Source organism: Primulina huaijiensis, chromosome 18, assembly GCF_012295235.1.
Source record: "Primulina huaijiensis isolate GDHJ02 chromosome 18, ASM1229523v2, whole genome shotgun sequence".
NCBI classification, from domain to species: domain Eukaryota; kingdom Viridiplantae; phylum Streptophyta; class Magnoliopsida; order Lamiales; family Gesneriaceae; genus Primulina; species Primulina huaijiensis.
The window spans coordinates 5,091,925-5,162,457 of record NC_133323.1 but is presented as its reverse complement, the minus strand read 5'-3'; the positions used below and the strand labels follow the sequence as shown (position 1 = coordinate 5,162,457).

Genomic DNA, 70,533 nt, shown 5'->3' with positions numbered 1-70,533 from the left:
ACGTGATTTAATTATGTAAAAAGTTTCACATATACATATTTTGATTATTTATCGCACACCAATCAAATCATTTAATTCAAATTACAACATCATCATTCATATATCTATTTTATTTGTATCAAATAATTACTGAAAAGGTAAAATCGTCATTTACAATGGTAATACTACAGTTCCTATGGTTAAAGCCACAGGCAAGCAGAAATAACATCTCGGTTCTAAGATCATTGATGCTCTGCTCCAAGTAATCAATTAGAAATGAAGGATCCATATTGATACCCTGTAAGAGCTTGGGTCATGGATGACCCGAGATATTAAATAGATAGCCCAAATCAAAGTAACTCTGTAGGAAGGGTTCAGCAGAAGCCGGGCAGGTGAATGCCCGGGATATCTTCCGCCGGGGCTACCAGACGCTCAAGCCCTCATACAAAGTCCCCGGGAAGCTTTTCACCCAATCTACCTCAAAATCAGCACATCACTCGAGTGCACCAGCATGAGCTGTCTTATTTTTGACAATCATTACTGTCAGAACCACAAAAGTTGGCGTGTCAGAGAAGTTGTCAGAAACAGTGTATGGACATCTATCTTGCTATAATTAGCAGGTTGACACTGAAAATAAGGTAATCATGGGATTTTCTCCTATAAATAACAAGTATGTATTACATTTGAAAGATTCTGGACATTTCTGATATTCTGAATTCTTAAGCATTTTGTGTATATCCTCACAAATACCCGCCTTTTCCTTCATCTTCAACCTTCTAACTTAAGCATCGGAGTGACCACGCCGAACACCCATCCGATGCCCATTCACGAGTTCATTTCATTGTTTGCAGGTTATATTTGAAGGCGCATCACCAGATATCTTACTTACTCATTTTCCCAAATCACTCTTATCAAGATCCGGTGTATTGTCCCGACCCAGCTCACCCAATTCACCCGGATATCTTCACATATATTATCTGAAACCTAGTCTGAGAGGATTTGCACAAATACAGTCATATCAGCACTAATTTGTTTAGTATACTCCGAAACATGTCCGTCCGTCCATCCACGAAAGCCTAGAAGAAAATTGAAGCATAAATTTATAGTTGTATCTAAACAGTAGCAGACAATAGTAAGGTAAGAAATATTTGATACGACAAGAATAAGTGGACATAGTCCAAAGTTTGTATCTCCACATAACATGACAGAACTAACAAGCTGATAAGACAAGAATAAGCGGACATAGACCAAAGTTTATATCTCCACATAACATGACAGAACCAACAAGCTGATAAGACAAGAAAAAGTGGACATAGACCAAAGTTTATATCTCCACATAACATGACAGAACTAACAAGCCCATATAAGGAGCAATCTAACAGCTTTGATGCCTATGTGAATAGGAGAACTCAGTTCTCTTTTACAAGCATAGAGAAATTCAACAGTCTAAATAAAACAAATACGAGTGTAGTCACTCTAAATAACATAATCAGACCACTCAGATATATGTGATGTGTGGTCCATTGTCAAGCTAGGTATTTTATCTAGCTTAATTGGATTCTCCTTCCCTCCAATCAATCTAGCAGGGTTTCCTACAGCAGTCGTTCTAGCAGGCACTTGCTTTAACACCACAGATCCTGCACCAATCTTAGCCCCGTCTTCAATTTTAACATTTCCCAAAACACAAGTTCCTGCACCAATTAAGACACCATCGCCGATCTTCGGGTGCCGATCACCAGAGGCCTTCCCAGTGCCACCTAAAGTCACATTATGTAAGATTGATACATTATTCCCAATTACTGCGGTTTCTCCAATCACAACTCCTGTCGCATGATCGAGCAAAATTCCCCTACCAATCTTGGCTCCTGGATGAATATCTACCGCAAAAACTTCGGACACTCTATTTTGTATCACCAGGGCCAAGATTTTCCTCCCTTCAGTCCATAAATTATGAGCTATCCTATGAGCCTGGCATGCCAAGAATCCTTTGAAATTCAAGAAGCAGTGAACGTAGCTGATACAAGCTGGGTCCCTTTGCTTAACTGCCTTCAAATCATCATGAGCTGCTATCATGATTTCTTGATCCCCCACGAGAACCCCCAGGAAAAGATCATAAAGGGTACAGCTAGGCAAACTAGAATCACACAATTTCATAGAAAGATGATTCGCTAGGGCATTCTCCATGGATCCATAAGACAAAATTGAACGGAAATACCAATTTGACAGAATGGGCTCCTGTTCAACATCTGACCTAGCTTCGTCCTTCATCCGTAGCCATAAATCACCAATCTTTTCATCAGGGTCCACGTTCGTCTCTTCCAAAACAGTGTGTGTGTTCGTGCGGAGGATATTCGACGTTTTCCCCGGAATGGGTACGCAAGAAACAAGATCGGGGAAATGGGGTCTGCAGTATTTTACATAATCACTGAAATCACGATCATCAATCTTTGGATTGGTCTGGGAAGTTTCTGTTCTGGAGGAGCGTAGACAAGTGGACATGGTGTAAGCGTAGAGCTTCGGAGGCTTGAATAAGGGCTGATGCAGCAAAAATGGGTACCGAAGAGAATTTGTGGACATAGAAATGAGGGCGAAGGAGATTATATAATAAGAATCGGAGTAAGGAGAGAGATTTATAGAGGCAGAGAAGTGGACAGAGAGAGAACTATCTCTTTCTTGCACGACAATTTACTTGAAAATTTGCAGATTGAAAACAAAATGCAAATTAATTACACCCCTTCATCATCTTCCTCTTAACAATTTATTTAAATTTATATCGAAGAACAAAACAAATCTCACAATATAAATCTTGAATATTGAATGTTGGGGATTTAATAAAATTAAATTTATAAATCATGCTTTTAAATTAATATATCACAATACGTCAAGAATTCATATTGAATTATCAGAAAATATAAATAACAATAAACACGTACAAGAATCCATTGATTGATCTAGCGGCGGAGTTATGGATCTTCTAAGATAACAGAGAATTGACCAACTTATTCTTGTCTTAGATGGGAGAAGAAGATAAATCTAGAATATGTGTGCCGTATATATTCTGTGTTATTCTCTGTACCTCAGAGACCATAACTTTAGGGGTATTCGACACATCATAGAAGACTTAATTGTGTTGGATTTCTATATATAAGGTGGATCATACTAATTTATTTAATACTTTTAAAACTCGTAATTAATTGAATCAGCTTATTATATTCTTTATTAGATAGCTTGTCCATGTATAACTAATCAAATTATGTGAGCCAACAAGACAATTCCAACATTGAACAAAAAAAAAAAATTGATGTAACCAAAAAATTACCTCGAGTTCGGTCTTGTGAGAAAATCTTCAACACCTTAAGACTCGGGTCAGATGTATTGGGTCGGGCCGGATCTGCATAAATCAACAGCTGTTAGGGGGCGTCATGAGTGTTTTTGGCATGATTTCTCCGATATTTAAGTCAGATACTCAAGAAAATATAGACGAAAAGTGCAAGAATAAGTAATGTTGAGTGTGAATGTGATTATTTTTCAACTTTTCATATATAGAAAAGAAATAGAAAGAGATAGACTAGAAACGACATCTGTTTGTTGAAAGGTCCCGAATCATAACGCATACCTGATTATTTATAGTCGGTAGAGAATTGAATTACCTTATTGAGCAATGACCTCAGTTAGGTAAATTTCTCTAAGGGAATAAGTTGTTACCGGATTTACGCTGACCTTTATAACATTTTGGCAGCTTTAAGTGTATCCCAAGGTCCTCGAGATTTCTTTCCTTATCTTTAAAGATTCGTATGTGTGTTCCATCTTTACCAGGATCATGTATATTAACTTCCAAGTTGTTGGTGGGGCTCATGTAGGGTTTGGAGAGGGGTTGGACTCTCCATCATACCACCCTCCCCGACCATTGGCCCGAGCTAGTCTAGTCTCTCCTTCGCCGAGCACAAGTTATTTACCGATATCTAGGTTCGGGTAGGGGAAATGCTTCCTGACGGAGACGGGTAAGTACTTGTAGGGAATTGAGAGAGGTCAGATCACATGGGGTCGGGTGCTCTTCTAATTGTGCTCGGATAAGAAATTGAGAGAGGTCGAACCACATGGGGTCTTATGCTCTTCTGATAATGCTTGGGTAGGAAATTGGACCGTTGAGGGAAGAGCAAGGTGTTGGAGTAGATATCATGTAAACCAACGGTTGACTAGAGAATTTATCGACTCGGTTGTAATAAACAATCTTTATTTTAATATAATTTACATTTCATGGTTTCATTTCACTTTATCTGATACTCATTCAATCGACATAGATAAAGTCATCGATTATACTTTAATACAAATGAATCATAATTCGATCTTGAAATTAATTTGTAAACACTGTATATTCTAAATTCGTTCCTAGCCAATTCAGCCGCTTAAAAACAAGGATAAAGGCCGCTTGAACTTGAAACTAGCATATGTGATATTGTATATCATGTTTCAATGTAAGGGCATAGAGAAGTCCAATCATGTAAATGAGTAATCATATGATGATTCTACCGAACAACCCTCCCTCGAACTTTACAAGTGGTTATCATTCATCGAGAAGAAAAGTAAGTGGTTGTGATTGTACATAATTAGTCCTTATGACCTGAACAACATCGAGAATCTACATACTATGATTGTGCTTTGACTCGTTTACCGACTCCGCGAGGGTCACAAGGTGGTGAGATTGGGTGCAATTGCAACATGTGTAGGAACCAGTGCATTGTAGTCGGGAGTTCGTCTCTCACTTACGGGTGTGGATATCCTATGTGATCTAACGAAATAGTAGTGCATGAAATCTTTAGCAAGAGTGTAAGATGTGCATTAGGGACAAGGGTTCTCTAGTTATGCATGTGATGACACTATGAATATTTCATGATTGTATCACATAGCTATCGAATCTAATATGCAACCCTCGATGAACCAATGGTTGCAGATTCGATCGAGATATATGAGATGAAGAGACAGTACTGTATGTTAATCATAATTGATTGGTTCTTGCAGGCAGTATCAGTGATACTTAGGAAATCATGGGGCGATGTTAGTAGACGCTCTTACCATGATTCAATAGTTTTAATCAGAAAATGCTTTCTAACATTATCATGATCAAATGTTGATGCATGTAATGAAACAAATTAGGGTAAGCACGAATAAATAAAAATGTCCTGAATCACAAAGAGTTGTGAACTCACGGATAGCTGTATCCCTGAACTATTGAGAGTTACACAAGCACTGGATCATTTGTTCTCGTTGAGACAATAAATTCAAGGAGTTGAATTTATATAAAATTACGAGATAGTAAATTCAAGAAATTGAATTTATGATCATTAAAATTTAGAGAGAATAAATTCAAAAAGATGAATTTATGAAGGATTGAGAATTTAAAATATTAAATTCAATGGTTGAGTTTATTAAATATTAAATTAAATATAGTGGAAAGCATGTGTAATGGGTTTGTAGGAGTACAAGTTCAACATGTTAAATAATTAAAATTATTAATGAACTTTAATATAATTAATTAAACTTGTTGGACGATTTGAATTAATTAACTAAGTCCATTAAGTTTAATTAAAGAACTCTTAACCCATAATTAAGGTAATTATGTTAAGGAGACCATTAACCATAGTCTCCACTACTCATCAATTTCGAAAATCCCTTTCCTCCTCTCTCAAGTTTTTCGGCCACTTCATAAAAGAAAAAGGGTTTGAGCCGTCTTTGAGTTTTTTTTTTTNTTTTTTTTTTTTTTTTTTTTTTTTTTTTTTTTTTTTTTTATCTCAAACGATAAATCTCTTGTAAATTTCTAGTACAATTTAGAAGAAGAACAAATGTTCTATTCGTGGACTCGATATGAGGATTGAAGAAAATAGTTCGTAACAAATACTACAAAAGCTATATCCGCTTATCCTGGAATAGTTGGTGTCTAGTGGTAAATTCACTAAAGGTAAATTCATAAACACCATGTGAATGTTTCTATTGTTTAAATCATACTAGTATCCAAATGCATTATTGGAATGTCAAATAAATTTTTTTTAAAACTCCGGTCGTATTTTTGGATACGAGAAAATCGATTACAACACAAGGTTGTGCTCTTCTCATGATACTGCTCTTCCATGGTGGTTACGGGTACGCAAAGAAAGAATATAGTTTTGTTCGGGAAAAGACATCACTCATTTATGGGCATCAATAATCAATCAAAAAAGTAGATTAAAAAAATTATCTCTATAACTATTTTCTGATTCTTTGAATCACGACTTTCAAAAGTATCATGATAATTCAACATAAAATTAGGGGCTGTATTTGTCAAATTTTAATGTTGTATTAAACCAATGTTTCTATAATATATAAAATTTCGTATGTCGGTTGTCCGACAGCTTCTTTTTTTTTTAAATAACGAATAACGCACAACTGTTATTCTTGGAACATACACTTAGAGCAATAATTTGCAAACTTCTTAATCAAGTAAACATGCCGTCAATTTCAAATACTTTATTTGTCTTTTTGTTAATTATACATTAAATCTATCGTTTTTCATTCACAATAATTGAATGGATACGAGCAGTTTGTGGTCGGATTACAAGGGTCCACGATATAGTGGCATCCGAAAAAGTTGACAATACTTGTTAAATGTGCGACATTAGTTGGATTAACATTGAGAATTTTATATATTGATTTGAATAACTTTTTCTCTTAAGTTAATTTTTTTAATCGAGTTAGGTTCAAGTCTCAGTTTTAATATGTTATAAAATTCAGGTTCCGATCCTGGATCAGACTCATCGTTATGTGTTGGACTGGCTTATAAGCCACACGATAATCTTTTTGTAACCTTCACGTTCCAGTTGTTAATCCCTAAACATGAGAGATCTGCGTTAAATTTCAATTTCTGAGGTTGAGTTAAGTTTAATATTAAATCTTTGATGCTACATATTTCAGTTGATTTTTTCATTTTAACCTCTATTTATTTTTCCATCTTAGATTAAAATAATATAAACTTTTTTTAGAATAAAATATTATAAAGTTTACATGTATACATACACTTGGTTAGATCTGAAGCTTATTTTGAACACAATTTCAAATATTGAATAGCCAAAGACATCCTATAAAATTGTATCAGGTGTGAGTATATCCAACATCTATATATACCAGTATCATGTCTCATGTGTTGCGTGTTTGTTCAGTCTATTTTTTTGGTTAAAAAAACAAGAAAAAACGAAGGTCAATGTAGTAATACAAAAAATTGAGGTAATAAATAGTACAAAAATTTGAGTAGTCAATAATTGGAAAATGAAATATATATTTAGATATTTTTTTGGAAATAATAAAAAATTATGGTAATCAAATTATAAAAGTTTTTTTTTGTGGGCATTGATTTTGTAAAATCATATTGGGTGTTTACAAAATGTATAATTTATAGTATATCGTCTTTATTAGAATTTAATATAATGAAATAATATATTTTTAGATGGGTAATTAAAAAAGGGGGTGAGATTATGTTGCGTTTATGACATTTCCAACTCTTATTTTTCATCATCTGTCATTCAAAATTCTCTAACTCATATCCTCTATGTGTTGATAAATACTCAATTTTTTTAATTTTTTCATTTCAAACACACACAGACACATATATAATTAAATAATTACACAACGTATCATATAACTAAACTTAATTAATTCGATAAGCTCGAAATAATGCATTTATTTTTTAGTATTGTCTATTTTCTATGCCCAAAAAATCTCATGTTTGTCAAGTAAAATTAAGTCGATAATAAGTATTTGTAATAAATTATGTTATGTATTTTTTTTAGTCATAACCTTTTCATTATTTCTATTTGGTGTTTAATATAAATAGTAAAATTATAATTAATTAATGAAAATAATAAAATAATTCAAATAAATAAATTAAAAAGATAAAAAAATTAACACTAAAATTATTTTAAAAATAAAAAAAAAATATGAAATAGACCACAAGATACATGTTTGAAGTGAAAAACATTAAAAAAAATATATTACTTTTCGCATAAAAAGTATTTCGGATCGAATAGGAAATTTGTCTCACAAAATTTACCATTGTGACAATCTCTTACGAATTTTCGTGTAGTGATTTTTTAATTTAATTTTTGCATAATTATTCAATTTATCAAATATAGCATCACATTCCACAAGATTTTGTAGATGGAGCTTATTGATCTCTTCCTAATATTTTTAAAAATAAATGACAATAATACAAATTAAATAATTAAAATATGTATTGTCACTTTGGAATAGACTAAAATTTGGCTATGGTTTTAAATTATATTGCTTTTAATATAAATAAAACAATAAAGTGGTTAGTACTTACCAAACAAAATTTTGTTACGTGACGCACTATGCGAGTTTAGTGCACTGCCAGTACAGATTCTATTTGGACCACATTACCACTTTAAATAATTTTCTAATTAAAATAATATATTTAAAGTAAGAATCTTTTTACATAACTAAGATGATTTACAAGAGTGCACATAAAAGTTATATCGGTTGCGGGTTCTATCGTTCTTTAAAAAATACTCTATTTTGATCATTTTATATGAGATAATTACACTAAAATCCATAAATCCTAGTAGAGAATAAAAGAATTGTAATTTAAAAAAATTATATATCAAAACAAATATTTATTCTCATATAACAGTTTTACAAAAACTCATGTGAGACCGTCTCACAGACAATTTTGTTAGACAAATCTTCAATCTGACTTGGTACATTAAAGATATATTACATTTTATGCTCAAAATATTGATTTTCATCTGAATTCTGGATCATATTGACTAATCTTACAGAAATATATCCGTAAGACTTTCTCACCAAAATCCTAAAGTTTAGATGGCGACAATGGACATATATTTTTTGAGAGAGACATTGGGTATGATTTATTTTTGCATTACGCATGTGAATGTATGATATAAGTCACTCTCATGTTTTGATTTGAATTGTATTCACCCTCGAGACATTACACCTTGTTTTTTTTAAAATATAATAAATATTTTCTTTACATTTTTATTTTTTTGTCCAAGACATAAGATTTAAAAAAATAAATATTTGCCAAGCCACAATCAATGTATAGGGAATGGCATATTAGCAGTTTTTTTTTATAAAAAAAATCCGTGAAAAGTTGATTTTATGTATATGTTTATGAATAAGTCTCTTATGAAACGGTCTCACGAATCTTTATCTGTGAAACGAGTCAACCCTACCGATATTCACAATAAAAAGTAATACTCTTAGCATAAAAATTAATATTTTTTCATGGATGACCCAAATAAGATATCCTTCTCACAAAATACGACCCGTAAGACCGTCTCACACAAGTTTTTGCCTATGTTTATATATAATATTAATGAATTTTATCTTTTGGTTATTTTTTATGATAGCATATGCTCGATTATGTGATATTTTCAGTCCATACTGTTAGAATTGATAAGGTTTATTATGATTTATCATATTTGCATCAATTAGTGAAGAACATGTATTGAAAAAGTGTATGGTGTTAATTTCCTAAACTCTATAATTGATCATGATAAGATGTAGACAAGATTTGTTTGATTTACTTGTAAAGATTTCCTGAAGATACAGAAAACATAATGCTTATATTATTCAGAGATGATGTCAGTTGTTATACCAGATTTTTAAGAAGAAAAAACCTAGTCATCTGTTTGTGTCAAGACAATTGCTACAACAAGAATATGTCAACACCACTATATTCATTCTGTTTTTTAGAGTTTCAATTGCTGGTTGTGTACACACATTCAAAGTTTCCTCAAATCATTACTCGAGAGAGGAATGAGTCGTTTTGAGAGATAACAATCTGCATTATTAAATGGAGTTCGATCGAGACGGAGTTGAAGATGAGTGATGATTGTCAAATGAAGTCTGCTGAACATGTTCTTCATAAAAGTGTCGTTAGAAAAGATAGAGTTTTTTAAGTTTGGCAAAATCTTTGTATGAGCATAATATTTTATGTTTTGTAGATTTACTTGTTAAGATCCTTGTGTCATTATGTTCTTTATTTTATTATCCATTAGCAAAATAAACAACAATAAGAAACAAAGCACTAATACTACAACATACTACATATTCAATTAGTATCAGAGCAGTTCACTATTTTTTTGTGTGCAGTGAGATCCTAAATCTCATAGACCGTAGAAGCTAAAACAAACATAGCCATATTGAAAACATCGCGATTCTTGTAATCTTTATGAAACCATTTCAGAGCAGCTCGAATAGTGGTCATCGAGTGAAGCATATGAAGCCAACTTGGACCTGGAACTCCAACCGAAACTGCATTCAAAGAATACATGATCAACTGACTTAGTGATCATCGAGGGACAATGCGCACAACACTTTGTCATCCAAAAGCGGAATTCTATCCCGAGTAAAAAGCATCCCATGAGCACACAACCACAGAGTAAAAACATGCTTGGGTAGCACACCTGGACGCCGCACCATAGTCGACCAAATCAGTCTCGGAGCAGGAGCTACATTCCTAAAGAATGAATAATCCAAGCCAAAAGTTTTAGAGGAGCACCAACCACTAAGCAAAGCAATTGTACTTGATACTCCAGACAAACCCCTTACAAATAACATAAATTTTATCTAAAGAGAACGGACAAAATAGATAACCAAAAACATTCCGCTCCATGTAAGACTTATCAGATAAATTATAAATTCCAGCATCTTATGTGACCAAGAATGAACTTTCCGAATAAGTGTATCAATAAAAATGCAATAATCAGTGGATCTCAATCTCTCCGAGGCATGATGAATCCTAAGATATTTGAATGACATGCCACTACAACAAAAATGGCTTTTCGCAGCGTGCAAATACTCTTTCCGCGGCGCACATTGCACGCTGCGAAATTGCAAGCTGTTGAAAGTTCAAGTTTATCCGCAGCGTGCATGCGCACGCTGTTAATACTACTATCAACGGCGTGCATATGTACGCTGTTAATACAACTATCCGCAGCGTGCAATGCACGTCGTTAATATTAAAAAAATCTAAATATTAGCGACAGTTTTTAAGACAACCGTCGCTAATTTGCGACGGTTAAAACGACCGTCGCTAAATTAGCAACGGTTACTACTCCGTCGCTAAGGGAACGACGGTGTTTAAATTTAGCGACGGTTACAAAACTGTCGCTACATTTAGCGACAGTTCATAAAACCGTCGCTAAATGTTGCGTAAAAATAAAAAAAAAATTACTTTTATAATTTAATAAATTTTAAAAAAAATTCCAATAAAACTATCATCTCTGAACTAACACTTAAAAAATTAACCAAAAATTTAAAAAAAAATGTACTTAAACCTAAATTAAAAACGTATATTAGAGAGAAGTTTAAGTGTTGTAGAGTGGTGTGAATGTGAAACGGAAACAATTTGCGACAATTAGCGACGGTTTTGAATTAAACTGTCGCTATTAGCGACTGTTTAATCATAACCGTCGCTGATTTACAACTATTAGCGACAGTTTAATAAAACCCGTCGCTAAAAGCGACGGTTATTTATTAAACCGTCGCCGATTTAAAATCGACGACGGGTTATTTTATACCTTCTCTAAATTTAGCGACGGTTTTTAAAACTGTCGCAACTTTAAATTAGCGACGGGTTAATAAACCGTCGCTAATTTAAAAATTCACCCATTTCAACAGCGTGCTTTTACTGCACGCCGTGAATGCATAGAGTATTAACAGCGCACATTATTGCACGCTGCGGATAGTATATCATATAACTTTCCGCAGCGTGCTTTTAATGCGCGCCGTTAATATATATGTTATTGCATTAAAAGCACGCTGCAGAAAGTATATCATATTTACAGCACACATAAATGCACGCTGCGGATATTACTTTCCGCAGCGTGCAGTAACGTTATTTCTGTCAAGTGTAACAATATTAACAGCGCACATATTGATGCACACCGTTAAAAGTACTATTCGCAGCGTGCTTTTAATGCACGCTGTTGATGATGCGCTGCGGAAAGTCATTTTTGTTGTAGTGTGCAACCCTATGCAAAATTCATACATGCAATCAAGTCTCTCATCTCCACATCATCTACCTCAGCCTCTGATAAATTCTAGACTTGAGCTTGTTCATATGTAAACCAGGACATCTCCCAAACATATCAAGAGCCTTTATAATATCATAATATTCTTTTGTCCATACCATACAAATTAGAGAAATTGATTATACTAGTCCATTTCAAAGTCATAATTTTAAAAATGATCTTTATTATACATTTTATATTATGTCTTATATAATTTAAAAAATCTTAAAATACCTTTTTTTTTTTTTATGAACACACATGTTCCATTCATGATTATTGTATTATTAAACTTAGCACATCATACTAACTAACTAACTAACTAACTAACTAACTAACTTTTGTATGTTAATGTGACATAAAAAAAATTTCACAGTTTTACCATTCATAATATTTGTTCGCTAAATTTGTTGGTGTTGATTTATTTGTAATCTTTATAGATCTTTCGATATTTTCTGATTTNGATTTGATGATAAAACGTTTAGTCATAAAAGACCATTCAAAATTGAATTCATACTACCACTTGAATGGCGAAATTTGAACTTTAAAAGCTTCCATAAAATTTGAAGAACTTCCATCAACAAGTAGAAAAATTGTGGTAGCTAAGATCACACACAGAAATTAATCTCGAAAACAAACATCCAGTTCAGTATCCTAATATTAATCAAAAGGAACATAATCCCTGTATGTTTCAATCAAAATGCAAAAAATTCGAACCGCGATTACTCAAACCAACTATTGAAAATGTCGAAAACAAAAATAAAATCAGGTAAACTGATATACAGTGAACAGACTGGTAATTCATTATGTTGAAAGAAGCTCGGAGCTATTAACGTTTGCATAACAACGTGTTGATAGAAGTGTGCAGAACAAAGCTAAAGCTTGACCTCAACATCGACCCCAGCAGGCAAGTCGAGCTGCATCAAGGAGTCGATTGTTTGGGCGGTAGGGTAAAGAATGTCGATAAGACGTTGATGAGTTCTAATCTCAAAATGGAACCTTGCATCTTTGTGGACGTGTGGAGATTTCAGAACACAATATATTCTTTTCTTTGTAGGTAATGGCACCGGCCCCACAGTCTTTGCATTGGATGACCTTGCAGCGTCCATAATCTGTTTGCAGGAGTCTTCTATCAGGGGTACCCAGTATGACCTCAATTTAATACGTATCTTCTGCTTAGGAGCCATCTAAGAAAATATATGATCATTGTAGATTGTTTAGTGAAAGCTTAAGTTAAGAGACAAAAGAACTCCAACATTACATATAGCCATATAGGTTGAAAATTAATTGTTAACCCAAAGGAAGTAGAATTATTAGAGAAAGACGGAAGCATTTATATGTCTATACATTTATCTTAGGCAACACATCCTTAGCATGTAACATGTAAACAACTTTCAACTGAAAATACACGAAGGAAGAAAAGGGTAAAATCGTCAATTACACATTGCAATCATTCATATCACCACTCACAATTTTACAACAGCCATGACTATCTATCATAACATTGCACATCGATCAATTGCAAGTATCAAGGAAGTGAACTTTTAACTATTCAATCCCACAGTTGACGAACCTCTGTTTTTGCATGTCACCTTTGTGATGCATAGACAAGAGTTATATATAATGTTGGATTCTTGTAAGGAGCACATCATACTTCCCTTAAGGACAAAATAAGTACCAATTATGCTAAAACCAAACATCCAGTAAGAGTCCTAATTGATGTTACTACAGTATAACAAATAGCTGAGTATTCAAATTTAACAAATCCAGCAAACACATTGGTTGACTTGCTAGAAATCCAATCATGAGGGCGCAGTCGTTGCTCAATTACCAGCATCAATAAATTTCGGCACATTGGGGGCACTTATCTCGCAACTGATATCGGAGCTAAGATAAAATCTTCGATTTCCATAATACGCATGTATTCTATGATTGAAAGGGGATTGCTTGTTGCTATCAACCCAACTGAGCTACTTAAACTGGTCTATAGTTTAAAAGAATCAACTTACACCACTATCACTAGCTATATCATTTTGGGATAGAACAACAGACACTTGACCTGGCAGTCGCTACTTAAACTGATCTATAGTTTAAAATAATCAACTTACACCACTACCACTAGCTATATCCTTTTGGGACAGAACAACAGACACTTGACCTGAGAGTCATTATCCTCTGTCAAATGACATTGTCCTTTAATGGTTAAATCCCCATCCCTCTTAACATTTGGTGACTCTATGATACAAGAGAATAAGTTGACGAGAGTAAACTACTCATATTTTCATTAAGTATTTATTTACACCATCCAAAAATTCCAACTAGGGTTCATGTAGCAACTAGACTAAATGGCCTGACTTGCAGCAGTGATACACCGATCCAAACATACATAAAACAAAGTGAGGATCCAAAATTTTCAACTAAATATAGCAAATGCAATATCTGCTAAATAAAACAGGGCTGAAAAACCAGAAACCAATCCAAACCTTTGACAAGAAAACAGTTTGATGACGGCAGAAATTCAGTTCAATAAGACTTAAAATTTTAATACAGGTGCAGATCTTATATCTTTACAAAATTTTAACAGTCTTCCTCAACCTTTGGGTCTGCACCCTGAGTTACCTTTAGAACATAAAAAATAAAGTGGACCAGAATTCGATTAACACCATGAAGACCTCAACTAGTCCAACTTAAAGGAACCACATATAACCGCAAAATAATGAATTTCAACCATTACAAATTGAAAACAAAAGCTGTTTGGGTAGCAGCTAGCAACACAAACTTAAAGCATAATTTGTAATCCTACATTTTACGCAATACCACAATTCACAGCGAATCATAAAGATAAACAAGTCGAAAATGAAGGGAAATAAGTCCTCCAAGATATTTAAAAATTACGCAACAATAATTTGTAATCCTACATTTTACGCAATACCACAATTCACAGCGAATCATAAAGATAAACAAGTCGAAAATGAAGGGAAATAAGTCCTCCCAGATATTTAAAAATCACGCAACAATCATGTTTACCTTATCGGAATCTGCACCGACACTAAGTGTTGAGGCAGAAGTAGCTTCATTCTGAGAACCCAAATATACAAAATCAAAAACCCACCTCAAAAATACAAAAAAAAGTTACAAAATCAGTGCTTGAGCAAAAAACAAAACCAGATTTCAATTAAACCTCAAGAGCAGCAGTGCCAGCACCGGATTCCAGGACTTCCGGAGCAGCCAAAATTCTAGAGGAGGAGATTCGAGAAGGTTTCCCCGTCAGTAGACTTGGAAAACTTGAAGCAGGCAAAAGAAACAGTGGTCTGGAAGAACTATTCGAGCAATTGCATACTGGAACTGAAATTGGCGCAAGAGAGAGCGAAGAAATGGAAGCCATTTTTTGTTTGTCTCCAAATTCTCAGCAGCTTTATCCGAAGTTGATACGCTCTGTTGCTTACTGAATTAATATGGGCTAGATTAGGTGTAATTTGGGCCCAGTAGCTTACTGAATTAATATTGGGCTAGATAAGGTGTAATTTGGGCCCAGTAAACATTGGGCCAATATCAAACCTGTTTAACAATTTTCTGTTTAATAGGTACATTTCAAAGAATAAAATTGTTATTTAGATTATTTTTTATTGACTTGAATATTGCCAATAAATTTCTCAGGCAATTTCTTTACCTATATTGACGGTTTTATAAGGACTAGGTAAAGACACGTGCAATAGAAAAGTAAGTAAGACTATAAGTGTATCTTATTGATTATACAAACAATAGGCACAACAATAAAGATAATAATATCTCGTTGCAAAGTAGAATATTTTAAAAGTTTATCAATATTACAACCCTTCATAGTTTTTTTTTTAATCTTAATATCTTGGTTTTCTGGTGTCTTTGGGCTTTTAGCTTATTTTCGATTTCTGTGAGTGAATGTCGATAGCTTCTCTTCATCTCCTATGTCAATTGATTGGATTTTCGTCTTCTCTATACTCATGTTGTGTTGACTTTTTTTCCTTGTTTTTCTGGTACGTGGTGAACTATTTTTTCCCTTTGAACTTGAAGCTGAAGTACTCTTCCTTTTCTTAACATATTTGGAGTTGGCTTGTAATTTTAAATCTGTCATCAATCCTTCCGCTATGATAGACAATGTGCCATTATGTTTTTTTACATTGTTGTCTAACTTAAACAAGAATTTGTGTTTGACATTATTTTGCTCCTCGAGTTGTTAAAGATATTGTTCTGTTATTTCATCCTGGCATCAAAAAATGTTATTTTTTATCGACGTGAAATTGAAGACGAACTGTTGTTATATTATGAAATATGTTATCTTCAATGTCTTGTCGATGAACTCTTGTACCGGGAAGCCTATCAACATCGCAGCAATATCCTCAAACGAAGTAATCCTTGCCACGAAATCATTTTCTTGTACAATTAATGATAAACGATACCTGTTTATATTTTCTTGTATGTTTTAAATATTTAATTATCTTATTTGTATTTATATAGTGCACGTGATTATCATCTTACCTTGGAATGATCTTACTGTTGAAGTCGATGCAGTGGATACAATTGTCTCCTTCAGTTGTTTTTGTGATTGCTTTCAGACAGTTCTGACATGCATCATACCATGGGGTTGATTTGTTCTCAATCTTTGAAATAATTCCTTCGAGACAATAGTAATGATTATGTAGACGTAGGCAACAACATGGGCAAACAATAATTGATATCGAGTTACTACTATAATGCTTTTATTTGGGAAAGGTGACCAAAATTTTCTATTGTTTTTATCAAGAGTATATACGGATTGTATATGTTAAATAGTGCAACATATTGATTGTTAAACATTTATATGCCAATGATGTAAGTAAGGACAAGATCTAATCATGTATACCTCTGTTAAAGTATGCATTTCCTTTTGCAACTGTGCAATAGTGACAGTCTTTGCACTTGATACCATCTTTCATATACATCATATCCAAGTTGTTGCCGTTTTGATCAGTTTCCAACCTGTTCATGTGTACAAAATAATGACATTCTAAAAGTGTGAATATTATTTCACGATAATATAAATGAGGTGTAGATTAGAATTTACTATAGATTATACCATGAGATCAAGTCCTTAGCTTCGATGCAAAATGGGTTCCGCAGCATTCTCGTTGTTGACAAAGATTGCAATTGATTTACTCCTGAATCATTTTGTCAAGGAACATAAACATATTTTATCAGAATTTTATCTAATGTACGAGTAGTTAAGTTTTTTGACCTTGGTATGATTGTGCTTTCATGTTAAAAAATACTATCACTGGATGTTTAGTTTCCATAGCCTCTAACAAAAGGCCTTCATTGAATACTAGGTCGTCCCATAAAGTTGGTGTAATTCTATCCAACCTACATAGAAATCGACATTGCAAATTAATATTTGATTAAGCTATAAGTATTAATTTGGTAAGAACTTACATTGGATTGATCAATATGATCTCCTTTCTAAATGCAATGGGCTTTTTTGACGTTTTGAAACAGACCAAATGCTTAACTCTCTTTACAATTCTTATAACATCTGTTAGAGCATACAATTTTTGATCAACGAATAATATTTCAATATAAACATAAAAATGTATTAAAAAATTATTATTACCATGATTTTCATCTTTCCATGAATTATTCTTGATGTCTGCAAATTGTTTGAAATTGAAATTGAGTGTGTATGATATGTCTGGCTGTACTTCAATTCTTGTAGTTACTTGGAAAATCAATTCAAGTTTTGGGTTGACATTTGGAAAGGACTTATCAATGCGTTTAACAATAGGGTAGAAGATAATGTAGGTATTATTGCTGCGTATCTGGTCTTGGAATTGTTGTATTGTACTTGTGAATAGAAGCTCATGAATCATATCTCCCTTGAGTTGAATACATAATAGTTATCATAACGATGTTAAATCAACATATACAATAATATATGAAAGTATGATATGAATTTGAAGCAAATACTTGATATTATATTAAAAATTTGTATTTAGTACATGACTAACCTTTTCATCCATGAAAATTAGTTTTCGAATGGATTTTGAGTTCAACTGTGTCTCCATCTGACTACCTTGGCGAACAACAATTACTCTGATTGCTGCATCCTTTTGGTTCTCTTTCAAAGAATTAATAGGTACAACTGTTTAATTATTCATAAGATTTGAAATTTTGAAGTAATTCTAAACAAATAGTGATCATGTTTTTCTTATCTGTGCTTAGCCCACCAAAAAGACGACTTGGACTTAGCGATGAACTATATATTTAATTAAATACTTACATATTTAAATGTTTTTTGGCTTTGGCTTAGCGGTGAAATTATATATTTAATTAATACTTAAACATTTATATGTTTTTTTAAACCCACATTTACGTACTTGCATACTTAATTATTATAACCGAAACAACTAAAGTAAAGTTCACTAACAAAAATAAAATTAATAAAATGACTTTCTAGATGATTCTTTTTACATATAATTAGTAATAATATTAACAAAGAAATGGCTAGTCTATAACAACCAAATGAAGAATGATTTTTTTTACATATAATTAGTAATAATAATAATATAATAATGTGAAAAGACACAAAAACAAGATAATATCACATATTTCTAAGAATGCAAGTAATTAATAAAAACTTTAAAGAAATGTTTAAATTAATTTGAGTTCCAAAGCTAATTATAAAATATAATAAAATGCATATTTCGATTTTCTGTGTTAAATTAAATTTTAATTAAATAAGGATATCAAGAGCCAAAATTATAATAATGATAAAAACAACCACTCAATAATAAGATTCATTCTTTTGAATGAATTATTAAAAATAATATGATAACATTTGTTCACATCCTATAATGATATAAATTTTATAATACAAATATTATTATTAGTTTTAAATTTTACGTAGTCATATGAGTTTAATAGGGACAGGTATAGATTTATTGGAATTTTATTATATATGACATTATCTATTCAAAACCAGATAATTTACTACATGATCAAAGAGTTAAAATTTGTTTAACTGCTATCAATCATAATAATAATTATTAATCATTAATATTAATAAATAAATCATGAAAATTAAATTTAATGATGATTCACATTCCCAAAATATATACACACGCTTATATATATACTAGCGGCTGAGGCACACGCGTTGCGTGTAACATAATATTAGATATTTGAAATATTGTTTAATCAATTTATAAAATGAATATTTGACATTTGTAATTTGATATGAATATTATAATTAGTGTGTCCGTACACATTGTTGTGTATGACAAAAAATCTATTTCTCTATTAAACTTAATTTCAATAAAAAAATATAATAATATCATGGTAGAAAAAAATGTTTTTTGCGTTAAAAATACTAACCGTAAGGTTTTTTTAAATTGAGAAGTTTTCAAATGTGTTGGTACGATTAGAGCTTTCATTTTTTGGGAAGATTTCAGATGTATGATTGACGTGGTTGGAATTATTATAATTTATATGTGGTGTTGAAGAGGAGGGTAAAAAAGGAAAAAAATTTGGTGTCTTCCAAAAGCAGTTTTTCTAACTCACTCACACTTAATAATATAGTATAGAATAGTATAGAAGTATAGATATATTGACTCACTTTTACCAAAAAGCAATATATACACACGCTTTTAGCTATTAATCATAATAATAATTATTAATCATTAATATTAATAAATAAATCATGGAATTTTGGTTTGACCAATACACCAGAGCCATATCTTTATTCGTTATGAATAAAAATGTAAATGACACCGAAACCGAGTCCTTAAATAGAGACAGAAAGTAAATGATGATACATGAAACTATATATTCGATTCACATTCTTAATAAAGACACATTTATGAAAATTTGACTAACAGTTCACATCATTCATAATCTATATAATTTTTTTTAAAAAAATATCCCTATTTAATTTTTTTTCTTTTAAATGTGATGATCTATATAATTTTAATTTAATAATTATACAAGTGTGTACCGAAAATAAAAAAACGCATAAAAAATTGATTTCGAAGAATAAAATTTAATTTTAAAAAAGTAAAAATATAAAATAATTTATGGAAATAAACCAATAGGATATTTAGGTAAAACTACTAAAAAAAATTGCGACTTTTCCTAGGTCCACCCCTGGTTTGATCGCTGTCTGAATTTCTCCTCCTATGATTATTTTCAAATCGTGTTTTATTCCAGCATGAGATTTGGTTTTCATAAAAACTTGTGTGAGACGGATCTCTTATTTGGGTCATCCATGAAAAAGTATTACTTTTTATGTTAAGAGTACTACTTTTTATTGTGAATATGGGTAGGGTTGACCCGTCTCACAGATTAAGATCCGCGAGACGGTCTCACATGAGACCCACTCTTTGGTTTTTTTCTTGAGTTCTTAGAACTTTGACCTTGTTTTTCAAGATTCACAAATCCGCTATTTAATATATTTTATATGCCAATAAATTTTGATACTAATTTATAGTTAATCTTTTTCAAAAGCTATCTAGAGTAGGTTTCTTGTGAGACGGTCTCACGAATCTTTATCTGTGAGACGGGTCAACCCTAACCGATATTCACAACAAAAAGTAATACTCTTAGCATAAAAAGTAACAATTTATCATGAATGACCCAAATAAGATATCCGTCTCACAAAATACAACCCGTGAGACCGTCTCACACAAGTTTTTGCCAGCTATGTAAGCGTAAATTTGTACTTGGTATTTATTACAATCAATTATATATTATGCTATAAAATAATTCACAAACATCCTCCCACATTGGTTATTTTGCATTAATTTTTTGATCTGAGTTGAATATCAATACAAACAAATTTATAGATAATAATAATAATTTAATAAAATCTAAGTTAAATATATGTTTTTTTTAATTGCATGACCATGGCACTTTTAGCCTTATTATTATATTTTTATTTAAAATTTATAATGTGTCATTGATTGTTTTAAATATACAATTTTTTTTAAAAAAAATTCAAAGACAGAGAAAAATATTTTTTTTAAAAGACTGATATTGCTTTTTATATTAAATCCCAATAAAAGAGTGATATTGATAACCATCCGTTCAAACCAGAGAGAAGAGTAGTAATACTACTAGAATCCAACTAGTCAACAATCGTCCTACAAATCATGTTCGGCTTTATTGGATCAATTATTTTTTTATTTGGTCGGTTCTTCCCCCTAACAACTTTTTTTAAAAAAAATTATTAGTTCTATATATGGTAAATAAATATTAAAATATAGCTTAAGATGTGAAATTAATAAAAGATTTTGATAATATATGTTATTAAATTTTCGTTTTAGTTCGTTATCTTTGTTGTTTTTTTGTTGTTGTAATTTTAATTCTTTTAAAGTCAGTCAATCTGACTGTCGTAACATCGATATGATATTTACGAAAATTGAAACATACATTATTACAAAAATTGAAAGATACATTATTGAAATTCTTCGCACGTGCTTAGTCAAACGAGGCATATATAGAATATCAAAATTTAATTTTTACTTAGAGTAAAAGGTTCACCATATCGACTTGAGACTTACCCTTTTAATATTTTGCTGCAACTATATAAGTAGACCTCACCTCTCCATTTGAAAAGAGAAGATTTTTGAGCAAATTCTTGACCTCTGACCCGATGAAGAAGATGATCACTCAGTTATTGCTCTCATTTTCAATATTTTCTTTCGTATTCTCTTGCTACTCCTTGTGTTCATCTTCCCAATCTCACCCTCCAAAGTTGCCTGCGAACCCTTTCATGAATTTCCACTACTCCTCCCATGCAGTGAACAAGAACTACGTATTTCTCGTCTGCAACGCCCTCTTGGTTTTCCTGTCCAAAACCTCCGGTTTGCTTCGTTCTTCTTCAGGTTTCGATCTCAACGACATGTTGCAGAAAAGGGTAGGCGATGGAATGCTGCTGCAGAGATATAACAACTTTGCGACAAAGGAACCCTCCTTTCTGCAGAGGCCACAGGAGGAAGACGAAGAAGGTGAAAGGATTCTGAATGAAGAGACAAAAGATCAGATTTCAATGGAGAGCGATGAAGAGTACTACTTACGTGGGATTTGTGATGATCATAATTTTGAAGCAGATGCAGATAAAATCCATGAAGAAGACACTGATAATTGCTCACTTGCAGTTGACGGTATGATCGAAGAAGAAGAAGAAGAAGATAAATCCATGGATCAACAAGAAGTTGCGGAAGAAGAGGCGTTGAGTACCGAAGAGTTGAACAAGATATTCGAAGAATTCATAAGGAAGACGAAGGAGGAGATCATGATGAATGAAGCTCGACTACTTGTTATTGTCAAGTAATTCAATTACTTGTANCCTAAATCCATAAGTACTCGGGCCATCCAAAGAGTCTTTATTAATTATGATGCATGCATGATAGGAATCTTTATCAATCCAATTATATTTTATCTTATGACATTTTGCAAGAACTTGAGAGAGTATCAATTTGATATATTTTGTGCTTCATAATTTATAATTTTAATCACATAGAGTATGTATCTGTAAGACGTGTCAATTCTATTCATATCTACTATGAAAAATAATATATTTGTCATAAAAAATAATATTTTTTCATGAATTCGGTTTGAGTCAAGATCCGTTTCACAAGAATTTTTGTGTATCTATAGATATAATAAAAAAAATTATTTGTGAGACGGGTTACTTTTTGTCCTTTGAGAGCTGCGTAAAATTTATGCAACCAAATTTATAAGTTGGGAATATATATATACTTGTGCGTGTGCCCGACAATGTAGCTTTTGTTCGAGGAATCTTTATATCCAATGAATGAACCGAGATATGTGTCGAGAGGCGGTTCACAGGATTTCGGGAAACGAAGCGAATAATTTTTTTTTAATATTAAAAAACCTCACAAAAATTCTTTTTTTTTAAAAAAAAAAGACATTCATTTTTTTTATCTCGATATAATATGATCTATTTATATAAATAATAATTATATACTGGCATTATTACGCATGTTTGTGTGAGTAAATCTTGAATATATTATAATTTTATATTTTAATTCATATTTTTATTTTTTACGATCTAAATTACATTTGAAAAAATATTACTAAAATACATAATATTGGGAAAAAAAAAAATATGTATGAATGATAGATTACTTTAAATAATTTTACAAATAAAAATTATTGTTTAATATTTTAAAACAGGAAATGATTGTATCTCGAAAACTCACAACACTTCTAGTCATTTGCCAAATTCCCAAGTGCATGCAAACTTTAAATAATAGAAGTTATGAAAATGACCAGAAACTTTTCAAATTATCTCTCGAAAATCAATTTAATTCCTTATTTATTTATTTATTTTATTTTATTGAATTTCATGTGTAATCACTATCACGGGAGTCAAGTAGTCAACACAGAATTCTCTCGATATCTATATTCTTCAATTATTGTGCCGAAAAAGCTATACATATAATTTTGATATTTTTGAATTTGAATGATTCCGAATCACGTGCATTCAAACGATGAATGATTTTGCACTTATATTGCACGAGCAATTTAAACAAATTAATGCATGGTGGATTTGAAATTAGTCCGAATATTCAAATGATCAATATTGGATTTCAAATGACTCCATCCAAATACAATCATTAAAAAATATTGTCATATTTCCATCGTTATGAAATCCGTAGCTGCTACAATAGCCGAGATTTTCATGGAATATATAATCACTCTTGAATCCGATTAGAACAAATTTTTTTTAAGAAGAAGATTATAACATATTTCACATAAGTTAAATAGTCAGGTTATAAATCCAATAAGTGTATTATTCCAGAAAGCTTGCATATTGGGTTCATAGTTTTAATGTTCGATGTAAGACAATAGTAACATTGCCAACACCTTGAGAAGTCGACGTACTCGAGGGCAGACACATTTCACTCACCTTTCGGTATTCATTGCATGCACCTTGCAGCTTAATTCAGCTTATAATATGTCTTCTTTTATTTTTTTTATTTTATTTTACACAATCGACATTAATATGATAATAACCTTTTTTAGCTTATAAGCCCAAGAAGTATATCATCCCAAAATGCTTGTTTATTTGGGGTACAACCTTCTTGGTTTATAAACAATTTTTTATTAGTTTTAATGTTCGAAGTGAGACAATTATAACGTAAATCATCTGAAAAATAAGCAGTGTTCGTATCAATATAATCTCATAAAAAATTATGACCAGAAACCAAACATCGTGCATTGTCAAAGTGAAACATGATTTTTATATCTGTAAAATTTGTTAGTTTCTAAGAGTTCGAAATATAGGGATATTAAATAAAATTATTATGGCTCAATTCTTCTTAGGGCCAATAGAACTTTGAACACCATGAGAAGAAACCTTGGGATTAATGTTTTTCGAAGACAACAGCTTCCGGACGAGGTGCAACTTTGCATATTCATCGCATTCTTCTTTGTTCAGGCACCGAGTTGTGTATTTGTTTGCAGCTACGGGGGGCGATACTCCGGTCGGGATTCGATTGGCCAATAGATCAGCATAGTTGATGAACTTCTTACCCTCTGTAAATTCTGTAAGAAACGAGGAAACAACAAGAAAAGCCACGGTACACGCCATTAACCACGTCTTCGCCATGCTTTTATTCCGATCGACCGATGTAAATCATTAGTACTTTAGGAGAAACGACCATTCATTGGGTTTTTTGTGGGATACAACCACCTTTTAAAAATAATCGAGGGGACTAGCTCTAGGATCCTAGGATTTTCCTAGGTTGTAGGGGTCGTAATTTTATGTTTTCCATCCATTGGAACGGTGACAGGAGAATGGGTTTATATTGGGATAAACACATGCAAAGGAAATAGGGCTCTCCTATTTTTGGTCCTGTATTATTTTAGTCTTCTATATTATAAATTTTCTGCCTTAGTTTTTTATTTCCTTCACAACTTCAATCATTTTTCATCTAGAAAGATGATTATATGATACTATATACGTTAGCGCCTTTCATTAACACCACGTTGAAGAAATGACCAAATTTTTTGAAAAAAATAAAGATTGCGGTTGACAGATTAAAATATAAATTTGATAACATAGATAATCGAAAATTTTGACACTTATTTTTTCGTTTGAAATGATGTTACAAGAGAACGTAAAACAAACAAACAAATAATCAAATGAAATATCACTCATTGTATCTCTTTATGTTGAAGTTGGCTTGTAAATAGAAAAATAAAATAAAATAAAATAATTTCGCATTCCAATAAAAAAATTTAAACTTAAATTTAATATGCTTTTCAAATTTAATCATGAAGATCTAAATGATTGCTCGAATTGTGCCATTGAACACCTTAGTACAATTTTGTCATGTTTTCTATAACTATATTGCAATTATTATTTTTTTTTGATTTTTTTGTAGAGTAAATAAGTATTTTTTTTCTGAATGATATAATACTCATATATAATATAACCTACATCTTGATATACCACAAATATTCAATATAATTAGTATTCTATTTGTATGATATCCAAATTTCGATATACTGAAATCTCATATACCAAGATATCAATACGGTATCGATACAATATCGTCAATAGATTTAAATTCTATAAATATATAAAATTTAATAAATAAATTATATATTATAAATAAAACAATTATTTTAAATATTAATCAATTTTAATTGTAATTAGTTTATGGAGCAGTTAGTCAACGGCCTGCTGTTCCTGGTAACTCCAAGGCCCATTAGATAACGTACTTTTGGACGGGTCAACGGTAAATGGATAAGTTAACAGAGAGCATAAAATCTGTACCGTCCATACAATCAATCAAGACCGATCTCAGCCGTTGAGAGTCTAGTGACCGTTTAAAATTCCACATGGCATTACACTTGATTTTAATCTGAGCTTGAAGTCCGCACAGTGAGCCACACACTGAAACAGTTGTGATCGCCACTTACTGAGCTGCTGATGCTCCAGAAATTGTGAAAATCACTTCGCAATCGAGAGGAGCTGCGTATCTTTGAGTTTTAGCTTCTAAAACCTATGTAAGTTTCACCTTCTCGTCTTCGTTTGAACGCTTAATTTCCAATTGTATAATTGTAATTGTGGAATCGTACTACTCATGGTGTTGTTCTTCTTTTGTTGTGATTTGGACGTATGAGTGCTGAATTTTGTTTGGGGTTTTGCGTTTTCCTATGCAATTTTGGTGTCTGGTTGCGTTTTGCTGCTTTTTATGGGATTCCTTTTCCTAGTTTGGTGAGCTAATGACTTCGGTGTGGACTCTGCGTGGTTTTCGTTCCATAGCGGAATGTATGTTTCCCCGGGATGTCACGTTTAACGTATTTGGGAAAGATGACAAAGAACTGCAATTTCTAGTTAAATTGATACTCTGTTGTACAACAACATTTCGTTGCAGTTTATTTTAGGGTGTTATGGGTGAGGAAAGTGTGTTGTCTGAGGAGTAGGAATCAGTGACAAATGGAAAGGCAGAGGGGAGGGCCAATGTGGCGGAAATGACCAAGGATATGGCAGTGAAAAGGGGAGAGCAATGTGGTGGAGTAAAACAAATAGAAGAGGATAAAGGTCGGGATGGGAATGTTGAAGCTCAGGAATTGCATGTGGTCAAGGAAGAAGAAGTCAATAAAAGCAAGAAATGTGAAGAAAAGGAAGCCAAGGAAAGCGAACAAGAAGGAACTAAGGGAGCCAAAGGACAAGAAAATCAAGACACCATTCCTGAGGAAGCTAAAGAGGATGACAAAAGCCAAGAGAAGGCGGATGACACTGAGGACATTACCCAGAGGGAGAATGAGGATACGGTTGACGATGAGGACGATGTAATGAAAGGGGTGGAAAAAAATCCAGAAGAACTTAAAGAAGAGAAAAGCTGGAAGAGAAGCGGCCAAGAAGTAAAATCAGTGCTGGAAAACAAGAAAAAAGCAAGAAAAAGAAATCTGAAGAGCATACAGAGAAAGAATCTAAAACCCCAACTGACAAAAAGATAAAAGAGCCTAAATCCATGGTTGAGGAAAAGGAGGAGATGAGAACACCTGCAACTCCCATGATTGAGCGTCCTGTGCGGGAACGGAAATCTGTGGAAAGGTTGGTTGCATCCATTGATAAGGACTCTGCCAAGGAGTTCCGTGTCGAAAAGGTATTAAACTTTAAGTGTTAACTTCGTTCATTTTTATCTCTATGCCACTACAGTTATAGTGTCTGCAAGGTTGAAATTAAGTGGCTTGGAATGGTGTAGATGGATATTTACCTTGTGGCATGTATATTTTTGGTTTCAGGGTCGTGGAACTGCACTGAAAGACATTCCGAAGGGTATTCTTTTTTCATTAATTTCGTCAATTATGTGTTATGCAAGCAAGAACACCAAATTATCTTTGTCTCATGATGTCCAATGGGCTGCAATATTGTGATGCTGCTTTGCTTCACTACGGGTGATGTGTCATTGCATATCTAAAATTTACAAAATCAAGTCTAATTACACAATACAATTGAGAATATTAAAGGGGAAAACTATACAATCACTATGGTTGGGTTGAATTTCAATTATTGAGGGCCAATAATTCTAGGATCCCAATAACAACGCCAATACAAAATACAATCCCGGTGATTAATTGATTATGCTAATACTTTCAATCCATACATTCATACTTTCTTATGTACAAATTTTAGGGACTCATGTGAACATTTAAGCAAAAATATGAGTATCACTGATCCCAAAAAGTTCATTTTATTAATTTATTATTTTTGAAACCAAAAGTTCATTTTATCTTGAGTATGCTAACAATGCGTGATGCCTAATGACAGTATTAAATTATTTTTCTTTCCATGTGATTCATGGATTTTTTTTATAGCCATTCTGGGTAAATACAATACTACGACTTCGAGTTGAATTCTTTTGCTTTACCATCTTTTTATTTTTTCTTGTTTTAATTTTGTGTCACTTGATTAGGTAGCCATCAAATTATGAATCAAGTCTTGTAGGGAATCCGATCAACACATGCTAATGCTCTAGCATCTGATTATCTATCTTAAGTTAATCATGTCCTGAATTCTTCATACACATCTAGACTCTTGAATTCAAGTGAATCATTTGATAAATTGTTGGGCTTTGCCACCTTGGTAAAAAAATTTACCCTTTTTCACCCATTTCAGCTGTTGCTTTCCCACTTTCAAGTGAGAAATTAGATGGTTGATCTAATTATATGAGATGTGTTGGAAATAGTGATGTATGCAATTTGGAAATGGCAGTAAATATATTTTCAAAGTCGAGACAAGAGTTTCACACTTTGTCTTTATAGAATATCAATCATCTCCCAATATAAAACTATTTACTTCTCATAATTATAGCACTGCACTACAAAGCACAAGAACTTCAAATTTTAAATGTATAGATGTTTTAAATACGCTACTATAGGCAATTAAATGAATTTTCAGAAATATGGGGTCCTATTTATAGTTTTCTAGAGTTGTTATACATTTTCTCTGATATATGCAACTTTTTTAACCCTATTCAATTCAAGTCGTTTGATTGTAGTCTAGCAGTCCAGATCGCATCCATCCACAATGGTGCATGAACTTATGGTGTGACCCTTCAACGTGGAGCGGTGCAGATTGATCCCTTTGTGAAGGTTCTCATGCTTGTGAATTGTGATGCACCCTGATAAGCACAAATCATATAGCGTTTTAGAGTTTTTTATTTTGTCGTATTCATGCTTATCTGGCGATTTTATTCCGATTTTTGCGCTTTATTCGTCTCATTATTGCTATGTACAGGTTTGACCGAAAGATGATAAAAACCGAAGAAAAGAAAGGAAAGTCAAACCTTGCATTGCCATGTCAGAAACAACCGGAAAAGTAGGAAGAATTTCACAGTGCCTATTAGGGGTGTTCATCGGTCGGGTCTGTTCGGTTTTCGATTTTTTATTTTGGTTTTTTCGGTTTTCGGTTTTAGAAATATATAATCCGATATCCGAACCATTTTCTTCGGTTCGGTTCGGTTTTCTACCAAAACAGTTCGGTTATTTCGGTCGGTTAATTCGGTTTTGATATAATTATTTAAATTAATAATATAAATATATTGTAAAATATAATATGTTAACTTTATACATGTTTTCTTAGTAAAATATTTAAATATAAGGTCTAAATTAATTAAACAAACAACAATCAACTAAAATTTGTTCAAAATAGTTTTTCATTCACTAAATATCATATCAAAATATATAATATAAATAAAAATATAAAAAAATTATTAATTTAATGAAATTTTGGTTTTTTCGGTTTTTTCGGTTTTGACATATATAATCCGAAACCGAACCAAATAAACTTCGGTTTTAACATTTATATCAGAATTACAAAATTCGGCTTTCGGTTTGGTTCGGTGTTCGGTTTTTTCGGTTTGGATTTTCGGTTTTTTCGGTTTTATCCGAAGTTTGAACACCCCTAGTGCCTATCCGGACCTATGCACGGACCCCGTGTAAGGGTCCGTGCCTTGAAAGCAAAAGGAAGAGCTTGACAGAGTCTACACGGACCCCATGACGGACCTGTACACGGGGTCCGTGTACAAAACCACCCGAGAAGACAAATCCAGAGTCTACACGGACCCATACACGGATGTATGCACGGGGTCCGTGTACTTGTTATCAGATCCAATATTTTGCGAAGATTCTGTGGAGATTTGGAGGATAAAGGAAGGAAATAAAAGGGATTTTCGAGACTTTGAGAGAAAAAATACTTTTCTCGAGACTTATCAGACGAAAGTTTGAGAAAGAGAATTGGGAAACTTTTGAAGGCGACGGCTTGGGAGAAACGAGAGGAAAAACCGTGCTTCACACGCAAGATTCGCGCACCATCGCTGAGATTTTCTCCTCTCTTGTTTTCTTATTTTCATTCATGAATTCGAACATTAGATTTGATTCTTGCTTTGAATTTATGGAGTAGTTTTTTTTGTGATCGGGACCACGATAGGGACAAACTGTCGATTCTGTTCATGCATTGGATTATTTGATTTATGAATTAATCTATGTTATTGATTAATGTTTGCGTAATTTTCGTGCTTTTAATTTGGCCAATTATTTGCATGTTTGTTGTTCGATCTTGACTCGAAAGAGAATAGGTTGAATTTAGCTTCAAAAATATTAATCAACACACGGTTAAATCGACTAGAAATAGTATTCGGTTTCAATGTGCGATTTTAGGCGACAGCTGTGATTCCATCGTTGAATAATGCGTTTTTGTTTAATCAAATTCAATTAGAAATAATTGGACTGTTAAATAAAAACAGGATTATAAATTCTAGAAATAGATTTATAGTTAATTCAGGGAATTTCATCGTGACATCGAATAATCTGTGGTTAATTAATTCCAAGGCGTGATTGTAATCAAAGTTTGGACCGTTGTGTGTTCCGGTCATTTTGTTGAATTTGAAAAATATCCCAAGTTTCGAGCTGTTATCATCAATCTTAGTTAATAATTTAGCATAATTTAATTTAATTTGACTAGTTTAAATTATCATCAAATCACTTGTTATTAATTTCCTAGATTAAATCGAATAATTTAAATTTTAGTATTTAAACAATAGTCTCTGTGGGATCGATACTTGGACTTGTCGTCCATTTGTTACAACTTGACCTAGTCCGCTTGCTAGAATTATTCCCAACCGAAACGATCGGTCACACCCCTTTAATCTAGATTAATCTAAATCATTCGATCATGAACAGATTGTTCAAATTATATCAATTCGTGAACGTTTATGACCTTATCATGCACTCCTGTAATATAGCCCGTGTGATCGTGATCCAAAGGTTTTATTGCACCAATACATGTCTTTGCCAATCCATCTCCTTGTCAATGGTCAATCTCGTGGTGTCAGCTGAGGTGATACTGAGTGTACAGTATGCCATGTCATTGAGTGATTACAAGCCATAATGAAAGGCTTCCAGCTTCTCTTAACGATGTGTACAGGCAAAGTAAGCCATGCAACCTTTGCAACATGCGTCACGTGCGGCTACGCCAGGCACGGACATGGATTCAGATGGTTTTAAGCATCATATTCGTAGCTCGTCGAATTGGCGGTTTTTGTAGCTTGATTGATTGAATTGTTCCTTATTACCTTGAACAACTATTCGTACAAGATATATTAATATTTTCCCGATGACACAAGTGGCAGTTCACTTTCACTTTCCCAGTGGGCTCTTAATTAACTTTATTTATTAGTTTCTCATCAATCAAAATTGGTTTTGAGAAAATAATATACTAAATTTATCTAATAGTGACATAGATTCCATTTGATCATTGCATTTTCATCTTCATGAGACGCATAGGTGGGTTCAGATTCAAGCCAATTTCTTACAATATCTGTTTCCAAAATTACGAAATTGAAAAAAATTTCTTCAAGTAGCTAACGTATTTCTAACATTAGCTTGTTGTAGAATTCTCGTTGGTGAGTTTTAGCTCTTTTTAGCATGTATTTGAGTGTTAAATTTGCTTTCCTGATCACAGGACAGCTAGGTTCTTGTAATTTCTATGCAAGATCTTTGCTCGAGCGGTGGATGTAGACCTTGTAGTTTTGTTGCTACGATTTTTATTATTTCTATTTTTTTGATATGCCTAACTACCTAAACATATCAAAGAATTTAATTTTATTGCTAAACATTTTTTCAGTTGCACACAAGTTGTCCAGAAAGAAAAATGAAGATACATTCAAACTACTGCATACTATTCTTTTTGGAAGGAGAGGAAAGGTAAACCTTGAGTTCTTATTCTTGGGATTGGGGGTTAGTGATAATAATGTTTTTGAAAACTACAACATGTAATCATGTTGCTGACCTTTACTTTCCGTCATGCATTGCGTTACTAAACTGTTTGTACTTTGATGCTAGAATACAATTTGTTTCATCTAGAAGCTTTGGTTTATTCTATACGTCTTGGCAGCATATCTGTTAAATTGTTGCCATCAGCAATTCATTGAGGGCCCTATCTTTTGCCAAATTGTGCGATTCGTACTAAATTATTTTGGTGAAAGCAATATAAGGTGTACTACATACGTTATTTTGTGGATAAAAAGGTTGACATGTTGTGTTGGCCGAAGTAGATTGATTTTGTTGATAACATCGGATTTCTGTTGTGTTTATGCTCGTCTGACATCTTCAGACTGCTCAAGTCAAGAACAACATATCAAGATTCTCTGGATTTGTTTGGCATGGTAATGAGGTAATGACAAAACTCAATATGATGTTCCCATTGAGTTCTTTAGACATGATAAACTTTCACCTATCCAAATTCAACATTGTCTCAGGAAAAGCCACTGACAAAATTAAGAGAAAAACTTGAAAAGTTTGTCAAAGAGAAACTGTTGGAGTTATGTGATGTCCTAGATTTACCAATTTTGAATGCAAAAAAGGTTTGTTGATCTATTTATTCATTTTTCTCAAAAAAAAAAAAGGTTTGTTGATCTATCCCCACAATCTTGTTAGGATTGATGGTTCATAATTGGCATATGGAATGCTATTGTCCATGCCTTTAACTGAAAAAAATTACTCTTGGTGCACATTTTTATTTATTGTTTTGTTTGGAATTATAAATAAGCCTCGTGCTTTACTTATGATTATGCTCAGCTTAACACTCTGCTAAGTACGAGTATTAAATGTGCTGTAGCATTGTTCCTTGTTTGCTTGCCCAAACATATGCTCTTAGATTTTTTAATTTCAGGAGGATATAATTTCAAATTTAATCAAATTTTTGGAGGCCCCTTATGCAACCTCTACTGGATTGCTTGCTGAAAAAGAGCAGGTTCTGTACTTAAGTTACTAGTTTAGAAAATCTTGCTGCAACATAGTTGGTTGATTTGTTTTATCTTATTTACATGAATATCCCTGTCATTGACCAGTTAAGTAAAGGAAAAAAGAGAAAAAGGACCAGAAAATCAGCCTCTGATATTGATACACCAGCAAAAGGCTCGGTTAAGGTACCTTTCTGTTGTCATTGTAGTTCTTGTGCAAGGTTTTGTTTCTTAAATAAACGGTTGTGAGGATTAATGAATTAACAGTTCATAAGTTCTTGATACGCTGTTTTTTATTCAAGTATGAATTTGGGGTTTTAGAAACGTGATGAGAGGGCTAAAAAATGCTTTGATTTATGGAAGTTGATGTGTGAAACATACATATGCCACTTTCAAAAGAAATTAAAGTAATGAGCATTGTAGAAGTTGATGTGCAAAACTTTAAACTTGAAATCCTGGGTAAATCTGTCTGACATTCTCAGAGTCAAAAGAAAATCGAGCGGGCATCTAAAAAGGAAAGAGAGGCAAAAAGTTCCCACCCTGAATCAGAAGAAGAGGAGGAAGCACCTGAGGAGGAAGGTATTGATAGTGTTGCCGAAAGATCAGATGTTAAGACGTCTGAACAAACTGAGACTGAGAAGAAAGAAAGTGACTTGGAAAAGGGATATGATAAAGACAAGGGAAAGAAGAAGCCAGCACGGGCTAAGTCATCTGTGCAAAAAAGATCTGCTCAAAATGCTAAAAACCAGGAAGTAACTATCTCTAAGAAGGACAGCTCTCCATCCAGAAAAACAGTGGCAAAATCTCCTCGAAGTCACTCTAATACCTATAACCACAAGAGTGCAAAGAAGTCTTCAGGGAAGAAGAAAGATGAATCAGACAAGAAGTTATCAAGTCCAAAGAAATCTGCGTCACAGGAGAGCATCGGTGAGAATTGTAGTTTTTCCATCTTTAATCAATTGTCTACTGAGATTAAAAAACTCAAATATGACCATTTGGTTGTAGTTGAACTCGTTATGTAAGTGCCCCACTTTCCAACCAATATGCGACCCTTGAGAATCTTTGGTTATCAATATTTTGTTCTGTACTAATGCAGGCAATAAGGTTCTGAAGGTGAAAGTGGATAAGCCTGCTGAGGAGAAATCCAATATCAAAGATGACGATATCAGACATGCGATTTGTGAGATCCTTACTGAGGTTGACTTCAATAAGGTTTGTCTCTGGATTCCTCTTTGCTTAAGGTCATGGGGGTCGATGAGGAAGATAGTTGAGGACGATTTACTTGCATGTTGTTCATTTATTCGTTTGCTTCTTGAATGAGGCATTGGCTTTCAGAACTTTATCATAGTTTGCGTCATGATTGAAGGTCTCTCTAAACCTTTGGAGTCAATAATTTTGTCTTGTTGTTCACACATTGTGTTATTAGGTATCTGATGACTGAGAATATTCATAGGAAATTACTGAAGCTCAATTTTCAATTTTTTGATTTTCTCTGTCATCCAAATGAACGTCTATTTCCATAGGAATGAGTGGAAGTGAAAAGAGAGATCAATGTTTTGTATTTGTATTTTTATGTGCTTTAGGTTATTCCTCACTCTTACTTTTTAATTCTCTTGTTTCATAGATGACAAGTTACATACTTATCCCTGCAGGCTACTTTAAATGACATCCTGAAGATACTTGGTAAGCCCTCCTGAATTGTTTCCCTTTTCATATGCACTTTACTTTTTTTGTTACTACAAAAAATGACAGCTATTAACGATGGAATTTTTGTTAAATGTGTCATCTTGCTTGTTGTAAAATTGTGATGATGGAACATGATGTCCATTATTACAGTTAATGACGGACTTTCCATCACTAATGATGGCATCTCCATCGTTAATTATTAAACAAAATGACCAGCACTTAACTGCACAGTCCATATTACTCAATTTCATCGAGAAAGGTCTCCATTTTCTTATATAGCATACGTGATATGTGGATCCAGGCTCGATCGTTTTCTTGATATGCCACGAAAAGTAATTGTAGCTGGAAAAAGTTAAAATCCTATGAAAAACTAAATAACAAATTCAATAATTAAATTGCAATTAACTAATTCGAACAAGACAATTAAATTCTCAATGCAGAGAAAAATTCCATAGCTTAAAGTAAAAGAAAACGTTAAATTAAACACCTGTATCATCACAACTTTTAAGATCTAGACTAGAAACTCGTAGTCGAAGCGATATAACATGAAAAATTTTCATAAAAAATTGATCTATAACCTATCAAACAAACATTTGAATACTGCAAACCATATAAACTCGAATTATTTGAATCCTAACAACTATAAATGACTAGAATTTTAAACTCTAAAAACCAAACAAATAAATTATTTATATAGAATTTAAACTGATGAACACATTCAATAATTTAAGCACTAGAAATGGAAATGACAAGCTTTAAGCTATGAAACAATAATAATCAAATCCTAAAAAGAATATATAAAGCTGAGGGGGGGAGTAGGCGCGAACTGATGTCCATATCTAATTTGTCATGGAATACAGAAATGATGACAGATTTTAGATTCACCTTTAGTTGACAGATCTTGCATTCCGCCATTGCTCAACTTGGACAAAAAAATATCAGAAAAAGCACACTGCATCACAATCTTGTGATATTAAAACCGCCGATAAATATTTCGTTGATAATGAATGTTTGTACTGTATGTAAGTTTGTTAAAATCTCTCCATCCAGCGCGATGATTCAATTCCATGTCATTTTTCTTCACCATACTGACATTTCAGCTAAGCGATTCAATATGGATATGACGTCAAGGAAATCATCGATAAAGACCATTCTTCAGGCTGAGCTTACAAAACTAGTTGATGCTGGTGATGCAGAAGACAAACATGAAATTGTTAAGGATAAAAAAAAGCCTTCCAGCCAAGGTGTTAAAGCCTAAATCTGTGCTCGAAGAAGCAACTTAAAGACCGATGTATGGCCCCTGTTTATTTCTTCCTTGTATTTTAATTTGTTGCTACTAATAGTGCAACTTATCTTCATTTTCTCAAGTTAGGCCAGCTGTAATTTATTGTAAGTTAAAATAAAATCAACCTGCTGGGTAACTTTGGATTGTTTCCAATAAATTTGTCCAGCATGTTTACAAGCAATTAACTTACAAGATCTTTCTTTCTCATCATTCATTATATTCCTTGATTTGCTATTCCATGAAGGTGCCATGCATGTCCCACAGTATTCGATGTGGTTGACAAAAACCAGGAACCTGTAGGGCTCATGTACTTTTGAGTTTGTTCTTACTTTTGAGAGATGTGCATTGGTAGTGGTGTTTTTGTGTATGCTAGATTTGATACTTGCACGGCCCCCCATCACCTAATCCACGAGTTGCATGCTGTGTCTCCTACATTATTGCCTGATTTACCTGTCGACTGGATATTTTTGTGATACTTGTGTGTTTTTTATATGCCGTTGATCGCTTGTGCTAACTTTGTATTTCCATTGGTAAACAGATCAGTGAACTCAGAATTAGTGGGTGTGCCATGGAACAATGCTCACCTGACCTCAAATACTTACGAGATTTCTGAATAGGTCGAATAAGTTAATATATACATGTCATAACTGAAGAAAATTACACTCGAGTAATTCAACATTTGAAATAAAGATTTGAAATTGAAATGACTTCATGTTCATTTAATGATTCCTAAAATAACTAGCCGAGATTTAAAATTCAGTATTGAAAGGATTAGCCCAAAAGAGTGATATGATATGCACGTAATGGGCATCAACCCAAAAGGGACCCGATTAGTGGTGATATGTAATATTAGGGTTTTTTTTAAAAAATAATTTAATTTTTAAAATTAATTTCAAAAATACTTTAAAAAAAAAAGTTTGCAAGAATACCGCAATCCGTTCTTACGGAGCGCGGACGCTGCTCCACATAAGCGACGCAATATTTTAGCGACGGAACATATATATAAAAACCGTCGCTAAAATTAAATTGGCGACGGTAATCAGGTTTAAAATCCGTCGCTACTATTAGGGAAGGTTTTAAACTGTCGTTAAATGCCGAAATATCAACCACATCCCACTGCGGATGATTGTATCAACAGCACGTCGCGGATAATCTTGAACTTTCAACGGCTTGCATCTTTGCAGCGTGCAATGTACGCTACAGAAAGAGAATTTGTGCACTGCGAAAAGTCATTTTTGTTGTAGTGAAGACAGAGAAAAAGAACAGACAAGAAATTCATCAAAAATTAAGTTTTTCATGGCTTATCAACTAAAAGAGGTTGTGAATCTGATGATGTCAATCTTGAAATGATCATGGAACCAAAATTGGTGCTTCCTGGGACAGTGGAGAAGTCGTAAGACAAGGATATCTCAATTGAATGTTGTTCATTTTCCTCAACATCATTCTGTGGTCGAATGTCATGTACAAGATGCTGCGGACCAACATTAAGCAAATTTGTAAAACTGTGTATGTTCGACCAAGACGGAGTCTGAAAATCCTGTTGACCAAACAAACCAAAGTCAGTCATCCCTTAATCACTAAAAAAACCAGGTTGAATAGTAGAGGTTCCTGAAAAAACTTATTTCTTGAAGAATTTCTTGTCTGCTTTTTTTCTCTGTCTTCACTACAACAAAAATGGCTTTTCGCAACGCGCAAATTCTCTTTCCGCAGCGTACATTGCACGCTGCAAAGATGCAAGCCGATGAAAGTTCAAGATTATCCGCGGCGTACATGTGCACGCTGTTGATACAATTATCCGCAGCGTGTGATGTCATTTAGCGACGGTTACAAATTAAAACCGTCGCCGATTCAATTTTAGCGACGGTTTTTTTTAATTTTAGCGACGATTTTGATATATATTAAACCGTCGCTAATTTAATTTTAGCGACGATTTTGATATATATTCCGTCGCTTACATGAAGCAGCGTCCGTGTTTACGAAGCACGGACGCTGCTCAACGTGAGCAGCGTCCGCGCTCCGTAAGAACGGATTGCGATATTCTTGCAAACCTTTTTTTCTAAAAGTATTTTTGAAATTTAATTTTCAAAATTAAATTATTTTTAAAAAAACCCTGTAATATTAAAAGAGCTCGTATAGAAGACTTTAGACTCGATCAACCGTGAAACTAACAAGATAGAGTGCTAAAGTGGCTTCTTGTCACAAATCCAGATTGAATTATTTGATATGGAATGGGCCCTCCATTAATAAATTGAAGATATTATTATTTTTTGACATATAAGGAACTCATGAGTCGAAGTTGTCCAGCTTTAATTCCTTAAATAGAGATTGTAAACTTGGTTTGAGTTAAATTCAGAACGAATTATTTTAATATACAAATTTGAAAAAAAAAAATAGCGTGGAAATCTACCGTTGTTATAATTAAATACACAACAACATATAAATCACGTTAATCAAATAAAATAACTCGTCCGATGATATTTTGATAAGAAAAATCGAACACCTACTTATTGGTTTATTATTTACCTGACCTACTCCACCAAGACATACAAAATTGAAACTTGAACTGAGATATGACAACCCAATGGTGAACCCTGTCATAATTTCATAATTATCATATTATCCTTACTTTATAATATAAATATCAATATTATCATCTTCCATTTCACAATTACATTTCACTAAAATAAACGTAAAGAGCTCATTAGACAGATTAATATTATCTATATTTACAATAAAAATTAATAATTTTTACACATAAAATATTTTTTTAATTGATGATTTTTTATACATAAAATATTTTTTTAATTCATTATTTAAATAAGATATATGTCTCACGAGAATTTTTTGTATAACCGAGCTTGACCACTATCGCAGTTACAAACAATCAACCAAAACCAAGGTTTTGAAAACCATTAATAATCACATTTGGAAACAGGGAAAAAAAAATCGTAACAAACTAAAGTTATTTTACCGTACCAAACCAAACACATATACATAATATTTATTGCCTATGAAATATATATTAATTACCCATGACCAAGGATTATCACCACCAATCAAATAGGTAACAGGAGTCAAGCTACCTTGCTCGCCCGCCGGAGCCACCCGACCCGGCTCCAATATGATAGCCCGATCCGACCTTCCCGGATCCACCAGCCAACTGCCCGTACCCGTAGACGGGTCCTCCTTGGTGGCCCATTATATTCATACCATACATTCCTTCATATCCGCCGGTACTATTCCCTATATTCACCGCACCACCATTTCCGCCGCTGCCCTCCTTCTCCCCTCTTCCGGCCATGGCGCTTTTCTCCCCTTCTGTATCCCTGAATCTCTGCAAGTAAATCTTAAGTGGCTCGACGTAATCCTCGAATCCTAGAGTGGTCATCGCCCACAGCAAATCGTCGCCGTTGATCGTCTTTCTCTTCTCTCGTTGACACTTGTCGGACGCCTCACCGGTGATGAAGCTGATGAATTCAGAGACGCATTCTTGCACTGTTTCTTTCGCGTCTTTGGATATTTTGGCATTCGCGGGCAAGGCCTTTTTCATGATTCTGCTGACGTTTGCGATCGGGAGGAACCTGTCTTGCTCTTTTTGGGAGATTTCGCTGTGATCCTTGTGCCCCCCCGATTCATTGTCCGAATCTGCCATTTTTTCCAGTCAAAAAATAAACCCAAGATTTGAGTATTATCAGGGAGAGATACTCGGAGATTTGAGAAGGAGAAGTGGATATGGAAGTTTTCAACGGAAATTCAAAGTAAAAAGTTGGACTACAATTTTGAGCCGGAACCAGAGAATATGAAAAGAAATTCGAGGGAAAAAAACAAAGAAAAAATCGGATGAAAAACGTGAAGCTACTCTGGTTTCCCACTGAGCTGCAGAAGAATGAAATTTCGGGGAAAAGAGAAGCGATACTCAAATTATCGATAGCACGAAACTTCAAACCTCGCAATAAAATTCGAAAATCATCAGCAAAATCAAGTTTGACAAGTAGATTAACAAAATTAAAGATCGTAAAGAAAAAAGAACAAGAAATTAGAAAATCCAGAAGAAGATAACTTTTACAGAGAAGAAAACATAATCGTACTCGGCGGCGAACGTGTATTCCGGCAGCGGAGATATGGTACAGCGACCGGAGGGGGAGGGGGAGGGGGAGGGGGAGGGAGAAGAGAAGCGAGGAGAGTGTGCGGTCCGTTGGATCATTCGGTATAATAACGCTATCGAAAGGTACACGTGGACGCTTCTGGACCGTTCCAAGCTGATCTCTGGAAAAGTTTATTAACCATACGATTGTTTCTCAGTGGAAGGATCCTATCCGTCGGTTTGGCATCTGGCACGTGGTCCACCGTAAATGGCCCTCTATAAATTACCTCTTTCCAAACCCTATAATTTATTATATAAAAATTAATTAACTTTATTTTAATTTTCACATATGATATTACAAAAAAAATTAATATCACGTGTGAAAATTAAAATAAATTTAATTACAAAATTGAGAAGATAATAGTTTTTTAAAAATATTTATCAATTTTTAAAATGAAATGATGATAAAATATGTTATGAAAAATTTAATATGAGATATGAAGTTCAGTGGTTAAATTGTAGTATTGGAATTATAAGAAAACATTTCACCGACATATAAAGGTGAGATACTAAAATTGATGTATCTGACATATGGTATAAAGCAAAAACTTGTCTGAGACGGTTTCACAGGTCGTATTTTGTGAGACAGATCCCTTATTTGGGTCATCCATGAAAAATTATTACTTTTTATGTTAAGAGTATTATTTTTTTATTGTGAATATAGGTAAGATTGACCCGCCTCACAGATAAAGATTCGTGAGACCGTCTCACAATAGACCTGCTTATTATATAATTATTTTGAATTGAATGGATTAATTGACATACCATTTTTTTAAAGAATTTATTATTCTTATTATTTCCTTGAAATTATTTGGAGATTCCGATGATTTATATTGCTTTTGATTAAGAATGTCAATGGTGAGGCTGTTATTCGAGATTCTCATGGGTTTCTTTTAGGAGCCAAGGCAAAATTGGTCCGAAATCGGGGGTCGATTAAGGGAGCTGAATTAGAAGCTATAAGATTTTGGAATGGATTTCTGTGTGGCCCATCATTTTGTTAATGTTTGTATCTTTTCAGATTCTCTTCAGGCTGTTCATGCAGCAACCAAACCTGAAGAAGAATTGGGATCAGTCGGTGCTTTAGCTTTGGAGATTCAATTTATGCTTCATGAGCATAATTTCCTATCGATACATCATATGAATAGATCTGCCAATGGAGTAGCTCATCTTTTAGCCCGCAAGGTTTTGATTTGGTTGTCTAATTTAGATTGGGCACCAGGAGGTTTTCCTAGTTGGTTGTTGAAAGCTGTAGAACATGATCTATCTTTGACATCTTAATGGAGTTGTTTACCGTCAAAAAAAAATTGTCAATGGATTCGAGTCTAACCTAGACCAGGCTTGTTTAGGGCGGGTATGAGTACAAAAAATGGTAAATTGTGGACCATGATGGACACAGGTCGGGTTGTGAATCCCATATCCCACATTTATTAGAAATCAAAGTTTAAAATACTGTTTAAAGACTTATAATATATTCATATAGTAAAATTGACTTAACAAATTTCATTAAAATAAATGATACATAATACTTGACATTGGTGTTCACCGTGGAGTCCATTTGCATGGGCTTGAGCCAGGGCGTGACACGGGTGACAGATATTTTAAGACTCGGCTCGTTAGTTTTAATACTAATATATATATATATATATATATATATATATATACAAATGTTAAATATTTTTTAAAGTATATTTTACAATAATATAGCAAACTATGTCACTTAACAAGTATTATCTCATTGTTTATATGTATTTATTCTAATTGAGTTAATTTTATAACAAGAATTCAATTTAAAGTATTTTATTTATTTTTTGTTATGATTGTTTTAATTAAAGATTAAATATATCAAAATAAATATAAATTTTTTTTTGAACGAGCTTGACTGATCTAAGGGGTTAATTTTTAACTTCGGTCAACTTTTTTTTTAAAAAAAATGACCTCCTCAAATAGAGTTGACCGATGTTATTTAACCAATTTCTCCCGAATCTAACTGGTCCGACTAGTTAAACTTCAAGTATGAGTCAAACATATATGATTCCATAAAAAAATTTAATTGTCGGATCTCAAATCTTAATATACTCGACTCATATCCGACCAATTGTCATTAGTATAATTATACAATACAGTTTGCACAAAAAAAAAAGTGTTTTAAGACCCTCACCTAGGCTGCTTTCTTGCTGCCGACCTTAACATAACTTTCAAGACTAAATGATTTTACATCAATGGGAAAATTTCATTAGAAACAAAATTCAAATTTAGTATATTTCAATTGGACCAGATTAAATCATTAAAATTTTATAATACTTGTTGAGGTGCAATAATTGTTCATGTTATAAGAACAATCGAATGTGACATTTGAGCTATTTTATAGTTTAAAATATTGAAATTGTATCGTTATCATCAGCTATATTTTTTTTGTAAAATGTAGAGTGTTCGATCCTATAATAAAAAACAACAATTTCAACCAAACCACCATTGATGAGCAGTTGATTCTAACACAAACATATGAAATTACTTTGAATAAAAAGTTTATGGAACCAAACTAATAGGAGTATGTCTCTTGTGGGACAGTCTCACGAATCTTTATCTGTAAGACGGGTCAACCTTGTCGATATTCACAATGAAAAGTAATACTCTTAGCATAAAAAGTAATACTTTTTTCATGGATGACCTAAATAAGATATTCGTCTTATAAAATACGACTCGTAAAACCGTCTCACACAAATTTTTACCGACTAATAAGATACACCAAGTGAATGGCTTTAGTATCCTTACTCTATAAGCAACTACAAAGCATATAATGTGCTCTAATCAAACAAAAAACACTTTTTCCGACAAGGAAAGTTACAACTTAGCTGTTTCCTTTTCCATTATTATACTTTTTATGTGAAATTGAGTTTCAAAATCTTAGTCTAGATCACATGTAATCGTTTCATATATACATTAAAAATTAATTTTTTTGTCTTAAACAATAATATTTTTTCATAGATCGAGATAAAAATCCGTATTTTTCAAAATTGATATATGAGATGACTTCAAATAAAATCGTGTGATGTAAATATTATTACGATACGCACTATCACGTCGGTAAATGTAAATATTATTACGATACGCACTATCACGTCGGTAAAGAATCAAATTTTTTTAATTTAAATTTTCATATATTTCAGTAATTGACTGAGTCAAACAGAATCAGAAATGCATCATGACTGTGAAACAGAAAAAATGTTGCAGACTTTAAAGTTGTTTTCGGATTGAATTATTTTGTTTGATGTATGGATTTAAAACAATATCCTTGAAATTTTACTAATCGGGGATTTAAGATATTATCATTTTTGTTTCGATACTGATAAAACTATATTTTATGAATATAAATGTAATTTATTTTAAAGTTTACTCAAAATAATTAGAGTAGATTTGAATTGAATAGAAAAAAACTTTTTTAACACAGTCTCACAAATCAATTTCGTGAGACACATCTCTTATTTCGATGATTCATGAAAAATATTAATTTTTATAGCAAAAATGTTACTTATAATTGTAAATATGATTATAATCGATCATTATTATCACGAATAAAGATATGTGAGAGGATCGCTTACTAAATTTTCAAAGTACCAGATTCTCCACCAAAATCTTGTCATGTTTGGTATTCTCCCAAAAATCTTCACCCCCGACGCGACGGAAAGGTTGCCCCTACCATGGTTGACCATTGCACTATCCAAGAAGTCACTATTTCCATGTCTTTCTATACAGTTCCTCCATTTTCCTTCATGTTCATTCTCACAAGCAACTCCAATTTCTAGCTGATGAAAGAACTAACATAGTGGCAACACAGTTATTGCATGGAGGATGATATCAAGACTAACACTTTCATCAAATATATAATTTAATATGGTCGGTTAACATACGAGCTTAAATCTGTTCTGGATTTATAGAATTTGATATATAAATCAATCAAAAACCGGGTAAAAACAAACAGATTGAACCAGATTTGGCCCGATTGTTGATTGAATTTGAATGTATTTTGGACTGATTTCAGATCGGATTGAAATCAATTTTTTTTTTTTTTTTCAAATTATATATGCTTAAATTTTTTATTCGTCAAGCATGAATTATGAATTTGTTAAAATATTATTTAATAATAGAAATAGAAATGCCAATTAACAATCTAAAGTATTACATAGCAAGTCAATTGATTTCTTTGATTTATTTCGGTTAGTTTCCCAGTCAGGATCACACCTCTAGCAATCATCAATAGGGTTGCCTGTTCTGCAGGATCCTGTTTCGAGTTGAGTAGTCGTGTTCTTGAGATGCATAGGTTCTATAATAAATGAAAACGGTTAATGAGATGCTACTCTTGAGCCATTGTCATAAGAATATGTTCAATTGTAAACATTTATCGATACATTTGAGGTCAAACTCTTTTTTTTCCTTTTTTCTATTGATCTGACGTATGAGTATAAATGTTCACCTTTAGATACAACCATTGAATATTTTAAAATTTTAGGTCGAATCACATTAATGATTTCATATTCCTTTCTTTTATTCAGATTTCCTAATTGTTTTTAATTTGTCATCCACCACAACAAAAATGATTCAACTATGTTGCTTGTATACAATTCTTAGACCAATTTCAGAGGAGATTTTCTGATTTGCCAACTCTAATTCTGTCTGGTTGTGCCACATTTTGGTTTTGGCTAGTATTTGGCCATTTCGATTCCAGGGTATAATGTGCTCTAATGAAATGTTCTATTCAATTTCACGCCTTTGATATCTTTGGCCATTTTAAGTACTGATGATCATCTTCTCTGGATTGATTCCCGCAGCTTATTTTAACAAGAGATTATTAAATGTTGTGCATGTGTAGGCAATATTTCTGGCATCCGATTGCGATCCTCGGCGAGGATAACGAAACATCTACCTGCTTTGAGCCTCTCATATTTGTGAAAGAAAGCAAGAGAGGCTCTTAAAGACTAGGTGAGCTGATTAAGAAAAAACAGCCATAGCAATTGGCATCAAGGTGAGCAGCCCTATGGCAACCGATTGAGATATTCTTAGTTTTCTGGTATTTAATTAGTACTTTGCGTTTGATTTATTTGACAAACTACTCAGGGTAATGGAAAATTCTATCGACCAACTAATTGAGAAGATCCTTCTTGGCGGCAAGATTGATGATAGCATCGAGAACTGAGAACTTCATTCTTTTGACAAGTGACTTGCTTCATTGGGTGGTATATACAAAAGATAATTTTTGGCCAAGGAAGCTCGGGAGAGCCACTTTCTTGTACTCTATCTAGATTATTGTATCGAGAAGATAGTATATTCGCTCTAATTTGTGATCTATTCATTTGCATTCAAGCATTGGATGAACTAAAAGTGTCCCAAATGGATATGTCAGTTATTATTATTTTTTAAACCGAGTGAAGAGTTTGTTATGTTTAAATCTCGAATCTAATACCTTATCCTAAACGTTCTTCTTCAAGAGTGGGACAAGGTCATGAGCTATAAGCCATCATCGGATATGCCAGTTCTAAGAATAGTGTCTTTTGAATAGCTTCTGTAATTTTTGAAATTTCCATGCACAAGAAAAATAACCACGTCTTACATTTCTATCAAGCAATTCCTCATCTTCATGTCATTCTTTATCATCCCACGTGGTTTGCATTGTGATACGAAAACTTCCATTGTTGTTCCATACGAGCTCCCACCTAAACAACCACTTTCTTCACTCGGGACAATTTGCGACGACAGCTTTACATAAAAGTTCTGCATCCCAGAAGAGCTTGTCCTACGCCTGATGAACACTTGTGTGAATAGCTAAGATTTAGGACTTTCACCCTTGTAATCTTAAGTAAATTATTGATGAATATTTACTAAAAATTAATATTTGAGGTAGATTAGTATGCGTTGATCGATAGATAGTAAAGAACATCTAAGATCATAGTATCAATATATGATCTCTAATTTCTAAAAACATATTATGATATTATTCTTTGTAAAAAGTTGGAGAATATAGGAGGTGAGTCAATTAAATTAACAACAAAATATGTATTTTAGTTAAGAATGTAAATGAACCAAGTCGTTCGGGAGCTATTCGAAACTCGATTCGATAAAAGCTCGTTAAGTTAAATGAATCAAACTCAAGCTTTATAATATTCGGCTCGTTAACTCGTGAACATGTTCGTTACATTACTTATGAGTTAGTTCTTAGATGAAAAACAATATTTTTGATATTGAATTTATAAATTTTATACTTTACTTACGAAAACAAAGAAAAATATATATAAATTTAATATTTTTCTCTAAATATATAATTTAGTTTCTAATGAATTTAATAAATATTTAAATTTATAATTTTTATTTATTAAGCTTGTTTATGTTTGATAAAAACTCGAATAATCTCATGAACCTTGAATATATAGTTAAATAAAAATCGAGTTCGACTCAATTATAAATGAGTCAAACTCAAATATTCAATATTTAAGCTCGATTAAGCTCGATTAGATCCCTCATTTTGGTGTTCAATTTAAGAGAAGTTGGACCTTGGCCATTTTTGGTCCTGTGGGCTTAGGATAGAAATTATTTGGTAGCTGTGAGGCATGAGATTGGACACACAATTCACCACCCCAATTGCACTCTCGTTCAGCAATGGCCGTGACCATGACCAATCTCTTCTCCACCCCTGCAGCTACATTTGTGAAGCAACCCCTTCACACATTGTCTTCATCAAATCCGAACCTCCGATTCTCGCCACTCAACTTCGTGGCTCCGCCCTTGAGGAAACATAGAACTACCAGAAAATTCATCATCACATCCAAATCCAAGGATAGCAACTCAGCTGACGCGCCTGACCGTTTAATCTCAGCTATCACCTACTTCTACCCTTTCTTTGATGGAATTCAGTATGGAAAATATGTCATCACGCAGTTCTCTCCCTTTCAAACCATCATCCAGCCCTTAGTTCCCGCTATCAGGATCTTCAAGAGCTTTCCTTTTAATGGGTTTCTGGTTTTCTTGACCCTTTACTTTGTTGTTGTCAGGAATCCCAATTTCAGTAGGTACGTGAGATTTAATACTATGCAGGCTATAGTTCTTGATGTGCTCTTGATATTCCCTGACCTTTTGGAGAGAAGTTTCAGCCCTAGAGATGGTGCGGGATTGGATATTGTTATGAGTTTGGATAGTACTGTGTTCTTGTTTCTGTTTGTTTGTATGATTTATGGATCTTCTTCCTGTTTGCTGGGCCAACTTCCGAGATTGCCTCTTGTTGCTGAGGCTGCTGATAGGCAAGTTATGTGAAGCTTTGATATGGAAATCTTTAGCTATGTATCATGTGTTAAGTTGATAAATTTGAATTCAGTTGGTATGCTGATCTAGTTTTGTTGTTTAAGTTTTCCTTGATAAGTTGTTGTAACTGGTCGAGGTATGGAAATTTTTGTGGCAATTATTGATTTATGAATGCCTACTTCTGTATCTTAGAAAAGTCAGTAATGATTTACATGGTGGTTGATAAAAGGGATCGATATTGATTTCTAACTTCTACATTAGAATGCTTTCGAGGTTGTTGAGGTGTTGCAAGATTTTTTTTCCCTTGTGTGTGACGGCTGCCAAAAAAATTCTACTTCATTTGGCTATATGATACACCATGTGCTGAAATATTAGAAAAATATATGTTGATAACCTTCAACGTCTTGAAATAAGCAGTCCCTCCTATGGCTGTCTTTCAATTAGGTGGTGGACTCCTTGTTAAACTAGTTGGTTTAATGTATTGTAGCAATCAAGCAATTTAGTCACTAGAGCAGTTCGATTAGTAGAAAGTCCAGGAAGAAGTTGCTAATTTACTTTCATTTGGAGTTGAATATTCAAATGGACTTCAAGAATTCGGCATCAAAACTTGCATGCATTGGACAACTGAAAATTCACTAAAATTCTCAACTGTTAAGTTCCAAGACAAGGGTCTGGGCAGAGATGGCATGTTATACAAGACACATTGCAGGATTACTCTCACCTGTACCCTTGGGCCTTAGGGGTGTAAATTTTTTATATTCAAATGACATGATTTTTTCAAGAGGTGATTACAATATCGATGCAATCTGATAGTTTGAAGCCCTACTTGTTCCTTTTCATCTGGAATTCAGCATAGGCAGACCATTTTTTTTCCGCACATCTGGTTATATAAGGATCCCTTCTGGCCTCCTATATATGCTCTGCTCTGAGTGTATGATTAAGAAAGAACACATAAAGAAATTATTTGTGAACGCAGAATGACATGGTTTTACATAAAGATCGGGTTTGTTCGGAGATTATCCCAATGGATTGACACACTGTTTTCAATCCTGAACTGACCTTTCTGTTGAAGTATGATGATATTTGGTATCTCGAATCCTCTCCACATGACTTGAACATAGGGATGTAAACGAACCAAACCGTTCGCGTGCTATTCGGGGCTCGACTCTAGAAAAATCTCGTTCGAGTTCGTTCGTTAATCTTATCGAACCGAGTTTGAGGTCGATTTGGAGCTTGACAATTTTATAGAGCCGAGCTCGAGTTTAAGAATAGGCGGTTCGCGAGCTCACGAATATGTTCGTTAATAGGCTCACGATCTCGAGCTCGTTTAGGTGGCTCATGAACACATTCATTATGGTTCGCAAGCTCAAGCTCGATTTCGGCTAATTTTTCTGGTTCAAGTTTGATTCGTCTACATATTCGTGAAAATGCTCATTTATATGGCTCATTTGTTGAGTTGAAAAATAAAAATATTAGTACTAATACAAATTTAATGGTTTGAACACAAGACTTTGTTGAAAGAAAGATGGATTTACATCACTTAGCACAACTACATTTTTTAATTTAACTTGCGGGGATCATTAGATATGTAAATGAACTAAGCTGCGCGCGAGCTATTCGGAGTTCCGCTCGGTAAAAAGCTCGTTAGTTAAGCTCATTGAGCTGAGCTCGAGCTTAAGAATATTCGGCTCGTTTATGTGGCTCGAGCTCGAGGTTAGATAGTTTGTTGGGAACTCAATCACTGGAAGACTATTTGTATTGGCTCACATCGATATCTGAGTGAAAGATAAGGGATTGAAAGACTAAAATGAGAAGCCTACTACCATTAAATTCTCATATCTTAGTCGGCCGTTTGGTTAAGAATGCTTTGAGCTCGAAAACGAGTCTACTTAATGAGTTGAGCTCGAGCCGGGCTCGTTAAACATGATAAACGTGTTATTAATGAACCGAACTTGAGCTATTCATGAGCATATTAATTTCAAAACAAGCTGAGCTTGAGCCTTATGATAAAAATCCGAACTGAGCTCGAGCCTATATATACCTTAAATGAGCCGAGCTCGAATCAAGCTCAAACTCGACCTCAATCATGTTCTTGACGAGCTTGAAAACAAGCTCTATTAACGAGCCGAGTTTGAGTCAAGCTCGTAAAATATGATAAACGAGCTATTAATGAACTGAGCTCGAGTTATTCTCGAACTTAATAATTTCAAAACGAGTCGAACTCGAACCTCGTGACGAAAACTCGAATTGAGCTCGAGCTTTTTTATATTTTAAATGATACAAGCTCGAACATGATACTGACCGGCTTGACTTGGTTCGTTTGCTTTCTACTTGAACACATAGCAGTTAGGTTCAGAGATGTAAAATGAATGCCAACTAGCTTTTTTGTCTAGTGAACCAAACAACTTTTTGCAACTTAGACTAGCACAAAAACGGATCTCATTACCCAACAAGTTACCATGCTGCTACTATGCTGTAACCAAATCCTGTCAAAAATTTAAATTTGTTTGCGATATTCATCTAAAAATAGAGTTTAGTAATGTTTCTACCAGCAAAAACCCTTCTAGTTTTCACACTTATTAAAACATTTTGAATGAGATATAAGATCCAAAATTTATAGCATGTGATTCAAAACAAATATCACAACAGACAAGAAATTCAAGTCGAATTAAAAGAAAGTAAATAACCAATAGCCATAGACGTGATTCCATTTATTAATCGAGCATTAGAGTTATAGATCTTCCAAAGCAAGAGAATCGATAAACTTATTCGTGCCAGAGAATGAAAACAAGAGATAAGTCTAGAATATGTGTATATTATGTATTATTCAATGTGTCTCGGATATAATAAATATATATAATCTGAGCAGTATTCGGCTCACCACAAAAAACTTAATTTAGTTAGATTTCTACACATAACATGAATTATATCAATTTATTTTAATATTTTGAAACTCATAATTTATCAGATCAACTTATTAAATTTTTATTAGATGGCTGTGCGTAAGATTTATAAACTATGCGAGCCCCGAAATATTTCCGACAATGGTTATCATTCCAAATAATCCAAGGAAAGGTAAAAAGATGTTATACAAATTTTGCAAGAAACAAGGAAAGGAAACCGAACAAGATATTCCATTTCTCTCAATTTTTCAACTTTCGGATTTTATATGTTGTAAAAATATGCTTCCTGAAAAAATATTATATACTTATTTAAAATGTATATAGTATCGAAATTTTAAGTTCTTTTTATCTTTTAATTAACATATTAATCGGATTGGATTTCTGAATCCGTTTGCGTGTGATTTATATACAAACGAGTTAATTTTTTCGAGCACGTGTTATATGTTCATCAATGTTTATGTAAAATAAATATATTTTATAATAGTTATTTGGTTTGAATTTCATTTCATTGCCTTTTTTTTATTTAAGTCTCATACGCTCATTAATTGTTATTTTATTTTATAATTGTTATTTTTCGTCTTTATTAATTTATAAAATAAAATATGTCGCATTTGATATATTTATTATTTATATGTAACTGAAAGAATATCATTATAAATAAATAAAAATTCCGATATACAACCGAAAGATAGTGATTGCGGAGTTTTTCGTAATTAAAAAAAAAATGAAACCAAAATATTTATCATTCTTTTACTGATTTTATTTATATTTGATTTTGTCTGAGTTTTTCCTTAAAACAATCGAAGTAATTTTGTTTTACTATAATTTTATTTATTATTTATGTTGTTTACCTGGTACCAAAAGAGTGCTGCCGTAGCACACGGCCACAGCAATTGAGCCTGGTGGTCTTCCGACATTTTTGATTGCTGCTTTCCGAAATCAAGAGAGTCAAGAAAAACGAGAAGGAAACGGGAAACTGAGTGAAGAAGCCATGTCTCTGGGGTATGCTGAGAAGCTTTCTTATATAGAAGATGTGGGCAACGTCGGAATGGACGAGTTCTTTGACCCACCGCATGTCTTGCAAGAGAAAGTACGTGTTATTTCCTCTTTTTCTTTGTATCATTTTGTTTTTCGGGGGTTCTGGTTTTTAATTTTTCTTGACTATAATTGCCACTGTTGTCGGTTGTGGCTCTTACGATCCTTCTTTTTAGCGTTAGCATTAGCATTGCTTTAATTAGTCGTGTAGATCTTCTTCCCCTGTATGTGGGCTAACTTCTTTCCGTCATATGCTTAATCTGAGTCTCTGAAACTGTTGTGTCCTGTTCATGGGTGAGATCTGATTTCTGGTCTTTGGTTTCATAGATAATACTCGTGCTAAAATTTCATATATGAACCGATGGTGGGCCTAGAAGTTTGTTTCAGAGATCTTATTTCTTTCTTGTGTACTTGGGGAGCTAAAGATCAAATGCAGTTGATGAACTGCATGGATTGTAAATTGGATGAAATGTTGTCTCTGTAAAGAAACAGCATTTTATTAAAAAAATAATTTGGTGTTTGATTTGGATTCTTTAATTTTAAACAAGCTAGTACCCTAAAAAAGACGAAGCAAGAAGAGTGTACATAAATATATAACTATTTTAAAAAATATATACAAGCTCTGCTCGATAAAGATGTTTTTTAAACTATTGCTCATGTATCCAAAACTTTTTTTCTCCTTTCCTTTTTGGAAATACTCAGTATATTCAAACTTGATAGAGGTTTTACTTATGAGAGCCTTGCATTTCTTGAATAACATGACGATGATGTTTTGTTCCCTGTTTTGAGTTCTTAAAATGCTGAAGTTTATGTTCCCATTTGCAGATTGAACGGCTTGCCGTGATGATACAAAAGGTTTGTCTGTAATGTTTTCGTTTGTTGTCCACTTTGCTTCTTTGGATTAAAATCTCGATCCTCCTATATTCGTGCAGAGCAAGCACTTAGTTGTATTTACAGGAGCAGGGATATCTACCTCATGTGGCATACCTGACTTTCGTGGCCCCAAGGGCATATGGACTCTTCAGGTAATGTTTGTAAATATGGCAGCCTTTTGTCATGTTAAAAAATCGTTGTGCCATGATTTAACGAGTGCAGAGCCTTTTTATTAATCCTATCGTATATTTCTAAATCTGTTGTTTGAAACTTCCAACACAAGGAAATAGTATCAAATATGGCCAAATCCAAATTTAAGTGTAATTCACACCGAAAAATAATCAATCCAATGATTCTACAAATCAGTCGGTTCCGGTCTCCGGTTAGGTTCACTGGTTCATGGATAGATCACGAATGAAATGGCACTCTTTCACTTGTCTCTTTTTCCCTTTGACTTGTGTAGGATGAGTATGAGTTTTCATAACATGATTAGCTCAAATAAATTTTTTCTGGATGGAAAGATTTAGAGGCATACTGATGGATGCCAGACCTTCTCTCTCTCGTCTTTCCTCAACAGAGACTTTTAGTTAGCATCCAAAGCATCTCAATATCTTATATGTCTTTTTTTCCTTTCATTATCATGGAATGGTACATGACACAGGTTCAAAATCTTTACACTTGGAAATAGTAGATTTGCTTATAACATGAGTGTGAGAAAGGGAAATTTCCAGAAAGAATCAGCGATCACCTTACCTGGAACATAATTTTACTTAAAAATATATTTTGAATTCAGTGCTTGTTAAAATTCTTCAGATGGAAAAAATTTAACCAATCCATTGACCATTTACTCAGCCAGTTTAATATAGGATGATATTTGACAATCTCTCATAGGAGCACATAACCATACTCCACACTTGAGTTTGTGGACTGCAACCTAGCTTATTTCTAGTAATCATTTTATCTGACATCTTATAGAATGTACAAAGATTAACATTGTTTTATGTATATTGTCTTTAAATTCGATTAAAACATGACTGCAGCTTTTTCTGATTGACTTCCACTGGTTCACAGCGCCAAGGCAAAGCCTTACCGGAAGCTTCTCTACCTTTCCATCGTGCAACCCCAAGCATAACTCATATGGCATTGGTTGAACTAGAGAAGGCTGGTATTCTGAAGTTCCTTATCAGCCAGGTAGTGCATCCTTCTTCACAAAAGAGCAATGCTGCATATCACATTATTAATATGCAGCCCTCTTTCAGTGACTCTTAAATAATTGCGATTTTATATTCAATGGTGCTCTGCTTTTGAAATTTTCCTCAATTCAATTTTCTTCAGAGTATTTTATAACTTAACGTGCACATTTTATGCCTTGATACCCATCATTTTATCGTTTTTGACTCAGTCTTTGTTTGTTCCCTTGTTTGAATATGCTAGAACGTTGATGGCCTTCATCTTCGTTCTGGAATATCACGGGGAAAGCTCGCTGAATTACATGGAAATTCATTTATGGAACTTTGCTCGTCATGTGGAGCTGAGTAAGCCTTGCAATTATTTTTCATTATATTTGATATGGTGTCACTTTATAGATATTGTCCTTTTGGTATACTTAGAATGTTATCTCTGAAGTTTGGTCATTGCTTATGCTTAATGACTATTTCCTGTGAAGATATTTTAGGGACTTCGAAATTGAGACAATTGGATTGAAAGAAACTGGACGCCGTTGCTCCAAGGCAAGCTGCGGCTCAAAATTGAGGGACACTGTTCTTGATTGGGAGGTACTGGTTTTTGGTTGGGAAAGTTCTTTAATTAAAAGTATGGCCGGGCCGTAAACGAACCTAATCGAGCCAAATATGACAAAAATTTAAGGCTCAAATTCGGCTCGAATTAATTCTATCCGAGTTCGAATTTTATTTGAAGCTCGAAAATTTTAAAATTTTTGACTTCAATTCGGTTCGAATTAATGCTCGAGTTCGAGTTTGAGCTCGGCTCGAAAGATTTGAACATATTTGAGTTCGGCTCGAATTTGATAAGCTCGAATACAAATCAAATATTTTTTGAGCCAGCTGGAAAAGCTCGCAAACCGGGTCAGTTTTACACCCCTAATTCAAAGGTCTTCGTGAGCATAAACATGTTATTTCTGATTATTCAAAATTTGTTTCGTTTCAATGGAGTCTCATAAGAGGAAATCTTGAGAGTTTTGTTTTTAGCAAAAAATTTAAATCATGGAACATGTGTAAAAGAAAGAGCATAAGAAATGTTCAGAATTCTTCTTTAAAACTTCAAATTCTCAGGTTCAAGTCAAATATTTTAAATTAAGCCTTATTTGGGTGGTGGGACATTGTTTACAATTTGAGCTAGTTATGACACCCTATAGTGTAATGTTGCAATACTCTATGCATATTGCAAGTGTCAGCACCTGCATTTAAGTTGGGTACATGATACACATATTCAAGAGGGTGCTTCACATGATGCACTAACTCGTAGTTATTTTCAAAGCAATAAGAATGTTTTCTTGATCGCTCATTATGAATTTATGCATCACCCATATATGGGTAGTTGATTAGTGATATCATGAAAATGAGTCTTGTTGGTTCTTTCTAGGAGTGAAGAAGAATTTGTTCTAAGAAGTTCTAAAATCATCATGGAAACATCCTACAAATTCTTGGAGAGTTGTAATATGTTCTTGAACCATAGGAGATGGTAGATATTGTCTGAACACTATAGTTTTGTTTGGAAAAGATAAGCTTTTAGAGCTTGAAATTGGTTTTGGTCAATTAGTAAGGTTAACAGAGATCTAAAATTAGTTAACTTAAAGGAAAGGAACATGTAAATGTTTTATAGTAAACGTAAGAGTTTCCTTGCTTTTCTGAGAGAGGTTATGAGCTCTCAACATTAGGGATGACAATGGGTCGAGTATGGGGTAGGTCTACTAGGACCCGAGACCCAACCCATTAAAAAATATGAAGGACTAGAGATGTCAATGGGGCGGGTATGACTAAACCCAAGACCCGCCCCATGAAGACCCGGTCCATGAAGAAAACTTGGACCCATTACCCACCCCACCCCGGTTAAATATTCTTCGGACCCGTCCCACCCCAAATACGAAACGGGGCCGGGTAGACCCGTGAGACCCGAATTTTTTTAAAATAAAAACAATAATCTTCTTCTCATATGACGGAATTATTAAACAGACAAGCCTCTAAGTACAACACAATAGAAAAATAATTCATGTCTTCGTCCACACTTAATAATAACAAACAAAGTATTTTCATGACATAATGAATTACATAAAAAAAGTTGTTGGATTAAGCCTACTAAGATGAGGACCAACTATTCTTCTATTATTCCTAAAAGCAGATTCAGATGCAACAGTTGACATAGGAATAGCTAAGACCGTTATGGTTGAGGTAGGCTACTAAAAAAATGAAAATTAATAAAACTAAAACCCTAGAGTATTCATATCCACATACATGGGACAGGTATGAGGCGGGTATTATAAGACCCATGACCCGCCCCATACCCAGATAGGTCTGAAAAATTAGACCCGAGACCCGCCCCATGATCCATTTAGTATGCTCAAACCCGTCCCATACGGGGTGGGTCCATTGCGGGTCTGAGTAAAACCCGGACCCATTGACATCCCTATGAAGGACCCATACCCGCTCGACCCGTTAAAACTTAAACGCGTATTTGACCTGACCTATACCCGAAGTCTAACTTACACTATATTTGGTATCTCTAATTTTTAATTAATATAATGATAACAAAAAATGAACAAAGTAGTTCAAGTTAAGAATCTTGTTAGAAAATCAACTCAATCAGATTAATTACTCATCACATTCTTCTTGACATTTTTTCTCATCGTCAAACATTGTAGGTAATGTTGATAATTTTTACTCTTTATAAATAAACAAAATAAATGATACAAAATTTGTTAAATAAAATAGCTTGCTATATTATTAATTTATTATAAAGGTAGAATTAAAAGTAAATTTACCATTTGCATCATTCAGAACTTTACAAATATAAAAACATACAGATATAATGCTTAAAATCCTATCGGGTCAAACACGGTTATGGGTCGGGTCCTATAAGACCCGTTACCAGCAAGGACCCAAAATTTAATACACATACCCGACCCGATACTTGTTTTTTTCCATACTCGTACCCGCCCCAAACAGATCAGGTACCGGTTAGACCCGGACCCATTGTCATCCCTACTCGACATCTTATTTTTGGAGTTCAAAGCTATGTTCATTGAAATTTTACCCAGTTCCATACTCTACAAAACGTTTTTAGATTTGTAAGCTTATTGTCAGAATTAAAGATCCAAAAACCCTTGTTTTAACATTGTGCTGAAGTACTTTTTAAAGCACACAATTGTGATATGAATGACAACCAATACAGGATCCAGATTTAATAGTTCAAAAGGGAGCACTAGCTGCAGTTATGTGTTGGCATTATCCAAAGACGAGATATAGTCATTACCTAATTATTTATATTTTACATTCCAGGATGCTTTGCCACCGAAGGAGATGGATCCTGCAGAGAAGCACTGCAAAATTGCTGATGTCGTATTATGTTTGGGAACAAGGTATATTTGCTGAAGCCTGAGTGTTAATGTGTCTGTATTCTCTTTCATTTCAGAATGATGCTCTTTTCAATATCTTAAAAGATATTCTTGACATCTCTTTAAAGTATTTGATGTGTTTTCTAATTATATACTAAACAGAATATTTATTCTTCAACGGTTCAAATACTCAACAATTTTTACTGATATTGGATTTTGACTACTATATGATTGATAGTGTCTGCAGTCTTTGATCGAGTTCTTTTCCTGTTTCTTTCTGTACAACAATGTTTTCTTTTTATTATATGGAAGTTGTATAGTCTGTATCCAATTATATCTTTTGTGAGCTATGTTGTTTTCTACAGTTTGCAGATTACTCCGGCATGTAATCTGCCCTTAAAGTGTCTCAAGGGCGGGGGAAAGATTGCAATCGTTAATCTTCAGGTAAACTGCTTTCTACAGCCATCTATGACATAGCTTGTTAACAAGCTTCGTCGTACTGATTTTGAAGTTCCATGTCATGAAAGAACAAATTAATGTGCTTTAAGACTTGTACATGTTATCTTGCACATAAGATGAGATTCATTTCATCTTGGATAAAAGTCTCTGCATTTTTTGAATTTACAGAAAACCCCGAAAGATAAGAAAGCAAATTTGGTGATCCATGGATATGTAGACAAGGTGAATTTTTGTCCTGCCAATTTTATTTTCTTGTTCGAGTTAATCCTTTAAGAGAACACTTTGAATACCTTTCAATTAAACTAATTGTCATTGGTAAAAGTGGTGTATGTGGAGAATAAATGAATATAAAAGAGCTACAGCACTTAGATAACTCAATGGAAATTCTAAGTTTGAAGTAATTATGTCTTGCAACATTTCCTTCCCTTAAATTGCCTTGTAATTTCTCTCTCCATGCTAACTGCATCACTTTTTTCATACAAATATGTATCAATTCTTTTACATCAATCGGTGGAACTGGTGGCTAAAATCTCCTTAAACAGGTGATTACAGGGGTTATGAACATTCTCGATATGTGTATCCCACCATTTGTTAGGATTGATCTTTTACAGATCATTTTGACTCAGGCCTTAAGTTTAGGTAATTTCTCTTAAATTATGCCGATTCTTCTTCTCCTTATATGTCTCTGCTCTAAATTCGTTAAGAATACATTCAAGTTTGTTTTATATAGCTTTAACATGCATTACAAGTCGATCCCATTGCACCTGGGCCTGTTTACATGGTATCCTAGTTTTCTTTAGTCAAAAAAGTTTTTCCTTGAGATAACTGATGTAAAGAATAAATGCACTTTCATTTCGTGGGGTATCTGGAGTTTAAAGAAATCTACAGTTTGCATTTTCATATGCTTCTTATCTGTGGATAATACAGAACAATGCTAACCACTTTACCCCAACATCTACCATAAGAGCCCGCGTAGAAGTATCTTCATCTGATTCTTTATTTCTCTATGATGCTTTTATTGGAAATTAAAAAAATTTAACTCCTAGCTGACTGATGGTTTCGCACATATTTTATGGTTGGTTGTTTTTTGATAGCACACTTTATATTTTAGATAAAAAATATTGGAACTGGACCCTCAGAATAGCAAGTGTGCATGGGACACAAGCTCCGATACCTTTTGTCAAATCTGTTGAGGTGAGCGAGTTCTATGTTATGTTTCCCCAAATCCATAAATGTTTTGCACAGCGTGAAATACCTTAATTTGCGACCTAATAAGAGAGAAACAATCCATGTCATATCATTCTTTTAAAATGAGCAAAATGTTTTTGCTGGTTCAGACCTTCATGTTTAATGATTCCATTCAGTCATTTAGAGTTTTTTGCTGATGTGCTTTCTAAATCTAGAATTTAAGCCCCCTCTCGTCTATTTTGGATTCCACTGGATTTTATGTTCCCCTAATAGGGGTTTTGATCTAGTAGTATTTAATTGGTATTAGGTTCTGTAATTTTCTGGTTATCCTCGGGGCTGTCATTAACTGTGGTGCTCGAATTGCAGGTCTCCTTTTCGGAAAGTTTAAATATGAAGGCAGCAATTCTACATGAAAAACCTCTTCAGCTTAAAAGGTACCTCCTTTGTTTTACATGTGCCGTGTTCTGTAATTAGCATGGTTTTAGATTGTATTGGACCAAATAATCTTGTGGTATCACTGTTTCTATGGCATCTAATATACGGAATTTATTCTAGTGGTACCAGGAGGAGCCAGTTAACTTCTATGTTTTTTTATAGTGATATTAAATTCAGAATTCTTTATGTCCTACCGGATTTATCAGGAGAACTGTGAAGGCCACAAAACCTTTTGATATTATTTTGAACCTGAACTTAAGCTCTGGTTGCAAGTGTTCATATGTGGAACTCAAGATCCCGGTTGACTTTGAGGTGAGAATGCTTTTTTTATTGATCTTGTAACTATTTATTCTTTTGTTTTGATTATTACCTTTCTGCACTAAAACGATGCCGTGACTGATGACTCGTGGAGCTTTCGGCTGTGGTTTTGAAGCTGGTTGTTGGGTGGAGGGTATTATTTTTAGAAAAAAATTCATTTTAATTTTTAAAAAAACTCGAGGGATCATCCCTTACTGGTTTTTAGATTGATCCAGTGTAATATTAGCAAAACTTTGTGGTCACTATATTACGTTCAATCTCTGCTGTGCTTATACACATCAAATATTTTCTTCAGATCCCAACAGAAATGTTAAACGAAGACAAGGATTCCCTCATTCATAACCTAAAACACAAAGCCATCGAAGATCAATGTTGTGGGCAGACAACGGTGGTCGAGAGACAAATCGTTTTAGTCCCCAAAAGTAACATTATTGTCCATGCAATCGTCACAAACATAACTGAGTATGGAAGTTCTTCAGAGGCTACAGAATCATCTTCTATTACAAATGGCTCGCTTAAAAGGAGAGATGGATACAAATTCGACTGTGGGATATCATGGAAACGTACAAAGGCGCGAAAGCATCATCATAGGCATAGATAGCAAGGTGAATTGGACATTGGTTTTGCTTTGTATATATCTGCAGTATGGTTTGGTAGAATTGGGATATTTCTTTTATGTCTTTATCTTCTTACTAGTTTTTCTACTAGATATGAAGTTCAAGTAATGGGTTCTGAGGGTATTTTTGGCAGATGGCACTCAGTCCTGATAGGTTACTGGAAAATCAGCTTTTGTAACCTTTTAAGACATTTGGAAATGCAAATGTCCAACGTTAAATTTGTATGTAAGTTGTATTTCAATCAAATAGTAGCCCACGTTGGGGTACCTATGAGGCAAAGAATTTCGTCCGCTAGTAAAGTGAGATTCTTTATAATTCCCCATATTTTGCAGTATATTTTGAACTTGAAAGTAAACTTTGTTCGGTTTGTTTAAGTTAATTGTATCATATCATGAGCTCGTTTATAAGAAATAATTGGTTTAAAAATAGTTATTCATCAAATAGTACTTTTTGAGAACAAAAGTAATTATGTGTTTGAATAGAATTGTGAAAAGAATTTTTTTAAGCACGTTAAACATATTGAGATTGAAACAGAAGCTCAAACCCACCACAAACACATATAAATACATATATTTATATTTTTAAAATATTTTCCCCATAAAACCTGCCTCAGCAGGAAACACCAGTTTCTGCCGAGAGATATTTCGTTTTTTTAGAAAAATACATTTGCTTAAAAAAGAAAATTTTTTATTCAATTGCACCTATAAAAATCACAAAATATATTTCTAAAAATTTAAAGAACCAAAACCTTTTACTTGGTTTAAACTTTAAATTTAAGGTGAAAAATATTATTGTAGTTTTTTGTTTTAAAAAACAAGATCATGGGATCTTTTCATTCCACAATATAGGCCAAAATCTATATGAATATATATCCTCATCATCATATTAATAATCTTGTATGTTCAAGAAGGAAATAAGTGAATGATAATTAAATCGCCAGGTACCGACGCGGATTCAATCCGTGTCTTCCATCATCTGTTGTTCAAAGTTCATACGAGCAGCTCTTCTCATGAAGCGAGCTCTTCCTCCGGGGGTACAGGATAAACGCCTTCCGCTCGTGTAGTGATTAAATACTTTTGTGTCCATCCTTTGAACTTCAGTAGGCAAATACTTATGGGAACCTTGAGGTCTGAAGATTGTGTAATAACATCTTGGCCATCAAAGAATTTCAGAGAGTATAGCCGGGAGTAAATCCAGAAAATTGAGGTAGGGGGGGCAGCTCAATTTCATGTCTATAGGGGATGGAAAGAGGAAGTCTAGAAAAAATTATACATAAATTTTCAAATTCTTTTTACGTGAGATCACCTCCCTCTGTATCCTCCCATATGTCTACCATTTTCCCCTAATAGCTCGCGCAGTGATATGCAATATGCTGCTCTGACAAAAAAAAGCACGTGCAAGCAAAATTACGACCATTTCATCTTAGGATCCAAGGAACCCAAATAATGAATCCATGTCCACTGACTACTGACCAATAACTCATCTAGATCGCAGAAGGCGAGCTGCAAAGGCTCCATCAAGTGAGTGTTTGACAGGATTGGACCCATAGAATCCATCTTCTGTAACAAAACTTGAAGGTACATATTTGTGCACTGGATCTACATAGAACTCCTGTGAATGAATGCACTATTTTCTGTTACGGTGTAGAAAGGAGATAAGGATTATAATTGATTAAAGCACCTGCAAATTATGTCATGGATCTCATATCACAGTATAAAATTAATAACCCGCATCTCTCTAAATTGTGAAAGAAACTAAACTGTTAAACTACTTGATGCATAAAGGGGAATGGTTACCGGATGTCTGAGAAGAAAAGCAGCCACTCTTTCTTCATTCTCCTTTGGATCAATTGAACAGGTGCTGTATACCAGTACTCCAGCAGGCTTCACCAAGCTGCAAGATGCAGAAAAATGAACACAGGCAATATAAGACGACTAAATTGCTTCAATAATACCATCCAAGCTGAGGTTCAAAATCCTACTTTCTCGATGAAAATAAATCTTCACAACGAAGATACTCAAAGCTCCACCTCAAATGACGAGATAAGAATAGTTATGCTATGATGTGTAAGCAAATGCTACTGCGAATTCTTCTATCGCAACATCTACGACATTTTCACAGTCATCATATAAAATGGAGTCGAGCAAATTCCTGTTGTTTTATATTCTTGCAGGTCCAATAGCAACAACTAGCAAGCTATATAAGTGAACAAAACAATTGTAACTTACGTGGAGGCTGAATCAAGAAGCTCATCCTGCAAAGTTTTAAGTTGTTCCATGTCTTCTAATCTCCTATTCCAACGCAAATCTGCTCTCTGCAAGAATCAAGAAATAAATATGGAAATTTCTCAGTCACAAAAAAAATCCACATAATGTACAAGACCAAAGTAGAAATATGAAGATTTAAAGATAAAAATTTAAAGAAAGTAGCACCTTGCAGAGAACACCCAATCCAGAACATGGAGCATCCAGCAAAACTTTATCAAATTTCAAACTATTACTGTCCTGAATAAATTGACACAACTGAAACTTAATTATTATTTAATTTTCTTTGCTTCAAAATGATACTGATAAAAGTAGTAAGAGAAATCCTTACAGAAAATTCACGCAGGTCAGCATGAATAGTAGTGACAACATTAATAACTTCATGCAATTTGGCTGTCTCTTTGAGGATTCTCAATCTGCCTTTGTTTATGTCAATAGCACATATGCTACCTGACAATAAAGCAAATCCTTTCAATATTTCATAGCTCCATTGCTAAAACAAATGGTCTTTACCATATACTGATGCTTTACTATATGGCGTGGTAATTTTTAGTTTTCAATTACCAAACGCACTTCGTTTTTACATTATACCAGAAATTTTTTAAGTGAGGCAAGTATATGTTTTGAGGACGAAAAAAGTACAGCAGGAAAGTATCATTTACCATATTGTAAAAGAGAAGTATCAAACGAAGAAAGACAAGATTTCAGGATTTTCTCAAGGGATGAATAAATAAACACATGACTTTCATTATTTTTATCAAGAATATGTTTCTTTTACCTTCCAGAAACTTGACAAATCATTATCTATCATTTAATTGACAAACCGCTAAGTTTTATTCCTCGAGGATCTACCTTGTCCTTTCAGATGTGAAGCCATGAAAAGTGTCTTTCCTCCAGGAGCAGCACAACAGTCAATAATATTCTCCCCAGGCTGTGGATCCACAACAGCAACCACTAAGCCTGCACCAAGAGTTCTCATTGGTGCACAGAGGAATAATGGGATATTCCAGGTTTAATGACAGAATTTACAGGAATTATAAGGCATAGTCCAACTACTAGAGAAACAAAGGTTTTTATTGAGAACTCGTACAAAATAAAATCTTTCCTAGCAAAACAAAATAAAGGAAGTAAAAGCACATAGGATAACTCTAACAGAAAGAGGCATTTATGTTCAGTATCAGCTAAATCTATAACTAAGTATTTGACAGTGGAGATTACCCGCACTCTCATCTTGGACTGAACAGAAACCATTTTTCAGCAATCCAGCTTGTAAGACAACCTACAAGAAGTAAATGTGAAATAATCACCACTGGTTAAGGGAACACAATAGCAAAAAACTGGGCAGGCATTAATATTTGTAAACGTTTGTCCTAATGATACATCTATACGTTTCTACTTTCTTTAGGAGTTATTAATCTTCTAAAACAGTAAAAAGATCAGTTGCAACCAAAATTGGCACAAAAAATTTCCAGAACCATTAGGGTGACAGCCCATCTCACAAATTGTTTATTAGGATATCAGGATTATGGTGTAAATTGTGAAAAGATAGCTAGAATTGCATCATCAATCCAAAAACCAAAAAAAAAACAGGAAAATCACATGCATGATGCAAGGATCTCACCTGCAATCCAGCTCTTATTCGGACAAAATCATCCAAGTGATGAGAGCTTTCATATGGAACCTAAAGTTCAGTAAAAAAGTGGGGAAAAGGTATCAGTTGCTGTGCTAATGCATATTACCGTCTCTCCAATCACTTGCACCTCACGGAATTAAAAGGTTATAAGGAAGCTATGATAAAAGAGAGGTTTGGTTAGCATAGACCCTGAGTGCGAAGAATTCCCATGGTAGTATGTCTACCTTGCTTGCTTTGTAGCATTTAAAGTTAACCATGACTAACAATATTCAGTAAAAAAAATCGACTAGGGAGTGCATGAGTGAGAGTCAGAAAACTCAGTGTTGATGACAAAGTTAAGCAACAACCTTCAACTCTTCGAGTTTTGTTACTAGATCAGCCCTTGTGAATCCTTTGCCCGTGTTTGCTCTGAATTTTTTATTAAAAGGATAGGGAGAAACATTCAATCTCCAGCTTTTGAGAAAACAAATAAGGTTTCAATAGGTTAAAAAAAGAAACCTGATGCTGAAACAAGGATCACTGTTATTCCATATCATTAACTTTATAGCCTCTTCAAGCCCAAAATAGTTCATCCATCGTCTCACCATCCACTGGAGAAGAATGCCAATGAAAATTTGGCACAAGGTATAAGAGAATCCTAAAAGAAAGAGTAAAATCACATAAAGCTAAATTTCTTTCAAAATCTACAGCTTGATTGCAATAACAAAAGTTCAAATGTGTCTAGCCAGGTTGCAGCATTTGGAATGACATCACTTAAAGCATAAACAAGACCAGAAAAACTAAAACAACGGTTACAAAAAATATATTTCTTAAATAATGGCAGGGTAGAGGTTCTAAGTTCTAACAAATATTTATTCAAGTTTACAGATATATGGACTAAGAACTTTTGAGACTTTCAAAGAGTGAAAGAACTGAAAAACATCAATACCACACAAAGTGAAATTTGTAGTCTTTACAGGCTGAGATGAGCACTATCAGAACAAAAAATGGCATTAATTTGTGAGTTGTGCTGTCTAATGCATAAGAAATTAAAAGATGAAAATCACAAACATACAACAGGATGAGAATGGATGGTGGCTAGGGCCCGTGCTTGCTGCCTATCATCACCATCAACTCTTGGTAAAGGGAGAGAGTTACTTTCCTGCACACACAAAAACAAGTTTAGAAGCAGTGAATGGAACTAAATGTTGACCGGGGAATAGTAACTGGCCAACCTTGAGCAAAACCAGCTTCCTCAGAACCGCATTCACCATGTTACCAGCACCAGTTCTAAGAGCAAATTTTGCAACCTTTACATTCTATCATATAACAAATTTTTAAGAGGAGAAATTTCCAATAGTATTGTGTAGATAAAAATATGGAAAACAAGAGAAAGTCCCATTTATGAAGCAACCACCAACCTCATCCACGACAGCATAAGGAGGCATTTCAAGCTTCACAATCTCGTAAAATCCAATTCGAAGAATCTAAAAAAATAAAATATGGAAGTTTGAAACTCTCTAAAACTAATTACATAATTTTTTGAAAATAAGACATCACATAATCCAAAACAAAAAAACAGCAGCGTGTACCTGCAATAGAAGAGGTTCCATGCTTCTGAAGGTTTTCTCATCATGACACATCGAAAGAATCAAATAGTCCAGATATCTTCTCCAACGAATGGTACCCCCAACAATATCTGTTACCTGAAAGTGATCATCAGATACAGACACAATGTAAAAACACCGAATGATTCCATCCAACATGTGATAAGAAGACAAGATTTAAATGGACAACCTTTCCAAGTTGAACATGAACACTTAATGCAAAAGGTTAAGTACATATCAAACCAGTCGAAGATCTCTGTCTTCCAAATCACGAGTACGGAAACCAAGAGTTCTTTCAACATATCCCATCTCATTATCCCCTGAGCCCTTGCCTTGCTCGTTCAACAGGTCAGCAAATGCACCACCGAGCTCAATGCGCATCAACCTCACAGCAGACACTACATAAGCAAGGAAACAAGGTAAACCTTGAAATATTTTCAATTTTAATTTAACAAGAATAAGCTTAATTTAATGTCAAATTTCTGTAACATCTGATATTCCAAAATAACTTTATGACCTATCTCCATCTGTGGTTACCAAGTGTAATACAAACACTACATGCTTAATCTAGATCCTGTTGGCTGCGCTCTTGCAATTTTGAGCTCGTACATAAAGAAAAAATGCGCGATAGCTCACCCCCAACTATGTAATGGATCCCTCAAACATGGGTAATCCATGTAATCACACACATATACGGAGTTTACAGTCTAATTAAAAAGTTCACTTTGTTTAACCAAATACATTGTTATTTCCTACACATACATGAACAATTAACATTAAGAACATTAAAAGAAGTCCTGCCTATGTACACACACCATAATAATTAAATACTAAATAGCATACCAGCTCTATGAGGCGACACTTCCAAATTTAGCTTCTTCGCATTGGAGACAGGATTAGAAGGACCTACAGCAATGCATGGCATAAGTTTAACCCCAACGAAAAACGAAAAATTGTCCAATTTTCATCATCACAAAATGAAACAAGACGAAAACATAAATTCCATCCGAAGAAATAAATTAAGATTGTTGGCCTCCCTGGTGAAAAAGAAACTCTATACCCGTCTTTCTTTTACTGGCAGAAGCTTCATCCAACTTGTCTCTTGAAATTCTTTCTTTGTTATGCTTCACCGCCGCCGCCGTAGTAGAAGAAAGTCCGGCGAATATAGAAGTATTCAAGACTCGCACTGAAAGTGAGTAACGCGTCACAATGGGGATTGAGCAGCGGGAAAGGGTTGGCCCCGCTTCCATTTTTAATCAGCTCTGTCGTTTCAACAGAAAATGAAAAAGCTAGGATATTTGGCCATCTAGCATCGGAGGAGATAATAATCACTTAACCTTCAAAACCATCAGACAACCGACAGTAATACTGCCTCTCTCAATAACAAGCAAGACATCCGACTACAGTGACCACAAGTGCGACAGTCTATCCCAATAACAAATAAGACGTATACGGCCATACCCGAATCTCTGTCTACAAACTCACGAGATTGAATATATATTGTGATTGTCGAAGATAGGAAAATATTATGGTGACTTATATGAAAAGATAAGATGCAAGCGTTTGTTTATCTTAGAAACAATGGAGTTCTATATTTAAAAAAAAAAAAAAAGCAAAAACTTGTATGAGACGGTTTCACGGTTCGTATTTTGTGAGACGTATCTCTTATTTAGGTCATCTATGAAAAAGTATTACTTTTTATGCTAAGAGTATTATTTTTTATTGTGAAATATCGATAGGGTTGACCCATCTCACAGATAAAGATTCGTGAGACCGTCTCACAAAAGACCTCTTCCATAAAAAAATGCAAGATCTTCACAAATTTATAGATATTAATTAACAAAAATAATTTAAATTAAATATATAAAAATTATAAAATTCATAAAAAAATAATATAATTTGTTTATAATCGTATTAAAAAACTGAAAAATAGAGTTGAAGAGTTCAAAAATTTTATTAGTTATATTTTAAAAATTAAAACAATCATTAAATAAAAATATTATAGTTATTGTGAAATAAAATTGGTGGACCATTCATATGTATTATCAATGACACATTATGATTTAAATTTTCTATGTATATAATATTTCCAACAATGTAAAATAAAAAAAATACTCGCAAAAACACCAGCAAACGTTAATAAATATATATATGAAAAAAATAATGTCACAAAAACAAAATGAAATATTAAAATAAAATATATGATGCTTCTTAGTTCATATTTAAAAATCAACTTCAACTTGTTATAAAAGTGATGTATTTATATGTAAAATAAAAGAAAAAATAAGATAGAAACATTATATATTTATTAGCAACCATGAAAAAATACATTCATTTTTGTAACTAGTTTTAGTAACGATAAAGAATCATTGGTAAATTGATGAATTCAATATGTATTAATGTTCAAAGTTATTTAAGATGGATAATGGATGACAAAAAAACCTACTAAAAAAACTATTTATTTAATTTGCTAACTTAAATGAACAATGATATATTCGAAAATTTACAATTAGAAATCATATGTTTATATATATATATGTGTGTGTATGTGTGTTTGTGTGTTTGATATACTAGATTTTTATTTGAATAATCGGGAAATGTAATGTGGAACTTTGATTGGTGGTTATAATGATTCAAAATATAAACTTATATTTAGAAAAATTAAATATAAGATTCTATCTAATATTTTTTTCCCCGAGAGACAGGTGCACCACCTACTTGACCTAGCAAAGGCCACCGAAGAAATTAAGTCACTGCGCCAAAGTGACAACTTATAGGTAAAACCTCATGCTTTACACTAGATTTTCACTTTTGCCTCTTACAAATCTTCGCTAAGAATGATTTCAAGACTGCCTGTACTTCCTTACTACGATGTGCATCAATGGATTCGGTTATCTTTTTGTAACTCTTAATCTCGTAGTCGAGATACACATCCTACAAACACGTATCAAAGATTGCGAAAAATATGAAAAGAAGCTCGGACATATCGACTCTGAGCAATTTTTACTTTTGGAAGCTTTGAGAGTCAGTAAGACCGCTAAAACAGTTAGAATAGTGCACAAACCAAAATTATGTGGAAGTATACCAAAATTGGCAATTGTCATATTTAGAGCCTGTGAAAAGTTATTTTTAAGTTTTGATATTACATCATTATAACGATCTATTTAAACTCGTCATATCAGTGATATCTAAATATCGATCTGAATTATGTTTAACTACATTATTGTTGTGGGTTTAAAGTGTCATAACCCAACTCTAACTAGTAAAAGTCCTAATTCGACCATGTAACTTTAGAATCTTAGTTGGATTAGCAAGCTCATGCAACTAATTATTGAATAAACTGGTGTTTAACCTAATGAACAAAATAAGTTGCTCTATCCCCCTCTCTACTCTCAAACTCGGTCGCCGCTTGCCACCATCGGAGACTGCCGCACGCTGCTGCTAGAAACCACCGATCGTCGCCGCAACCGCCACTGTCTCTATCTGAATCTCAACGTGTGAAATTTCTTCTAGTTTTCACTAGAAAACTAGAAGAGTAACTTATGATCCAGTTCTGAACCGGACAAGGAGATTCGTTCGTTTTGAGACACAAGAAGAGATATCTCCATTGTGCAACAATGCGATACACCAACACTAGCTAGCTATGATAATTCCTACACACTTTCTGTTAGCTTGCCATAAAGCAAGTCAAGTTGACCTCAAATTTTTTTGTGGCCTATTTGCCGTATAGTTATTGAAAACAAATCGCAAGAAGGTGCACAAGTAGTTTGAAGGCTAGATACACGAGTTAGAGTGTGAATAAATCTGAAGGGAGCGTCCAACGGATCATATGCATTTCACATATGGGCCTTCGACGCTCCTTTAGAGTGTAGCATCGAATAAATTCCTCGTCTCAAAGGTGTACTGATACGCGTGATTCTAATGTTGTGGGTCACTAGAGGGTTGTCTCCTGGCTTGTTTTGAGCCCATGAACAAGAGATCAGCCTCATTGTGCCTTTGCTCTAGATGCACACTTTTTACGTCCACAGTCATATTGTATATTAAGAGGAGACAAACAGTGACACTTCGAACTTTTCTGATGTTTCAATCTGTAATAAAACAGTGGTGGGATCAAACACCTCCCTTTTTACATCCTTTGATAAACAACATACATACACTTCTCTACTACAAATTTCCCCATCCTCAAACTCGACTAATGTGTACAAAAATACTACAAAAGGGACACTCTGAATCAAAACAATGTTGAAAACAAACTGTGTTGGACTGTAATTTTATCTATCAAAATCGATTCAAGATCGAAACCACTAACAAATGTTGCTAAGAACATATTATCTACTCGCTTTTCTTCTTAGGTTGTTCTTCCAAAACGAACTCCACGTATAAATTCTTTAGGGCTATCACCACAGTTGTCATCAAAGGCCCCATTATTGCTCCCTGCACAGCCATGACTAAAAGTCTTGCAATCGAACATAAAACAAAAAATTTCATAGCCATTTGTTCGAGTCTCATACGCGGAAAGGATGATACTAACTAGCAACACGAAAAGTTGTTTTTATTTAATTCCGGTAATATGGTTGATATCAGAGTGAGGTATCTTGCTGTAAACGAGAAGATTTAGCATATTAAGATGGAAAAAAAATTTGTTGGCCAGAAAACAAACAAATTTTTTTAGGATGTTTTCGTTAAACTGATCCAAAATAAACCGATATCCTCCATTTCGAGTCTTGAGCCTTATTTCCCAAAACAGAAAATAATAATGCCAATTAAGCTCAGCAGCATTTTCAAAATATGTAAACTTCTGCTGCCAAAGCCAATAATCGTTACATAAACAACAGACATAGCAGAAGGTCAAGTAATGGTTTAAACTGGAAGTTACCTCTAAAGCAGAGGAGAACAATGTCATCCCACCGATGATGCTGAGACCCGTAAGATAACCGCTGTAACCGGGAACATCCTCTTGAATTTCAGAAATTCCATATTCCATAAGCAACATATGTATAACGAACAAACTGATTGCTAACACATATCTTCCTTCAAGTACCAGCTGCAATGCTGCTGGAATAGTCGAAAGCCAAGCAGGAAATAACGGCAACAAGGAGCTAATGAATGCAAGCACAGTCGACATATACAAGAAATGTATAGAGAATAATCTAAATAGAAGCCAGGTCATACATCCTTGAAACAAAGCAATCTCAACTGTTGCTAAAAGAACCCCAGAGATAGCTTTGTCAAGCACCTCCACACATCGAGTTCTTGCAGACTGTGAAATGGGAAGCATACACATAACCTGTTCTGTGACTCCACCGGAATCTGATGTGATTAGATAGTATAAAACCCAAAAAAATACCATTGATTGCGAAATGAAGTTTAGTAGCTCTGCTGCACCGGAGACAATCGAA

At 33.7% G+C, this 70,533-nt stretch overlaps 8 protein-coding genes, 1 long non-coding RNA gene and 1 pseudogene across 15 annotated transcripts in view; 4 read left to right on the top strand and 6 right to left on the bottom strand.

The window, feature by feature from the left end:
• Positions 1-1,203: 1,203 nt before the first annotated feature.
• Positions 1,204-2,642, bottom strand: LOC140965134 (serine acetyltransferase 1, chloroplastic-like). The gene has a single exon (XM_073425199.1). The coding sequence runs from the start codon at positions 2,554-2,556 to the stop codon at positions 1,456-1,458; it is 1,101 nt and encodes a 366-aa protein (XP_073281300.1). The 5' UTR covers positions 2,557-2,642; the 3' UTR covers positions 1,204-1,455.
• A 10,038-nt stretch (positions 2,643-12,680) lies between these two features.
• Positions 12,681-15,490, bottom strand: LOC140965210 (small ribosomal subunit protein uS10c). The gene is made up of 3 exons (XM_073425332.1): positions 15,241-15,490; positions 15,087-15,137; positions 12,681-13,246 (listed from the first exon to the last, which is right to left on the bottom strand). Exons 1-3 carry the CDS (start codon positions 15,442-15,444, stop codon positions 12,935-12,937), a joined length of 567 nt encoding a protein of 188 aa, XP_073281433.1. The 5' UTR covers positions 15,445-15,490; the 3' UTR covers positions 12,681-12,934.
• Positions 15,491-16,909: 1,419 nt separating this feature from the next.
• On the bottom strand, positions 16,910-18,208 carry LOC140965241 (replication protein A 70 kDa DNA-binding subunit B-like). Its single transcript, XM_073425385.1, has 6 exons — positions 18,077-18,208; positions 17,683-17,944; positions 17,505-17,604; positions 17,311-17,435; positions 17,152-17,233; positions 16,910-17,054 (listed from the first exon to the last, which is right to left on the bottom strand). Exons 1-6 carry the CDS (start codon positions 18,131-18,133, stop codon positions 16,925-16,927), a joined length of 756 nt encoding a protein of 251 aa, XP_073281486.1. The 5' UTR covers positions 18,134-18,208; the 3' UTR covers positions 16,910-16,924.
• Positions 18,209-26,114: 7,906 nt separating this feature from the next.
• LOC140964211 (DEK domain-containing chromatin-associated protein 2-like) lies at positions 26,115-36,025 on the top strand (annotated as a pseudogene).
• A 2,628-nt stretch (positions 36,026-38,653) lies between these two features.
• Positions 38,654-40,009, bottom strand: LOC140964840 (nuclear transcription factor Y subunit B-3-like). Of its 2 annotated transcripts, none has more exons than XM_073424799.1 (2): positions 39,889-40,009; positions 38,654-39,760 (listed from the first exon to the last, which is right to left on the bottom strand). In XM_073424799.1, exon 2 carries the CDS (start codon positions 39,472-39,474, stop codon positions 38,902-38,904), a length of 573 nt encoding a protein of 190 aa, XP_073280900.1. In that variant the 5' UTR covers positions 39,475-39,760; positions 39,889-40,009; the 3' UTR covers positions 38,654-38,901. The 2 variants fall into 2 exon arrangements, with proteins under 2 accessions (XP_073280900.1, XP_073280901.1); XM_073424800.1 differs by having other exon boundaries at positions 39,911-39,926.
• Positions 40,010-44,893: 4,884 nt separating this feature from the next.
• Positions 44,894-45,183, top strand: LOC140964541 (uncharacterized). The gene is made up of 2 exons (XR_012172911.1): positions 44,894-44,986; positions 45,079-45,183. It is a non-coding gene; the product is annotated as an uncharacterized lncRNA (long non-coding RNA).
• Positions 45,184-46,517: 1,334 nt separating this feature from the next.
• On the top strand, positions 46,518-47,441 carry LOC140964008 (protein TIC 20-v, chloroplastic). The gene has a single exon (XM_073423486.1). The coding sequence runs from the start codon at positions 46,615-46,617 to the stop codon at positions 47,263-47,265; it is 651 nt and encodes a 216-aa protein (XP_073279587.1). The 5' UTR covers positions 46,518-46,614; the 3' UTR covers positions 47,266-47,441.
• Positions 47,442-50,994: 3,553 nt separating this feature from the next.
• On the top strand, positions 50,995-59,975 carry LOC140964871 (NAD-dependent protein deacetylase SRT1). 2 transcript variants are annotated; one of them, XM_073424843.1, is made up of 14 exons: positions 50,995-51,246; positions 52,017-52,046; positions 52,124-52,216; positions 53,136-53,255; positions 53,499-53,599; positions 53,740-53,839; positions 56,579-56,658; positions 57,000-57,078; positions 57,262-57,315; positions 57,636-57,732; positions 58,205-58,287; positions 58,648-58,715; positions 58,923-59,028; positions 59,330-59,975. In XM_073424843.1, exons 1-14 carry the CDS (start codon positions 51,148-51,150, stop codon positions 59,633-59,635), a joined length of 1,416 nt encoding a protein of 471 aa, XP_073280944.1. In that variant the 5' UTR covers positions 50,995-51,147; the 3' UTR covers positions 59,636-59,975. The 2 variants fall into 2 exon arrangements, with proteins under 2 accessions (XP_073280944.1, XP_073280943.1); XM_073424842.1 differs by having other exon boundaries at positions 53,731-53,839.
• Positions 59,976-60,904: 929 nt separating this feature from the next.
• On the bottom strand, positions 60,905-66,623 carry LOC140965120 (uncharacterized). 5 transcript variants are annotated; one of them, XM_073425183.1, is made up of 18 exons: positions 66,596-66,623; positions 66,195-66,396; positions 65,978-66,040; positions 65,378-65,532; positions 65,120-65,233; positions 64,949-65,014; positions 64,763-64,846; positions 64,603-64,689; positions 64,047-64,138; positions 63,896-63,956; positions 63,537-63,596; positions 63,134-63,194; positions 62,768-62,875; positions 62,247-62,365; positions 62,084-62,155; positions 61,880-61,965; positions 61,448-61,544; positions 60,905-61,262 (listed from the first exon to the last, which is right to left on the bottom strand). In XM_073425183.1, exons 2-18 carry the CDS (start codon positions 66,382-66,384, stop codon positions 61,131-61,133), a joined length of 1,647 nt encoding a protein of 548 aa, XP_073281284.1. In that variant the 5' UTR covers positions 66,385-66,396; positions 66,596-66,623; the 3' UTR covers positions 60,905-61,130. The 5 variants fall into 5 exon arrangements, with proteins under 5 accessions (XP_073281284.1, XP_073281282.1, XP_073281285.1 ...); XM_073425181.1 differs by lacking the exon at positions 66,596-66,623 and adding an exon at positions 66,472-66,586; XM_073425185.1 differs by lacking the exon at positions 66,596-66,623 and adding an exon at positions 66,472-66,586 and having other exon boundaries at positions 61,229-61,331.
• Positions 66,624-69,187: 2,564 nt separating this feature from the next.
• LOC140964462 (uncharacterized) overlaps positions 69,188-70,533 on the bottom strand; it is a 2,980-nt gene continuing 1,634 nt past the window's right edge. Inside the window, exons 1-2 of the mRNA XM_073424275.1 lie at positions 70,011-70,533; positions 69,188-69,568 (exon numbers count right to left, since the gene is read on the bottom strand). The exon at positions 70,011-70,533 is cut by the window's right edge and continues 1,634 nt beyond it. Coding sequence (XP_073280376.1) covers positions 69,467-69,568; positions 70,011-70,533 — 625 coding nt within the window. The 3' untranslated portion in view covers positions 69,188-69,466. The remainder of the gene's footprint in view (positions 69,569-70,010) is intronic.

What these genes read in the sequence shown, in the direction of transcription:
- LOC140965120 (XM_073425183.1), bottom strand. Translation starts at nt 66,384, where the DNA reads ATGGAAGCGGGGCCAACCCTTTCCCGCTGCTCAATCCCCATTGTGACG. An exon ending in CAAAACTCGAAGAGTTGAAG is followed by an intron (nt 63,597 to 63,895) that starts GTTGTTGCTTAA and finishes ACTGAACTTTAG; the next exon opens with GTTCCATATGAAAGCTCTCA. An exon ending in AGTCCAAGATGAGAGTGCGG is followed by an intron (nt 62,876 to 63,133) that starts GTAATCTCCACT and finishes CTCTTGGTGCAG; the next exon opens with GCTTAGTGGTTGCTGTTGTG.
- LOC140965210 (XM_073425332.1), bottom strand. Translation starts at nt 15,444, where the DNA reads ATGGCTTCCATTTCTTCGCTCTCTCTTGCGCCAATTTCAGTTCCAGTA. An exon ending in CTGGCACTGCTGCTCTTGAG is followed by an intron (nt 15,138 to 15,240) that starts GTTTAATTGAAA and finishes TTGGGTTCTCAG; the next exon opens with AATGAAGCTACTTCTGCCTC. An exon ending in TCGGTGCAGATTCCGATAAG is followed by an intron (nt 13,247 to 15,086) that starts GTAAACATGATT and finishes ATATTTTCTTAG; the next exon opens with ATGGCTCCTAAGCAGAAGAT.
- LOC140964008 (XM_073423486.1), top strand. Translation starts at nt 46,615, where the DNA reads ATGGCCGTGACCATGACCAATCTCTTCTCCACCCCTGCAGCTACATTT.
- LOC140964840 (XM_073424799.1), bottom strand. Translation starts at nt 39,474, where the DNA reads ATGGCAGATTCGGACAATGAATCGGGGGGGCACAAGGATCACAGCGAA.
- LOC140965134 (XM_073425199.1), bottom strand. Translation starts at nt 2,556, where the DNA reads ATGTCCACAAATTCTCTTCGGTACCCATTTTTGCTGCATCAGCCCTTA.
- LOC140964871 (XM_073424842.1), top strand. Translation starts at nt 51,148, where the DNA reads ATGTCTCTGGGGTATGCTGAGAAGCTTTCTTATATAGAAGATGTGGGC. An exon ending in TGAAGTTCCTTATCAGCCAG is followed by an intron (nt 53,256 to 53,498) that starts GTAGTGCATCCT and finishes TGAATATGCTAG; the next exon opens with AACGTTGATGGCCTTCATCT. An exon ending in CTTTTGTCAAATCTGTTGAG is followed by an intron (nt 58,288 to 58,647) that starts GTGAGCGAGTTC and finishes CTCGAATTGCAG; the next exon opens with GTCTCCTTTTCGGAAAGTTT.
- LOC140965241 (XM_073425385.1), bottom strand. Translation starts at nt 18,133, where the DNA reads ATGGAGACACAGTTGAACTCAAAATCCATTCGAAAACTAATTTTCATG. An exon ending in TAATTTTCATGGATGAAAAG is followed by an intron (nt 17,945 to 18,076) that starts GTTAGTCATGTA and finishes ATTCAACTCAAG; the next exon opens with GGAGATATGATTCATGAGCT. An exon ending in ATGGAAAGATGAAAATCATG is followed by an intron (nt 17,605 to 17,682) that starts GTAATAATAATT and finishes ATGCTCTAACAG; the next exon opens with ATGTTATAAGAATTGTAAAG.